Source organism: Notothenia rossii, assembly GCF_949606895.1.
Source record: "Notothenia rossii genome assembly, chromosome: 6".
In the NCBI taxonomy this organism is placed as follows: domain Eukaryota; kingdom Metazoa; phylum Chordata; class Actinopteri; order Perciformes; family Nototheniidae; genus Notothenia; species Notothenia rossii.
The window spans coordinates 55,131,212-55,203,300 of NC_136909.1; the positions used below are offsets into that span (position 1 = coordinate 55,131,212).

General features: G+C 42.4%; 2 long non-coding RNA genes across 3 annotated transcripts; both read left to right on the plus strand.

The window, feature by feature from the left end:
• The first annotated feature begins 13,600 nt into the window (after positions 1–13,600).
• LOC307043055 lies at positions 13,601–28,050 on the plus strand. Of its 2 annotated transcripts, XR_013809271.1 has the most exons (4): positions 13,601–13,711; positions 14,098–14,158; positions 27,120–27,515; positions 27,876–28,050. It is a non-coding gene; the product is annotated as an uncharacterized lncRNA (long non-coding RNA). The 2 variants fall into 2 exon arrangements; XR_013809272.1 differs by lacking the exons at positions 13,601–13,711; positions 14,098–14,158 and having other exon boundaries at positions 27,066–27,288; positions 27,417–27,515.
• Positions 28,051–31,584: 3,534 nt separating this feature from the next.
• LOC307042644 lies at positions 31,585–35,819 on the plus strand. The gene is made up of 2 exons (XR_013809206.1): positions 31,585–31,878; positions 32,711–35,819. It is a non-coding gene; the product is annotated as an uncharacterized lncRNA (long non-coding RNA).
• Positions 35,820–72,089: the final 36,270 nt, after the last annotated feature.

The window sequence follows — 72,089 nt, forward strand, 5'->3', positions numbered from 1 at the left end:
TGGGCCCCTGCTGAAAAGGAAAACCCCCCCGCAGGACTTGATACGCCCCCTTGATAAATAAATGTAATTTTAATGAAACCAGCTGCAATGGATCATGGATCCACCAGGGGGAACCGTGAAAAGCTGCCACACTGGAACTCATGTGAAATAAACAGCTGATAGATCTACAGGTATCTGATATAGAGAACCGCAGTGACGCGTCCAAAAACCCGGAAGTAAGTTAGCATTTTTAGCACTTCCGGTCCCTTCCTCAAAAAGCAATGCATTTTTTCCATAGGGTTTTGGAAAATAGCTCGAAATAAGGTCTGTGGTTGACACAAATTTAAGAGATAAGTCACGTTTTGTTCTACGACATTAAATACGTCAGCAGTGACCCCACTGGGGATTTTTGAAGAGTTTACGTGTCTGAAAAACGATGGTTGTTACCGAATGGCTGAATAGGACTACAGAAATTGTCAAGGCCGTTGTACGTCATTACGCAGAACACGTAAACACTCCCGCTAAGTTTGTTTTCCCTTGTTTTCTGCTTGATAGCAAGTACCTGCCTATCTTTAGTATCTGTATATCTATATCTGACCATTAGAATCTGTATTTTTGAAATTGTCGTTTTTAACACAGTAGTTTTACAAATTATAGAATAATTAATTACCAGTGTTTTCCAATTTTACTCGGTAGTTCGTTTCGTTAGCTAACGTTAGCTAAAGCTAGCGCTACTAGTTAGCTACGCAATGGTTTGTTGCTTTGCTCCGGGTTGCAGCCACAGGTCTTCGCATGAAACGTGCTTGTTCTATAGTTTCCCGGCCAATGTTTTCCAAAGGAGAGTCTGGATTCGTGCCATGATGTAAGCTGACGTTACATTTTTGTCCATGTCACGGTGAAATGTAAATGATGGGTAGTGACTGTATCGCCGTTTTAGAGATGGCGCTGCTGAAAAGACCGCAACATAAGTAAAGATAATGAATACATCCTATTAAAACCTGTGTGGCTTATATGATAAGTCTAATTAGTACAAGCAGCATAACGTTTCACCATGTAACTAAAGATTGTTTTCAGGGAAATCAGTTTGACATATTGAACTAATAACAAATCACCTCTGGCTGGCAGAGAACTCTCGGCTCCATAGCTTCTCTTGGACGTAAAATCACATGTACATTTTACATTTATATTCAATTTAATATTCCATCCCTCACATACTTTTGTATATAATAACTTATATTTTGTTTTTCTTGTTATGCTGCTGCAACAAACATTTCGCAAATTGGGATCAATACAGTAATATCTTATCTTAATTAATTAAGAAATATAAATATTATAATTAGTGTAGCAGCTGACACCTATTTTCAATATGGATTAATCTACCATTTATTTCTTTAGTTCAATTTTCATCTATAAAAATGTCAAAATAGTGAAAATGTTCACGAGACTTATAACTTTGTTTTAGCCTATGTACTGTATGTCTTAATGCTCTTACAGTATATGTGACGGTGTGACTTCCATGAAACAAATATTTTATATCTTCCCAACAGACGAGCTGACAGGAAACCTAACACTCTAACAACCACAACATTGCAAAGGCGAGTAACTGTAAATTAAAAACAATTCACAATTTTTTTATTTCTTCTTCCTTGCAGTGAGGTGAAGCTGACCTTGCACTTGGTGTCAGTAAGGATGTTCCTCACGCAGGCTGAATGTTTCTCCTTCCTTACTGACACAGAAGCCCTTGATTTGCAATGCTTCACTAATTGTCATTTCCCTGGCTCTGTAGGGACACTTTACCTCCAGCACAGCGGAAGACCCTACCAGACCATCTGGAGATGCCCCCAACATTCCTGATAGGGAGAGCCACAAATCTGACTCGTGGACCTGCATCTGGGTTGCAGTGGTGAATGCCCTGAGCGCCCTCACATTCATTCATAGTCCCCCACTGTACACAAAAAACACCATCAAGGGCCTGTTGTTGCCCTAGCACCCTGGCAATAAGGGAAGCAGTCACACGCTTTGACCTCAGGACAGCTCCAAAGTTGCTGGCAGTCAACCTTCCTTTCCTGAACAAATGCCAGTTTGGGTTGGTTCGCTGACCAGTGGTAGCCACCTGAATTGCCCTCTGTTGCTCTTCAGACAATGCCATGCTTGCCACAATTTCCTCAGGTCCCTGATGCCCAACAGATTTGATAATGTCAGGAATAGTAAGTGTTTCCAAGCTGTAGTGTTCCTCTTCTGGCTCGGGGGAGAGAAGCCAAGAAATTCCTGAAAACCTGCCCCCGAGTCTGTCCCTCAGCCAGTCACGATCTTCGGAGGTGGGCTCTCTTGTCAGCGGGTTAAATTAGTTATTGGTTTCAACAGTCACATTAAAACAGTTACTAAATCCGCTTACTATCACCTAAACAACATATCTAGGATCAAAAGACTAATGACACAGCAGGATTTGGAAAAATATGTCCATGCTTTTATTTTCAGTAGACTGGACTACTGCAATGGTGTCTTCACAGGTCTCACTAAAAAATCTATTAGAAAGCTGCAGCTGATTCAGAACACCGCTGCTCGAGTCCTCACTAACACTAAGAAAGTGGATCACATCGCTCCAGTTCTGAAGTCTTTACACTGGCTTCCTGTGTGTCAAAGAATAGATTTCAAAATACTGCTGCTGTTTATAAAGCACTGAATGGTTTAGGAACTAAATGCATTTCTGACCTACTGCTAAATGATGAACCATCCAGATCTCTCAGGTCTTCAGGGACTGGTCAGCTTTCTGTCCCCAGAGTCAGAACTAAACATGGTGAAGCAGCGTTCGGTTATTATGCTCCAAATATCTGGAACAAACTCCCAGAAACCTGCAGGTCCGCTGCAACTCTTACTACTTTTAAATCCAGGCTGAAGACTTTTCTTTTTGTCGCTGCTTTTAATTGAACTATTCATATCTTAGACTGCACTGTAACTTTTATCCATGTATTTTTTCTTTTAATGTTTATTTGATTAGCTTTTCTTTTTAATAACTGATTTTAAATGCCATTTTCTTAATGTCTTTCATTTTTTGTAAAGCACTTTGAATTGCCTTGTGTTGAAAAGTGCTATATAAATAAACTTGCCTTGCCTTGCCTAATAAAGATTTCATGTGACACATACAATTGATTTGTTGATGGGAATTAATGTGAATAAATTAACTCTAGGTTAACGGTACTCTTGCTATCACTACTCACCAGTGTTGGGACTAACGCGTTACAAAGTAACGCGTTGCCGTTATTTTTGGCAGTAACTAGTACTCTAACGCGTTATTTTTTTAATTCAGTAACTCAGTTACCGTTACTACATGGTGCGTTACTCCGTTATTTTTTTTATATAGTCTCGGCTCCCAGACGTTGGTGAGCGGCGCCAACAGCGAGGCGAACAGAGATGAGAACTGTACTTAAGTACAGTACTTGAGTAAATGTACTTAGATACTTCCTGTGTCACATGCGGAGACGCTTTGTGGGCGTGTTTGTGTTTAGTTAGCCTACTAACAATACTATCATGGCGACGGCGGAGCACAAGTCGAGTTTCTCCGCATGGAGATATGCTCACTATTTTACTTTTCTCGAGCATAAAGAAAAGAATGTGTTAGTTAAGTGTAAGTTGTGTCTTGGCGGGTCAAATATCCTATCTACTGCTCAAAAACAGCAATTCCAATCTGTTAAAACATCTGCAAAAACAACATGCTGGGACGAAGCTATTAGTTAAGACCACAGACCCAGAGCCATCCGACGCCACCCCACCTCCACCTCCACCCAAACAACAGCGGCTGGATTTCAACCGAGGGACTGCTAGTCAGGTGAAAGTGGATAAAGCCATTGCACGGTATGTTGTTGAACACGTGCAGGCTATTTCTACAGTGGAGTCACCCGCTTTCAGGGAGCTAGTAAGCATGATACCATGTCCGGGCGGCACACGGCATATGGGACGCAAAACGTTTTCCAACTACCTGGAGAAAGAATATAGCAAAATGGATAGCGAGCTAAAGAAAACATTTGAGGGGCTGGAATACATCTCGACCACCGCAGACATTTGGTCTGTCCACAACAGAAGCTTCCTCGGGATAACATCTCACTGGATAAACCCCACCACTTTACAACGCCAGAAAGCTGCGTTGGCCTGTAAAAGGATAAAGGGTAGGCACACGTACAATCTTATTGCTAGTGAGATTGACCACATTCACTCTTTGTATGGAGTGTCAACAAAAGTTACCTCCTCGGTTACTGATAACGGCTCTAACTTTGTGAAAGCCTTTGCCATGTATCAACCGGAATCGCTCTCTGACGACGATAAATTGGCACTTTGAAACATATCTTTGTTTTTGTATAGACCACATTGCTTAGCAGTGTTCAGTGATGCAAATGCATGTCAAGTTGATCAACAGATTGTATTATTCTCCAATGCAATAACAGTACTTAAATGAAGGCTATAAGGGCATTAATGGGAGCTTCTTTTTTTTTGGGAGCCCTTTTTTTAAGTAACTAAAACGTTACTTTTCACAGTAACGCATTACTTTTTGGTGTAGGTAATCAGTAAAGTAACTGAGTTACTTTTGAAATGTAGTAACTAGTAATGTAACTAGTTACTGGTTTTCAGTAACTAGCACAACACTGCTACTCACCGACACTATAAACCTTGTCCCTCATGCTAGCCCTGACAACACCGGTAAGCACACCTTCATCTAGGCTGCACTGTTACGTGTCCTGACTTGTAGTGGTTGTCTCCTCTGTCTACACTCTTCTTGTCATCTTTGTAAAACGATATCAGACTGGTAATTGACACAGCCATGACTTCTAGTTAAATTCAGTGTGGCTAAAATGAAAAGCTTGGTTAAAATATGCAAGCACGCGAAAGTCAAATTCAGCTTTATTGCCAAAAATTCTACATATTATACATCCAGAAATATCGAAATATCGTTTCCCACAGTGTGACATGTATACATAAAACAAAACAAAAAGGGCCTAGATAAACGTGGTATACATTAAACAAAACAAAAAGGGCCAAGATAACCGGGGTATACAGTTTAAAATGTTAATATATTTAATTTAAAGTGTTCAAAGTGCAGTTTCAGTGCAAGTCAGTTGAAACGATCTTAAATTGGCGTGACGTTGAAGTCGTGCGACCCTGCTGCTGTACTGGCTTGTAGTTCGTTTATAGCATAACGTTAGCATTTCGCTTTTGGCGACTAGATTTATGATTCAGAAATTATAAAAGTAGGGTTGACATGTGGAGATTATCCGGCTGAACAAAACGTGATCCCTCTCTTAAATGTGTGTCAACCACAGACCTTATTTCGAGCTATTTTCCAAAATCCTATGGAGAATTTGAATTGGTTTTTCAAGAAGGAACCGGAAGAAGTTTACTTCCGGGTTTTACGACGCGTCACTGCGGTTCTCTATAGCGGATATTTGTTAAGATCCATATGTCACGGATAGGATCATATTCTGTGCTAAATAAGAGACATGTAATCATTTACAAAACAACACCATGTTTTTATTTAACAAAATAATGTTGTTTAATTCACATAGGTGTAAGTACAAAACCATCGCTATGTTTTTTCATCAGGAAATTCAGCCCGGCTCAAACAAACGATTTTCAATCATCATCCTCACGATCATTTAATGTATCATATGTTTGCGAATTGAAATGAATGCACTAATACATGTAGTTTAATCCACGTGAGTTTACAACAACAAAAATAATCGCTTTGTTTTTATATCACATCCGACCGGAGGAAAATGCAGCACGGCTCTCACTACCGATAATCCTAATCCCACGGGCAAACAATAATATGTACAGTGTTAATAGTTTACTGTATTATTAGTGTCTAATATTACTGCTATAACAATCAAACATTGAGTTGTTAAAATCAGACCGTTGTTTTTTTTTTAAACATTCTGAATGAAACGGCAGCTCTCAGGTGTGTGTTTACCAGTGTTGGGACTAACGTGTTACAAACTAACGCACACAACTACCTTTTGCGGTAACTAATAACGTTACTAGTTAACTATTCCCATTCAGTAACGCCGTTATAGTTACTGTGATTTAAATGGGTGCGTTACTGCGTTACATTATGTGATCCAACTGAACCGAATCTCCCTGCGGCTGTAATTTATAGGCGAATACAGCGATGTCCTCTCACAGTACCATGGAAAAGTGAAAGTGACCAGAGAGGAGTGATGATTGGTTAACGCGGGGTAACATTTCAGGGTAAGCCAATCAGAGACAGAGTTGGGTGGGTCTTGCCTTATGGGGAAAATACACAGACACACAAACACTTGCTAAGGCTAACACACACACGCAGGGCCGGCCCGTAGCACTGGCGTTATAGATGTTCGCCTAAGGCGCCAGATCTGGGGAGGCGCTGCGCTAGTAGAAAAACATTTTTGACCGTTGGTGCTCATCCTAATTTTCGGCCTTGATGTAACAACATTCATGGGCGTAATTTCCACTGGGGACAGGGGGGACATGCCCCCCCCACTTTTCAAAATCCAGTTTGTGTCCGCCCCACTTTTCAAATGTGTTTTTTTTTTTTTTACGCAAGTAAAAGTGGTCATGGAGGAGCGTCTGTGTGTGTGGCAGGAGCGCATTTTGTGTGAGAGAGAGAGACAGAGAGAGACAGAGAGAGTTACGGGGGTTGTTGTTAGCATCTGGTGCTAGCTCGGATCTAACGGAGATTAGAAGCTGTTTCAACAATAAGGAGAGGGAGAGTCCTCTCCTGTCGGACTGAGAGGCTGAGGTAACATCAGCTCAGGGAGGTAAAGGACTCGCTGAGTGATTATATTGTAAACTTTAGTCTAAGTTATCTCAGTGGGTCTCAAACGGTTTGGTCTAAACGAATATGTCCATCTATTTAATATAGTTGTTCAAAATAAGTAAAACAATTATTCCAATGTCAGTAAAGAATTAAAAACACAGTTTGAAAGGGGAGTTATTAGTAAAATATGCATAAATAAAAAAGAAAGAATGCAGACTAGGTAAGATAAAGATAGGAGAGAGGAGTATATCAATGATGTGTTATTGGTTGTGAGAATATTTTAATGGTTTTTGGAGTATTGAAATATATACAGGTCTGTTTCATATGAGTGTTGAGAGCTGTATCCATAAATCTCTTAATTTGTGCACCAGATTGATGCATTTAACTTCAATTTAAATAAAAAAATCGATAGATAAGTTTGCACACTCATTATATACACTACACATTTTTCTTGGATCAGTTAACACCAGAGTCCCTAATATATATGTGTAGAAAGACAGGAAATGGAATTAAATCGAGAAAAATGTTTCATTGCGGAGGACACCCTGTTTTGTGTCCCACCCACTTCTCAAACCAAAGTTACACCCTTGACAACATTTATAATTAAGCAAATGTAACACCCTTTTTTGACCCCGGTTACACTTTTCATTTGCCCTGTACGATGGGCGCTGTAAGTGATGAAAATGGGGGATGTTGGCTTATCTGGCACCCGCAGCTCACAGCCTCTATTGAAAGTGCGATTGAGCTTGGGAGCGAATGAGGGAGAGAGGGAGGGTGCACCGGTACCGGCGCTGTTGTTATTAGAATCTAGTGCTAGCTGCTCTAACGGATATTAGAAGAAGACGTTTCTACAATAATGTGGAGGGAGAGTCCTCTCCAGTCAGACTGAGAGGCTGATAACTACAGCTCAGTGAGTTAAAGGACTCTGAGTGTTTAGATAGTTCACTTTAGTCTAAGTTATCTCAGTGGCTCAAACGGTTTGGTCACAATTTATGTAAACAAATATTTCCAAGGCTCTCCTTTATAATTATTGGGATAAAACAGGTTTGAAATCATTTCAATGTATACTATAGGACAGTAAACCAAAAATATTGTTTTAAACTGGAGAGATTAAAAAAAATGCACGAATAAATAAATTTTAATAGGTAAAATAAGATATGAATGAACAACAAAAATAAAATAAGTTACATTTATTTGTTATTGGCTATGGTAGGTTATTGGTTATGTTCACATACTTATTTGATTAATAAAATGTAAACCAATCTTTTTCATATGGGTGTTCAGAGTTGAACCCCCTAGATCTAGTAGTAATTCTGCTTAAAGTGCACCAGATTGAAGCATTTTACTTTAAAGGTCACATGTCATGGCCATTTCCACTGATCATAATTCCATTGTTGAGGTATACTAAAATAGAAAAATACTGTGCAATTTTCCAAACTCACATTGGTTTCGCATACAGCATCTCTGTAAAGTATGTGTATTCAGCAGTATTCACTTTCTCCACTAAACGGCTCACTGCAGCTCCTCCCTCCTCCCCCCCCCCCCCGCCCCTCCGTGATTTCCTTGTTTAGCGATACACAGCCAAACTCAACCTGAACACACACAAAGTCACAGCTGAAATAAAAACAATAAGTGTGGCTTGATATTGAGTAAGAAAAAGGTTTATAGGTTGATAAACGCTGTGAGAATGGGTCTGCAGAGAGAATTTCGCGCGATCCCAACTGTCTGTTATCAGCCTGCAGCAGGGAGCAGAAATCAGCAGAGCTGCCTGCACTGAGTGTGTGTGTGGATTGGTCAATTTGGACCAATCAGCGGGGGCTTAACGTAACGGCTCCGCGGACGTAACGTAACGGCTCCACGGATTGGCCCATTTAGTTCCGGGTATGTGCTTTAAAAGAATGGGAGATAAATATCCCAAAGTCTCCACATTTTATTATATTTGTAATGTGTTTCTGGTCCTCTTTCAGTTGAGACAGTGTAGATGAAGGATGTGTCAGGATGTAGAACTCTTGTGAGAAAATTGGATAAAGCCAGGTTCATATTCTTGTTTCATATTGTTGACATATTAGAGTCAAAGGTTTGCACAGAGCGAAATATCTTTTTGTTGCGCCATAAATCAGAAAATACTGCATTAAAAAAGTCATTTCCTGCATTTGTATACTGATAAAGTGTGATATAAATAATGTACAGGCTTTCAGATTGCTGTAGTTCATTAAACACATTAACGACATGTTTGGTGTTGAAAATGTCAGAAAAAGTGAAAGAATGGGAGATAAATATCCCCAAATCTCAAAATTGCATTTATATTTTGTGTGTGTTTGTGGTCCTCTTTCAGTTGAGAAACTGTAGGATGCTTCCGGAAAAGACCAAACACTGGATGTCTTTCAGTCGCCAACATGTGTTTTCGAGACACTGATTTTAACGGGGAAATCCTGCAGGACTCAAATGCCTCGTCGGGGGTAACGCTGCCTTTCCCGCAGCGTTACCCCCGGTCTGCACGTTGTTTCTCTTTCAGAAACAAAGAGGACTACTGTTTGTATGATGCGATCACGCTGCAAACGATGTCCACCAAAAGTCGAGTCCAGTGTCTATGGAGTGTCCTTTTTATTTGTTGTAGTTTGGGAAGATTGAAAATCGGTAGGGAAAGCCAGCTAAATCGGTAGGCGGTAGAAACATGACAAAATCGGTAGGGTTGGCATGTAGTATAGTATAAATTATATGGATATTAATTTCATGATAAACATTGTGGAACAATGATGAAAAATGTGAATGGAAGTGGCGACGGTAAACTGACACAAAACAACAACAAACTTTTGCCGAGCCAATGGAGAGTTTCATCATCAGCGGGTACAAACCACCAATGAGCGCTCAGCTCGAGATACCAGCGAGTCGAGAGAGTGAATTATATCCGCATTTTCTCTTTTGAGAAGCCCCCACCCCCCATGTTGCAAACTCTTTGTTTAAAGCTAATTGGCCATCGGAATGTGTGGAGTAAGTCTCCCAAGGGGGATGCTCATATTCCACAGCTCCCCCCCCTCCTCCTGTGATCTCCCAACCCCCAGTCTGTAGGTTTGTGTTCGCTGCAGCATGTCTGTTAGGCCCCGCCCCCGCACACAGAGAGACACAGGGAGATCGCTCTTCTGGAGTGAAGAGAGCGGAAATAATAATATTGCAAGTTAGAAATGTAAGATGCATTTTGACAGACAAGATGGCCAGTCCGCCACTGCACCCAGCCCAGCCCACGTAAACTGTCAACGGGGGGAGCCTCGCTGCTGGGGGAACGGTGGACCTAGTGTCCCGACCGGAGTGGGAATAATAATAATAATAATAATAATAATAATAATAATCCATGCATTTTATCCATTCATTTCCCCAACATTGTGGTAAAAAAAAACACACGTTTAATCCATGTTGGTGTACTACAACTACAAAAAGCATCGGTTTGTTTTCTGATCAGGAAATGCAGACCGGCTCAAACAAACGATTTTTAAATCATCTTCCTCACGATCATTTAATGTATCATATGTTTGCCGAATTGACATGAAAGCACTAATAAATGTAGTTTCATCCACTTGGGTTTACAACTACAAAAATAATCGATTTGTTTTTATATCACATCCTACGGGAGGAAATTCAGCAGCTCTCACTACCGATTTTTAATCCTAATTTAATCATCATCTTCACATTTATGTTTATGTTCCCCGAATTGACATGAAAGCACTAACAAATATGAATATACTGTAGTCAACTTCATTAAAACGTTATTAACGTGCCTAAACTCAGTAATTCACCATTTCAACGCATGACAACAAACTTTGTCCGTGTTTGGTTCTCTCGCCGCACAGTGAAGCGTTCCCGCATTGACGTCACTTCCGGCTTCCCCCAAAACTTCAAAATGAGTCGAAGGAATTTCACCGCAATGTTCGAAATTATTGATATTTATCGGAACGGTATCGCACCTTCTTTTTTAAACTGACGGTTCGAGATGACTTCATTGCACAACAGTTGTTGGGATGCTGTCACAGGCTCTTTAAACTGTCGCACTTTCTATTGTTTCTATCGCGCATTGCCGGTATGAAAGGATCTGTGCCGGAAATATCAAACATTTAATAAAAGTCGAAAAACAATGAACAAGACTTAACGTATTAAAAATAATTAATTATATTTATTCCGTTTGGATGTAGGATTCTTGACTTTGTTTAGAGCAGTGATCTTCAGCAGAGAGCTAAGCGCTGTCAGACCGGACCTAACCCTGAAAAGTATTATCATCTGAAATTAATCATTATGTTATTCATATTAAATACATATTGTATTTTTACAACTTGTATTTAGAAATACTCTTTTGTAATTATTGATGCATGTTCATCCATTCAATGTGGCATCTGCTATAATGGGGTTAATGTATGATATTACTTAATAATACAATACATTATAATATATGATATGATAATTATATTTTAGTTTTATTCATTTCTTATGTCATAGTTTCTCATTATTATTATTTTTATCGCTCATCTTATTTTTGATTGTATTAATCTGTGTGAATCTGTGCTATCCTGTTTTTCACTCTTACCCTGTTGCTGTTTGAACTTATCTTATCTTATCTTAAAGAGCATCTTGCAGGTTTTTATTTATTTTACATTTATGCTTAAACTTGCTTGAAAATTACAATTAAAAAAGTGAATGAAGGATTTGATATGTTTTACGAGACATAAGGGCAGGAATTCAGAGGGAAAGGAGCAATTTTGAGCTCTGCTCTTAAAAACGGCTTTTTTTTAAGGTCATACGTCAAACGCGTCATATTACATCACACAGGGGACACATCTCCGCTCTCTGACCACGGCTATAGTAGAGTTGCGTTGAGTAGAGCGGTTGTGTTTTAAGGAGCTGGTATTTTTCGGTAGTTTTACATTGTATTTCACCATTTGTAATCATGGTGCAGTATTGTGTTTGTGCAGGTTGCACAAATACCAGCCTGTCAGGACATCGAGTCCACAGTAAAAAGGACCGGAGCTAGCGTTCGTTCCTGGGTGCATTGTGCATCCACCTCCCTGCAGCACATACTCTCCACAGCTTTATCAGGAAACCGTATTACTTCTCTCTCCCCCCCCCCTTCGCTGCTTTCTCTCTCTCCCCTCCGGTACACGGCACCGTAAGACATTGCATTAGGTAACGCTGTGGTGGCTGTACTGCTCCAGCCGTCTCCTTTGTGTTTGTTTGTTTCCCCCTGTCTGTGTTGTTTGTGTGTGCGTGGTGGCTGTCACTCCTGGCTCCCGGCTCAACCTCCACTCACCTGCTGCAATCAGCTGTGCACCCTCCCCGACTACACACCTGCTTTCTATCAAGCCATTTACAACGACATATCAACGGAGGCTCCACAACCTTTCACCGCCAGATCGTCAAGTATCAGCCGTATCTCGCGTCTCTCCTCCAGTACACAGCACCGTAGTGTGGAGTTGCATTAGGTCACGCGAGATACGGCTGATACTTGCGCATTAGTTTCTGTTATGGATCAGTATCAACAGTCCTGCCAGTAACGTTACTATATTATCAATGCTACTTTAGTTATAGCCTGATATATGATAGCTAACTTTACAATGTTGTGATGTGACGTTAGCTAACATTCTGTAGCTAACGCCGGTCACTCACCAAGATAGCTGCCCAGTTCTCCACTGGTTCTCCTCACACCACAGCTCAATTTCTCTCCGATGGCCGTTATTTCTTCTAATCCTTGACTGCTCCAAGTCTCTTGGACGACTAGCAGGCTCATAATTATAAGGTTGTGGTCCGTCATATGCATTCGAATATTCATGTTCAACTTCTTCTGTGTCGAAACTAGCATTGGGATTCATGTTTATTAATACGTTACACCGGCCGCTCTCCCCCTTGTGTCCCCCGTGTTACGTCACACGCGGGAGGTCACGTGCCGAGGCTTTTTTATGCGGAAGTGAACATTTCTTACAAAAACGACGCCAGATGTCACTGTAGTGTATATTTCTGTATATTTTTGGGAAAATCTAGTGTATTAATCATTTTCCTACACATTTATTCACAGGTGTCTTTAACCTGGAAGTTGCTCTTTAATGTTTGTCTGAGTATATCTACCTTTGAATCTGGCCATGACTCATGCTGGTAGGCCGCTAACGCTAGCATGCTTTATTCAGACATTGACTTTAGCCTTTAGTCGAATTGGAGTCATGGGTGGGTAGTGTTTTTACAGTCCACTAGCTCAGTTAAGAACATTTAACATTACAGTTAATGTTGTGTTGAGAAATATATGCTCTGCTGAGTGTTCTTCACTGGATAATGCGTGGTCTGAATAAAGCATGCTAAACGTTAGCGCATGCTAAACATTAGCGCAAGCTTTTACGGCCTACTCAGTCAGAGTCACGGCCAGACACACGTAGGCTAACGTTTCCCATAAATAACGTTACATCTTCTTAACTGAGCTATCGGACTGTAGTAACGTTAGCCACCCATAACTCCAAGCGGGCTAAAGGCTAAAGCTAATGTCTGAATAAAGCATGCTAGCGTTAGCTTATAAGGGCTATCAACAGCCGGTAAGAGTCACAGCCAGATTCAACGGAAGATATACTCAGACAAGCGTTCACGTTTCGCCATGTGAAATTATATTATATATATATATTAACATTAGTTTATCCTTACCAGTATCACATGTGCTCATTTTCCAAGTGTCTAAGGCTGGATAGAAGCGGATGAAGTCTGCTGGTTACGACGGTTACCTCTGTCACTAACCGATCTGCTCACATAATCTGCCCAGCGCCATATAGACTGAGAGTTACGTCATCTCCGTTCACTCCAATTGACCACTTTTTTACAGCAATGGCGGATCGTGGAGCCTCTCAATCGTTCCCCGGAAGTTAGCGCCAAGGCTAGCAGCGCAGTAGCGTTGCAGTATAATAGACCGTTCGTGACGGACTTTTAAAGGTAAGAAGAAGTTTAAAGATTTATATTGCGGATATTATCAGTACATCTGATTCAAATTAACATGTGTATTAAAGGATGTCAGTGGATTATCCCTAAATTAGTAGATTTAGGGAACGTTTACAGATAACAGATTAAGCTACCGGATCAAGTTAGCAACACACGTTGAACAGCCTTTTAATTTTAAATTCCGTTCTCTTAATGTCATTTCGTCCAACGTTGTTGAATTAGAGAAGAGGGGCTTCCAAACGGGATTGTATGTGGGGGTGGAGGGAGTTAAATATTAGATAAATATAAAGTTTGGTGCGTGTAAGAGTGAGTGTTTTTAGCAGAGCCATATTGTGTCCTTGTGATTATGTTGATTATTACCTGTCTGTATTATGTTGCAGCTCAGCTGATTTTGGATTGATGTCAAAGGGAAAGGGACTTAAGTGAGAGTGAAAACACAAGGTAAGTTTAATACTACTGTTTTATATAAGTAAGCATACTAAACATGTATTCTATCACTGTATTATATAAGTAATCTTGTTAGTAACCTACTGTATGGCAGGTGGAGGGGCAGTGATGTTACAGGTGGAGGAGCAAGACTGCAAACTCACAAGACAGAGAAATCAAAGTTTGTTCTCAAGAGAAGAGGTTGATTTCACTTCAATTTTTAATTTCATATTTTCTAAAGATGTGGAAATGGCACAAAAAAAACTTAAGCCGTAACCAAGACAACTGTAAAAACATGAATAGAGAGCCACCAAGGTTTTTCAAGTCACTCTCTTACTCCATTTTGCCAACCCAAACTTCCAGGTACATGACGGGAAACCTTGCTTGTTTTTGTTGTTTGCGCTCCTCTGGCTGGGTGCTGGCAGGTGGAGGGCAGTGATGTTGGCAGGTGGAGGGGCAGTGATGTTACGGGTGGAGGGGCAGTGATGCTAGCTGGGTGCTGGCAGGTGGAAGAGCAATGTTTAGTCCAAATATTTCCATTGCAACGACTAATTGAAAGGATTGCAGCTGTGGATCTGTTTGGGGGTTGCTGGATGTGGTAGCTTGGCTGCTGTTGTTCCTTTTCACCTTTTTGGATTGGCTCTTGCTTCCAAAATGGCCATCTTTTAATATTTTTTTTTTTCTGTCATTTCTGATTTGTTTGGCCTCAATTCTCAACCTCAGCCGTATGAATCTTTTTACGAGTTTTTGTTGTACTCCACAGCATGACGGCAGCCTGCTAGAGAGGGCCTGAGCTTCTTTCTCCAAGAAACCCACTGCGTTGGGGAGCTGCATGAGGGAGGAACCAGTCTTGATCCTAAATAGTTCCTCAATCTGGTGAATGAAGTCAAAGGCTTCTTGGAAGGGATGACAAAGAGCACCTGCCTTGAAGTCTTTTAAGTCCACTAACAAGCTGTTGTCACCAGAAGGACTCTCATCATGGTGCTCTGTTGCAATTTTGCATTTTTCACAGATGCTGGCAAACTTGATGATTTTGTGGACGATGTAGCCTGCAAGATGGAAGAGAATACATTTCTCAGTTTTTGTGAGGTCAGGTGCAGCTGCTCTGTTCACCGCCATCAGCTGTTCCACTCTGACTGATGGAGTGATCTTTGGCTCCCCTGTGTCCAGGAAGTCTGCCAAAAAGCTACTGTGGTCTTCCTGATAGCTCCCAGAGCTGATGGTGGTGAGGAACTGCCCCACAGATATGATTCTCAGTGCATGATGGAATTCCACTGGAGTTGGGACAGGATTTTTAGACCTCACACAGCTGAATGTATTTTCAAGGCAGTCTTGTGTGAACCTTGACGTTAACACAAACCTGTGTCCTTCTGTAAGCATCTCCTCTTGTATGGCCAAAATTGATGTTGTTGCCATTATCACCCCTGTTTGAACAGGCTTCCAACCTCCCTTTTGACCTATCTTTATCCCACGAAACAGATGGACGATGTTCTGGAGGACGGTGATGGCCTTTTGGTACTCCTCCATCTTGAGTCTGCTCAGGGCTGTAATTGGATGGCGAGATGACATGAGATCAAACTGACGATCAACCTGCTCCAGGAACCACGCTGTCGTCAGGTAGGACAAAGGGCGGTTTTCTTGCTGCACCATGTATTTCAGCCCAGCACTTGTAGCCTTACTGAACACATTTAGAGCAAGACCAACCTTTATCTTATCAAAGTGACTTGGCTCGATGGCTGCAGCTGAAAGATGGGGAGCTATTTTTAATGCCATCCCTTCCTGAAAGGTCAATAAGTCCTTAATGGGGACCACAGAAACCTCGTTAGAGGGGAGGTTCTCTCTGTTAACAACATCCTCAGGAATTATGAAGACCTGCCCACGGACAAGGGCACTTTTTAGATTTTTTACCACATGTGGGACATCGGGCATGAAATAAAGCTGCCTGTCTGGTTTTGCTGGATGTGGCACAGATGTTTTATTTTGGTCCACCCCAAAGGATTTCCACATGGCTCGGTTAGGGCTACCCATGTCGGTGGTGACATCAAGCACATGTAGCCCTATTGATGCTGCCCTCTGTATTATATCAATAATGATTGGCCTGTACTCTGCTCCATTGGTAGAATTGCCAGTGTAATGATATGCCACTACTTGCTTCCACCGTGTTGTGTTTCCAGCCAACATAAACACACAAGCATGTGTTGCCACTCCAGTGTGACCTGGTAAAGTCACATCACCGAACAGTTTGCCTGTAATTAGGGGTGCACCGAATGGGAAATTCTTGGCCGAAACCGATACCGAAAATAGGAAACAGTTGGCCGAATGCCGAAAGGCCGAAAATGATTAATATATATATATATATATATATACATATATATATAATGTATACATTTTTTACCAATGTTGTTCAGCTGCCTGATTATGGAAAAATAATGATTATGGCAAAACTTAACTTAAATAATAATCACTATTATGGGTCCATAAAACATTTATTCAGCACTTTTGAATGCATACAGTACATTAATTCCAAGTCAAGTGCATTTTCTTTTCTCTGTTGGATAACTACAACAAAGTGCATTCAGAACAAAGCCAAGGTGCTTTAAAACTGCATAAACATCTAGGCCAGTAGGCCTACAACTAAATAGTGTAAATAAAGACTGTAACAGCCAGGCCTTCAACAACAACAAATGCACCTATAAGTGCATGCATACAAATGTGCAAACTGGATAAATCCATATGAATGTAACTATTTACAAATGAAATTACAATTTCAAGAATCTGCAAATAAGGTGGTCTGTCCTCATGAGCAATGTAAACAACATTGTATCATTTAGATACCGAAAGTACAATATATTGAACACTGTGCTTCTGTCATTTCCCCCTAATGATAACCTGAGATGGTGAATTATAACTCACAATGAAAATTGTTCAGGAAAGTGGGTATAGAGTAGACTAGTAGAACTAAGCTTATGATAAGCCAGCCTTGTCTACTTATTAAGGAAAAGTGGGAGGTTCTTTTTAATGAACAGTAGCTTCTCTGCTTTATCAGCCATAAGTCTGTTCCTCTTCTCATCAAGCACATGCAAGGCAGCGCTGAACAGTCTCTCGCTGTCAGTGCTTGTGATTTGATCTTACTCCGCATATTTGTCCGGGTGTTTTGATTTCAAGTGGTGGAGTAATCCCGAAGTGGTGAAAGTCTTTGAAATTGGCCGAAAGCCGAAAGGGCCTTTTTAACCATTTTCGGCCGATAATTTTCGGCGGCCGAATATTTGGTGCATCCCTACCTGTAATCATGTCCAACTCCACACTTGGTGTGATTGCCATTTCATCCAAGGTCAACACACACTCCCTTTCAAGGTCTGTTAATCTCCAGATGGAGCACTGAATTTCAGATTCCAGTTTACAGCTTCCTGCCTACCACCTGCCAAAGACCAGTATAGAGCTCCTGCGGTCACGTGACTTTTGGTTATCAGCCACCATTTTGGCAGTAAACATGACGACCGGCGCCAGCGTTTTCCTACCGTGCGAGTATACATCTCATTTTAATTCAAGTGAAATTCGGCTTTATAGTACAAAATTAGAAAGATTAAATATAAGCGACCCATATAATGCACCCGGTGTGCTTTTCAAGAGCATAACCTCCTGCTCTGAAGACGATGTACCCGACTTGCGCTACGCGGACATCCACAGCTATCTTGTAAGCTTTCCATCAGTGTACTCAGGAGACTCCCTCAGAGCTTAAAAAAGCTTGGAGGCTTACAAATGGTGTCAGTCCGGCTTCGTAAACAACATTCAACTGTGGAGTCTTACATCCAAAAACTTCGGCATCATCACTGCAAGGGTAAGTATTAAATTATTCCAGTTTGATAGGCAGTGTCACGTTAGCATTGTTTGTTTATTAGCTTGTCTAGCTACGGCAGTGTCACGTTAGCATGTTTGTTTATTAGCTTGGATAGCTACTGCAGTGCGTCTGAAACTAGTTTGTATTTTTGCTTTTTGAAAACTTTTTGTAGCATTGTACTGTATTCCTTCACCCACCTGATATGAAGTGATCACTGCATAAGCGAAAGCAAACGGCCGGGGGGTCCCATCTTTCAGTCTTGTTCAGACGGCTCCTGGCTCTTTTAATCGCTGCGATCCACTTTTCCCTCCTCTCCGCGTCTTTTGGAATGCGATAATAAGATACACCTTTCTTCTTCCCACGCCTATTTGTGCAACCTGGTGCACAGCAGTTATCCACCATCCTCGACAGTCTGCCAGTGCCTGCCAATGAATTTACTGACGCGATTACTGCCAAAATGGCTGCCCCCTTCGTTTCTCGTCACGTGACCAGCATATGTGACATCATCCGCAGGAGCTCTATAGAGGAATGTTAAGCCCTCCCACTATTTTCCAAGAGGGCGTTGCCAGATTTTCAATTTCAGGTTTTAACCAGGAGATGGCGCTTCATTCACAAATACAGAAAGACAAGTTTCATGGACTTTCAGTTGTGTTTTGAAGAGCATTTGAACACATCAATATTTTAGATCAACTAAAGTATATCTAATCTTGTAATTCAATAATATATAGTCTTTATATATTAAATAATCATAATTATGTAAATGTTTACATTACACTTCTTTATTTGTTATGCTCATACTTTAACCTTTACAATCGTTTGCTTTAATATGCATTATATTTTTGTGTTTGCTTCCTCCTGCTCCCTTTCGGACACATACTGTATGATTTATTATTATTATTAATATGAAGATATTATTAAGGCGAGACACTACAGGTGAATAGGGTAATTTTTTTAACTTAAAGATATCAGCTAGAAATTTCTCCAGTTAATTACTTACAATAAGGCAATTGTTTTTTGTATTACAAGTTTTCAGAAATAGCATGTTTAAATATGCAAATTAGCCATAATCTCATTAAATATGCGCATATTTTAACACATTTCAGGAAACGAATTTTTTTTATTGGATAAAGCCAGGTTCAAAATTCTTGTTTCATTTTGTTGTCATATTAGAATTGAAGGCTTTTACAGAAGGGATTTTTTATATCTCTTTTTATCACTAAATAAATCAGAAAATACTGTCAACAGCCCTAAAATATCAATTTTCGCCATGTTTTTAGGTATAAAATGTTATATAATTCAGGCTATGAATGATAAATGAACAAACCCTTCTGTAAAAGCCTTCAGAATATGGATAGGAATATAACTGGAAGGTTTGGTGTGTCTACGTGCTACTGAAGTGGACATTTTGTGCTCAGAGTAGGAGAAAAAACTCATTTTGAGAAAACGACCTTTAAAGATATGTATTGTCAAATTCCATATTTTTTTTATTGGAAGACACTATTTTCAGACACAATATCTAATCTAATACTTACAACAACAACAATATAGAACATATAAAACACAATACAACTGAAAACTGAGTAACACAGTATGTACCTGATGAACAAAACCACAGTAACACACATACACTACGACCACAGTAACACACGCACTGCAGAACTGCCACCCTAGTCCATGCCTGCTCCATAAGTAGGCCCCTCCTGCATCTCCTGCTGATGTCTTTTCACCTTTTTTGCTGTGCTTAGACTCTTGCGCCTATATTTCAAACTATCAGATGTAATGGCCTCAGCTTTTGAAATTCTCAGCAAATCACTTTGTCTCATTGCGCTGACAGTAACAGCTGTGCTCTGGAGCCACAACTTCTCCATAACAGCCAGCATGGCAGAGGCACCTTCATTAAAGGTGGAGATGGCCATACTTGCAGCTGCCTCAACCCTGCTTTTCCCCACAAAGACCGTTTTTGGACACCGCGCCCATATCACAGAGTTGAGGCACTCATTGGCATTTTGAGTACCTCCATGCTGCATTCTCTGGAGCAGGCTGTCACTTGACATGCGGTGGTACACAGGGATAAGCTTCTCCCCCACCTCTCGCTTTAAAAAGTTTCCAGCATGTTCTTTGTGGCTACCAGGTGTTTCCCCATTATCCTCTGCTTTCCTATACCAACACCAGGAGGGATTGCACCTGGTGTGTAAGGGGCTGTCATCAGTAGACATGCCGTGGAGGAGACCTGCCCATATTTCTCCCTTCATTTTATCGATTGAACCCTGGTTGTTGAGAATTGCCCCCCTGTAATAATTTTGCAAAGTTTTGCATTTCTTTGCAGTCAGCTTCCCTACACCCTTCCCTCCTAACTTTTTCTGTGAACTCATTTTTCTGAGTGCTGTACCCATTCGCTTGTGGGCATGATTAATGCACTCTAATTTCGCCACTTCATGCCCAGGGTATGGGTTCAGTGCAACCACCTCCCTAAATGCTGCGCTATCCCCATCTGACAACATCTCTGTGTACCGCACCTGGTGGCGATTCACAGACCTGGCCCACATCCTCTTGGCTGACTCCTGCTCCATTACCTTGCTTGACCCTGCAAAGTTTCTTGCACAATCACTATGTGTCTGTCGCCAACTGTCATACTCCTCTTCTGTAATCTTTTGCTCTTGCTTGGCATTTCCCTTTAGAGCACAAGCATGGCAATAGGATGATAGGATTTCATAGTCTATCACCAATCCAGTAAGGATGTCAATGCACACACCGATCCCATAATGGGATGTGAAGCCTCGCTTTTGCCATGTGCCATCAAATGACACGCTGATGTTTATAACTGCCTCTGCATCCTCCCTCAGCAACTCTGCAACATCTGGGTCCACATCTGCATAAGCCTGCCTGACCTGCTCCCTTGTCCTGTGAAGTGACTCCAGGCCTCTCTCTATTTCTGCCACTAATAAGAGAAAAAAATAAGTCAACTGAATGTCCTGATAAGTTATACTCTGAAGTCAATAGTTCAAGTTTTCTTGGTCTCAATCCTGTTTCTATACCTGTCACTCTCTTGTCATGTCTCTGATAGGTTTTGAGATGAAGTGCAGGAATCCCCAACACTTTGCTTATTTTCTTCAGAGCTGCATAGCCCAAGCCTAACTCGTGCACTAAGAGCACCATTCTCACATTCACATCAAAAGCAACATCCTTCCTGGTTTCGTCTTGAAGACGTGTAGATGTGTACACACTTTTGCGGTACCCACCATCACACAGACTGCACTCTAAAATTAAGCTGCTACAGAAACCATGGTTTTGCGGATCGATGTTAACTTTGAGCCCTGTCCCTGCGCAATTTGGGCAAATCAACCCACTGAGCAGTTCATTCAGCCGCGCTACATGTATTATCAGCCACTGCTGTGTGGCGCTATCTAAACCCTCCTGCTCTTTGGGTGACAGCTTGCGCATTGACGCACTAAGTGAAGGTTTTTCAGGTTCGGGGTCATTTGTTTTGTCTTCTACCTTGCTATGTGCAAGTGACAATTGTTGTCCTCTTCTCTTTGAACGATTTTTTCGCGGATGTTTCGGCATTTTGAGATTTACATTTTCAGCGCAAATATAAACAAGGAAGTGTCATGGCGCACCACGTGACGCATCTGAACGAATCACGTTGTCAGAAATTGACACCAGCCAATAAGATTCCGTTCTTTGGTCAGATGACCCCTTTGTACTTTCACGATTGGTTGCTGATACAAAGGAAATGACCATATTTGGATCCAATGAGATTGTGCAGGAGACCCTGAGCTTTCCAACGGTACCTCTCATGACATGGAGCAAACAGCGGTCACGGCACTTTATGTTACGTTAGATTGCTAACTTTTGGTGAATTTAGGAGAAATCTACCGACGGAAATAGACAAACTATAGTAAAATAAACACCTAAATGTGTATTTTGTACGTTTTCCTTCCAAAAGCCTGAAAGAAAACATCTTATTGAATCAAAATAGCACAAAATCTCAAAATTGACATGGGCATGAAAAACGATGTTTTTGCCTGCCGTGTCTCGCCTTAAGATAAGATAAGATGTTACTTTATTGATTGAACATTTTAGTTTAGAATGTGCTGTCCCACGGTAATTCAGAAGGCTCACAGGTCACATTCCGACCATTATTTAAAACAATAGGTGCTTTCACACCGTCTACAGTTTGATTTGTATAGAGGGAGCTCTGTCAGTTTTCGAATTACCCATTTGCTTTCGGGGAGCCCTATTTTTTCTGAGCAGATCCTGCTACTAAATATGTCACACGCACGCTCTGTTGACTGGCGCAGCAGCGCGGATGCGTTCAATTGCTATAAAAACACTCTTCTAGTAATACAGACGGTGTCACTAGGCCGGCGGATGTGGCCGTTGTTGAAGCCTCTTCAGGCTCCGCATCGGCAGGCCTCTCCCTCGGTGTGGAGCTGTCAAGCTCGACCGTAACGCCGCTTACAGCCGGCCAACTAAAAGTTGTTTTCCGTTCACGTTGTCATTTTTAGACTCCTGCGCTTCTTTGCTTGTGAATACAAAAGCTGTGACGCTTGGCTGTTTTCGTTTTGCCATATTTTTTTATTACAAAGCCAGAGTTAAAAAAATATCAATATGAACATTTCAAATACCGCGCCGGCATCACCGCCATAACCATAGCAACGTAAGTAAGAATGCAGCGCCGCCACGTACAGATGGCAACACCCAGACATATTCACAAATATAAAACAAATATTCAGAAACTGTTATGAACAATAACTATTATTTATTTCAAGAACTGTTATTTAAAGAAACTCAACATTTCTAATCTGTGTGACACAAATATGCACGATTGTTTTGGGCTCCCCCTATTTATCTCAAAGTCGGCCTTCAGGGGAGCTCCCCCTAGCTCCCCCCCATTTTGAACAGTTTCTGTGGCTGAATGGCCAGCGATTAGGTGCGGCGCATTTATCATAGGTGATCAGAGCTAACTGCCTGCCGTCAGATTTCATTTAAAAAACAGATCTGATTTTAAGACTATTTCTGCGCTCATAAAGAATGATAAGAATAAGAATAATGCGTATTGAACTGGTTTCATTAATTGGTTAGTTTATTTAACACTAGAACCGCCAATCGGGTCAATTTGTGTGATGTGTGTTGTGTGTGTGCAATGTAACTTTTTTTCAATAAAATATTAAAGTCTCCCAGTCCGTGACTTTTCCTGAAAGTGTGTTATGTAGCACCGTATGTTGTTAAAAATTGCATTCTAATAGCGGGATTTGACGGGTTTAGGTAGGCCTATACAAAAACCTCTGGCGGTTCTAGTGTTAAGGTAATTAGGTACAGTAGAAGCCCTTTTTTATCAGTAACGAATTTAGCAGTTGAACATAAAAGTAAACTAACTGAGGGTCACTTGCAATGACAGTGTTGTGTCGAACTGTAAGCTTGTCACTCAGAGTAACCTACCGTTAATTTAGCTGCTGGAGAAGAAAGATCAAGGGGGGAGGGGGGGAGAGAACTGTGGTTGATGGGCCATTAGTTGTGTAAATACACAGCTGAGAGCTTCCGTTTCATTCAGACTGTTTAAAAAACTGTAACAACGGACTATTTTTCTTAGCGGATGCATGTCAATTTAAATCAATACATACAACTATTTTTTAAATCAATACATACAACTATTTTTTAAATCAATAAAAACATTTTCTAAATCCATAAAAGCATTTAAATTAATATTGGGAGTCATGTCGTTACTTTGTTGAGAATGTGGCCGTGTAATAAGCGGGATAATTTGCAGCGACTTGTTCCTTATGAGGAAAATAACACCCGTCATGTGTGTGTAGAGGTGTGTGTGGTTAAAACACTTTCATGAAGTGAAGGAATTTCCTTCTATAAAACAGCTGTGGGCAGCAGTGAGTGTCACGGACATGAATTCATAGATCAAGGCAGCCTGGTGCACACACTCTCCTGTCCTGCCAGGCGACACGCCCGTTCTAAGCCGTGTCCCTCACTCACATCCCAAGCATCCCCGAAAAGTGTATTATGTTGTTTCATCTCAGATGTTATGTTTCAGTTGTGCTCTGTCTATGTTCAGTGATGCAAACTTGTCACCTTTCGGCGAAATTCGCCGTTTTGAATCCAAAATAAGTCGTTTGTGTGATTCATGTAGATCTGCAATACAAATATTTTTGGGGTATGGAGGGGGCTGGGACCCGGAGTAATCTGCGGCCGTGAGCTGTTATGTGCAATCATGACACGCATGGTGTTCTTTTTTTATATATTATAATGAAGTACGAGCTGTGTGCTCGAGTCTTCCTGCCATTCGGCTCTGCTCATGGATGTATAATAAGACTCTGCTGCTCCGAGATGATGGTTTAGCTTCAGCAGCTACATTACCTACGGGTGCGTTCGTTAATATTAACTGTGCGTCCGGAGTCACTGTGGCACAGACTGAACCGCTGGTGAACAGCTGTTAGAACGGGCCGTTCAGGTGTTCAGAGCAGAGGTCCCTGTCGGAGCGGCAGAGCGTGATGTGAACTGAAAGGTTTTTCTGTGGCAATATTATTTAAGGAATCGTTGAGCTAGCTAGCTAGCTAGCATACATTGTCACTATCTGCTAACGAGCTTTAGCCTTCTATTTCTAATAGTTTTTTTCATAGGGTATAAACAGAGGTGGTATAAGTATATATATATTGTACTTGAGTAAAAGTAGAAGTACTCAGGTCTTGTACTTGAGTAAAAGTAGAAGTACTCAGATCTTGTACTTGAGTAAAAGTAGAAGCACACAGATCTTGTACTAGAGTAAAAGTAGAAGTTCTCAAATCTTGTACTTGAGTAAAAGTAGAAGTACTCAGGTCTTGTACTTGAGTAAAAGTAGAAGTACCAGAGTGTAGGAATACTCTGTTACAGTAAAAGTCCTGCATTCAAAATGTTCCTCAAGTAAAAGTAGAAAAGTATTATCATCAAAATATAGTGAAAGTAGCGACAGTAAAAGTAGTCATTGTGCAGATTGGTCCATTTCAGAATAATATATATGATATGTTTTATAATGATTGATTATGAAAGTGTTCTCAAAGCTGGTAAAGGTGCAGCTAGTTTGAATGACTTTGTATACTGCAGGGTAGCTTGTGGATTTAATCCAGGTGGAACTAAAGTCGGAATTAACACTTGATTATATTTCACATCATTCATCCACATCTGTAAAGTAACTAAAGGTATTACATACATGGAGTGGAGGAAAAGTACAGCATGTACCTCTGAACTGTAGTGGAGTAGAAGAACAAAGTAGCAAAACATTGAAATACTTAAATAAAGTACAAGTATCTCAAAATTGTGCCCAAGTATAGTACTTGTTGAGTTTATGAACTTAGTTACTTTACACCATGTGGCTATACAGATAAAAAGACTTAAGCCTTGCACAGAGGCATGAAAATACATTTTCAAAATGCTCAACAGTGCTGCCAAAATTATAAACTGACTGCTCCACAATTTAAAATAAATGCTTTTATATATTTCTATTAGATGTGACTCTTTGGCGTTTCTGTTATTATTAACACTGCTGCTTTAGTTGTTCTGACTGCTAAAATCCTCTGTCATTCCGTGGGGTGGGGGAGCCGGGGGCTCGGATCCTTGTCACCTTTTTCATACCTGATGAGTTTGCATCCCTGTATGTTAAAAAGCCTCGGTCACCTTAATTCATGTAATAAAAACATCTCAGGTCAGTAACACTCAAAGCTAAATGTGCAATACCATGTTCAGCTATGTTACTATTTATAATGTTATTGTTGTTACATCAGAAGATGTACATATTGAAATGATTTCTTAACTTACAGTAGGCTATTTTTTACAATGTGAGTTGGAAGGATTTATTAAATTACAATGAATATTGTCATTGTTGAAGGCTTTTAGAGAAGGGTGAACTATAAGCCTGAATTACATAACATTTTATACCTAAAAACATAAAAGCCACAATAAATAAATCACAATTATTCTAGTTATTTTTACCTCCCGTATTGCTTTCAACCCACCAGCTTTTATGGTGTTGTTACGTCACTAACTGTAAGCTTGTCACATACAGTCTATGGTCACTCAGAGTAACCTACTGTTAATTTAGCTGCTGGAGAAGAAAGATCAGGGGGGGAGGGGGGGAGAGAGCTGTGGTTGATGGGCCATTAGTTGTGTAAATACACAGCTGAGAGCTGCCGTTTCATTCAGACTGTTAAAAAAACGGTAACAACGGACTATTTTTCTTAGCGGATGCATGTCAATTTAAATCAATACATACAACTATTTTTTAAATCAATAAAAACATTTTCTAAATCCATAAAAGCATTTAAATTAATATTGGGAGTCATGTCGTTACTTTGTTGAGAATGTGGCCATGTAATAAGCGGGATAATTTGCAGCGACTTGTTCCTTATGGGGAATATAACAACCTTCATCCAGATGAGGATCCCTCCGCTACACTTTGGGATCCTGATCGACCGACGAAGCTCCATTAAAATATACATATTTTCTGGTGAATTACTGAGTTTAGGCACGTTAATAACGTTTTAATGAAGTTGAATACAGTATATTCATATGTGTCAGTGATTTCATGTCAATTCGGCGAACATAAACATAAATGATCGTGGTGAAGATGATGATTAAATTAGGATTAAAAATCGAGAGCCTGGCTGCATTTCCTCCCGTTCGTTTTTTCGAATAACAAAATTATTTTGTTAAATAACAACATGGTGATGTTTTGTAAATGATTACATGTCTCTTATTTAGCACAGTAGTATGATATCCGTGACATATGGATCTTAACAAAGTTTCGCTGTACATCCAGCATACTGTATCTCCCTTTATTTCACATGAGCTCCAGTGTGGAACCCCACTGCACCCCCTGGTGGATCAATGATCCATTGCAGCTGGCTTCATTATAATTACATTTATCTATCACAGGGGCGGTCTCAAGTCAAGCTGGAGGTTTTCCCTTGAGCGAGGGCAGATCACGTACCAATCACGGCCCTCACGTTTCAAACTGTCTGAAATGAATCGCTACATCTGTATCTGCCTTCAATTTTAGGAAATCAAAGACCTCCTGATTTTTCTTAGTGCAGTCTTTGCTTTTTTGGTGATTCCTTCTTGGCTCTTTAATTTTCTCTTACATTTTTTTAATAGATCTGTTTGACTGGCTGCTGGTTCCCTCGTATGCTGACTGGCTGCTGGCTGAGTGGGTGGTGTCCGCCCTCCCTGTCTCTCCTCACTAGCCATGTCCTCTCTTTCTTCACCCTCACTTTCCTTTCTCTCAGTCTCCTCATCCCTTCTTCCCTCAATCTTTGAGACTAATGTAAGTAGAAGACATGGCACTGTAAATGTTCGAACATTTAAAATATTATACCACTTAAAAATAAGAAATATTACTTTTGTTACTAAGAGTTCATACTTATTATACCTGTGTCACCTTTCACACTATAGCTGTGATCATGAGCTATGGGCTTTGTAGATACAGGTCCCGGGGTGAATCGTGGTGCAGGGGCCCTTCTCTTTTTGACCAAAGGGCGATGCACGAAGATGGTGCGTATAGCCTCTGCTCTCAGCCTAATCTTGCCATTTTTTGTCTTGACAAACTGGTCTGCATCAAAATGTGTGAATACACAGTATTAGGAAACACTTTATGATTACTGGACATGTTATACTCATTACATACTCTATATAAAATATGACCAAGAATGTGAGACAACTTTATAGAAATTCATATCACATCTGTTACTGATGCCATTTGTCATACTTGGTTAAAGTCACAAATAATAAAGTTCCATAACTTCAGTTGGGAACAAAGACCACACCTTATCTCCCCAAGGCAATTTCCCATCCAATAGGTGTGCTATATAGGTGTGTATAACCCTTTCTCCTGTCTGTTACTCCCTCTTTCAGCACAAGAACCAGAGGGGGATTCTATGGAGCCTGAATACCTGCACTGAGACCCTCACCCTGCACCCTGAGTCTCAACTCTGTGTTTTTCAAGCCTTTCCCTGTTTTTTTGTATTAAACAAAACATTAAGCTTTCCCAATGGTGTGGTTTTCGTTTTGTGAAAAAGTGCAAATGCAGTGTTTGTATATAATTACATCACATATTTTTTTGCGGTTGGTCGTGAAATTGCTCCTGCTGACTTGAGCCAGCCATTTTTTCCTCCGCTCTGTCAGTGGGGAAGCCGTACATTCGTACTCCTTTCTCGGAGCGATTTGAGCATCCCCAGGCAGCACAGCAAACCATGGTGGCAACTAGGAGGCAGCACAGCAAACCAGGACAACACGGAGGAAAAGGCACAGATAAACTGCATGATATGCTATTCAATGTTTATTGAATTCCATGTATTTGCAATGGATGTTCCTAAAACAACACATTTAACATCATCATCATCATGCTGCTGCTGCTGCTGCTGCTGCTGCTGCTGCTGCTGCTGCTGCTGCTGCTGCTGGTGCTGCTAGTCCTTTGATAGTCACCTGTCGGTCTCCTGTCCTTTCTGAAAGCCATAAAGATGACTTTAGTCATTTAGACAACTTGTGTCCTCAATTACCATGGGATTACTGAAACTACCATGAATTTAAGAAAATGGTAGAAATTAATCTAATCTGAATTTTGAACCATTCCTTTAGATCCCCTCCCTCTAAATATATCAATAAACATTAGAAAGTGATGCTCCTGACTACCATACAAGTTTAAGAAGATAATATTGGTTTGAAAGAATTCAAAGCTATAAATAAACAGCAACAGGCTCTTTAACCAAGGCTCTGTTAGCCTAACATGTAAACTAGTTGTTCACACTAATCGTAATATTATCACTTAATATTAGCAAATTCTATTTTATTTTTTAAAACATATTGATGTAAATACAGACACATATCGATTTGTTGTATAAATATTGCAAATCAAAACCTTTATTCACTAATAATTACCAAAAATCGTAGTTCTATCTCCTGTTATCAATGCATTCACATTGCCCGCCATGAACTTCCGGGGAACGATTCTCGTCTACATGAACCACGTGACGATAACCGTTTTTGGACTTCCGCTGTCGTAACTCTTCTATCTATATGGCGCTGGATCTACCCCCCTGCCCGATCTGTACTGCGCATGTGCGAGATGGACAACTACATACGGCAACCCAAATGGGACACTTGACACAATGGCCTTTGGCAAAGCAGAAAAAGAACACCCGACAATATTAATCTGAACGAGAGAGGTTAGTTAGTTAGTTAGTTAGATTAGTTATTGTTATTACAACGTGACTTCATATTACAACGTGACTTCTTTATTACTTAACAACTCTTTTTATTGGGTTCTTTTATTTTGGGTTAAGTAGATTGTCAGAATAAGTGAGAAATGGATTTAACTTCTGTTAGACAGCTATCATGCTGAATCAGTTGTCCCTCCCCCTGGTGCCAGGACAAACAGATCCATCTCTAGGCTCAGCAGCCCTGTCCCCCCATAAGTGTTATATTTTCAAAGCTCAGTGTCAGTAAATATTGTGCAGTTAGTTTTGGACTACAAGATTGATGCAAGCCTGTACAGGTAGTTATTTAAAGCATAAATGAGTCGATTGGGTTATGGAGGTGTGGTTAAAGCAATTGTGCTTGGTTGGCGTGGCCTGGGCCTGGTGATTGGGCCCAATGTGATATATTTTCATGGGGCCCAAAATCCCTGGTGTGTATGGCCAGAGGGCAGGACCTATAAACACATGTACTACCCAATAGCATAGTTCCATCCCCTGAAGACAAGGAATGTGTCATAGTAGAAATTTGCAGCCCAATGAAAGAAGGAAGCATAAAGCTTGTACATTTCTATAACCCGTGTAAAAATCTTCACATTGAAACTTTACAGACAATAGCAGGGACGAGTCATAGAAGGGAAGTGTGGTGTGGTGATTGTAATGCTCACAACAGCCTATGGGGAAGCATTCAAACAGACAGTAGTGGGGATGTTGTAGAAGAAATGCCAGAGGAAAGATCACTGTTTTGCCTTAATGATGGACAAAAAACAAGAATAGACATGAATAGGGGGACACAATCATGTTTGGACCTCACACTTGTGACGGATAGTTTAGTTAAATCGTGTGAATGGAATGTAAAAGTGACTGTACCATAGGAAGTGACCATTACCCAGTTTTCACTATCATCAACACAAATAGGAAGTGAGTATATTTACCAGGTGGTGCTTTGGTAAAGCAGACAGAAATGTAGACTTTGCTGTAAGGAGTCAGCACAATTGTTAGCATGAGAAGGAAGTATAGAGGACTGCTCAAATCAAATCACAATGCACATTAAAGAAGCAGAAAATACAACTATACCAAAAAGAACAACAGAGGGTAGGAAGAAAGTGGTGCCGTGGTGGAATGAGGAATGTAGCAGAGCTATTAAAGAACAAAACAAGGTATTCAGTAACTATAGACCCATAGCATTAACATCACACTTGTGTAAATGGATGGAGAAGATGACATATAGACATGTCTTAGAACAAAGAGGGTTGCTGAGTAATTTTCAGAGTGGTTTTCGTAAAGGAAGATCCACGATAGATGCTTTGGTTAGAGTGAACAATGAGGTGGGAATACAGTGTAAAGACACTGAAAATGAAAGAGGTTATGGCAATAGTATATTTTGACATCGAAAAGGCTTATACCTATTAAGAGCAGTGGCAAGATGTGACTGGGGGGCAGACAAACAGGCACTAATTGACATCTAGGGGGCAATTATGAGGACAACTCTGGATTACGGGTTTATAATATATGCAGCAGCAAAAACGTCATTACTAAAAATTGATAGATTACAATATAAAGTGTTACGGTTGTGTATAGGTGCAATTAAGTCAATAATGATCACAAATACCTCAAAATATACACAGATGGTTCTAAGAACAAGGAAGAGTGTGTTGGAGTTGGTATATATATCCCAGACTTTAAAATATCTATTTCAAAAAGAACGTCTGATCAATTATCAGTATAGCAGAAATGCTGGCTGTAATAATAGGATTGCAGTGGGTTGAAGAGGTCAGACCAGATAGGGTGTTGATATGCACAGATTCATTATCCATTTTAAAAAGCATACATTCAACAACAACTGTCAGAGAAGAATTACTCATAGAACTTAATCATAGCTTGTTAAGTCTTCACAGAGGCGGTATAGATCTTCAGTTCTGCTGGGTGCCTGCACATGAGGGGGTGAAAGGGAACGAGTGTGCTGACAAATGAGCAAAACGTGCACTACAAAAGGAAATAACATTACCAGTTCAACTTGGAAAAGGAGAAGTAAGCACTAATTAAGAAAAAAGGGATGGAAATCTGGCATAAAAGGTGGGAGAAAGACCAGAAAGGCAGTTTAAAAGACAATCAGAATTAATATGTATAAAGAAAGAAACGGAATGGAGGAAATAATGATAGCTAGACTCAGACTGGATCACACAGCATTGAATGTTACTCTATGTCATGGGGTAAAGTATCAGTAAGTAACAGTGACAAGTGTAGGAACTGTGGAGTTAAAGAAAATGTGGAACATATCATATTACACTGCAACATGTACAAAACAGAGAAGGAAAAACTAAGAGACAGGATCAGAGAGGCAGGAAGGGAGTGGAGCCTGATGGGGATACTGGGAACAGAAGGTGAGGGGGTAAGAGCTATCGGGAAGGCCATTCTTAAGTATTTGAGTGAAAAAGGATTGATTGGAATAATTTAAAACACCGTAAACACAGTGGTATAATTCCACAAGTGGTGATAGGATGATATGATGATACACACTCTTGTACAGTAGGGGGCGGTATGCACCTTAAAGTTGTTTGCAATCCGCCCAAAAACCGAGAGAAGAAGAAGACGAACGATTATAGAACGACCAGACACAAGGAAGCAACTTTCCCTCTGCTTCATTTATTTCTCTTGTTCAACGGGTTAGTACTGTTTACACAGATTATGTCATATTTCGATCAAAGAAGTGTGTTTGAAACTGTTTTATGTGTAGTTTAATGTCATTCTGTGAGCTACGCCACTAGCGTGTGGTTAATGGCGTCCGCTAGCTTCTTTAGCACAGGCTGTTGCTCCCTGAATAACGTAGGGCTCTACTTACCATGTGTATGACTCCCGTGCACTAGTTTGGCTTACATTTCAAGTTTATTCTGTTTGTATAAATATGTGAAATGCTGGACTGAGGTCATAATTGTTCATATTATTTAAATGCTAAAGCGCTAATGCTATGCTAATATTGTGCCTGTACAACATAGCCATGTTAAAGTGAGTACAGTCAACCGGGTTGTGTGTGTTATCTGTTATCACTGTATTATAGACTGTAAATCAAAAAGGCTTTAATCCTTCATGAAAGTCATATGGCATGTGGATTTATGTCCATTTTTGATTAGAGACAAATATGTCATACGGTTATTTTGATTTGCTAAATGTATGATTACATTCTCAGTTAGCCTCAGGCCTCACTGAGGCAAAGTATTGAGGTAGAAAGCTGGTGAAGCCATTTCCTGCCGTCACTATATTCTGTTTGCACAGATAATAAACCTGGTTGGCAAGAAGGAAGTCGTTTTCATTCAACACAACTCAGAGATACATCTGGCGTCAATCCAGACCGGTTACACAAAGAATTATTAGATAAATAGAGAAAACAGATATAATTTGTAACTGAATTTATTAATGTGTTTAATACATTCTGGCTAGAACGGCCACACAAACGGCAGTAACTTTCCCTCTGCTTCATTCTTTTCTCCTGATCAACAGGCTTATTATCTGATTACCAGCTCTGCACAGCAGACTTGTAACACAAGCAGCAGTGGAGATGGAGCATCAGAACCTGGAGGCTTCTACTCTTCTGAAGAAGAAGAATATAGCAACAAGGATCCATGGGAAGATAAGTAAATGTAAATATTACAGTAATAGTGTACTTGCATTGTGTGGGTGCAAGGGTGTAAGGGTGTAACTTTGGTTTGAGAAGTGGGGAGGACACAAAACAGGGGGTCCTCCGCAATGAAACATTTTCTCAATTTAATTCCATTTCCTGCCTTTCTACAAATATATTAGGGACTATAGTTTTAACAAATCCAAGAAAAATGTGTAGTGTGTATATAATGAGTGTGCACACTTATCTAGTATCCTATCCATGTATACCTGTTTTATTTGTGATAACCTCACATCCTCTAGGGGGGGTACTAGTATATATTTCAATCATCAAAAATCCATTAGAATATGCTCACAACAGTGTGCGAAAAAGTACACGTCCCACCGTCCGGGACGTGTTATTTACAATATCGGACAAGTAGATCTTTCAATTGACTTGTCCGGCGGACAAGTGACGTTTTTCGCCCTGATTTATTGAAAAATTATTGATAAATTCAGTTTACAAAAGGCAGAACTCATTCGCAAATTGTACGTGTCCACCATTGTTCGTTTAGAAATGTTAGTTTCGGTTCTGCTTGTCGATTCCTAAGGAAATGCATCTCGCCGCTTTCTGTACAGTAGACGGGGGCGGGGCGGGAAGTGTAGCACAGTGGCAGAGTTGGGAAGCAAAACTCGGTTCCGAGTAGGAACAAGAAATAACAATTGTCCGGTCCCGGGATTGATAAGAGTTGTGAGGACAGGAGGCCGAGCCCCGCGGACCGCAGCTCTCTCTCTCTATGCTCCGTATCAGCTGATCGCTGCACGGTGCGTCTCAGCGTCTCTCTCTCTCTCTCTTTCTACACACAGCGGATCTGATGCCCGTTTAACAGCCTCATCTTTGTCAAACTTTCTTATGTTCTTTCTTTAACGCGTAATGAAGGTTATTAAGCGTTTTAGCTCCTGTGTTGTTAATATTGACTGCCATTTCATTTATGAAGTGTAGCAGCCTCCCTGTGTCCTAGCGCTTTCCTCACATCCCCGGACCCCCAGACTCGGAGGAGCACAGGGATGTCAGTATTGTTTATGAAGCAGGGTATAGAAAGTACATTATTGAAATGAAAATACTATTTATTTACTTTTACAAACAGTGAGCAGCTGGGCAGCTGCAGCATGTGTATTGCAGGACATGTGTAAGCGTGCAAGCGTCTTTGAGTTGTAGAAAAGCGCTAGGCCTATAGGCTATAAATATAATATATTATTATTATTATTATTATTATAAGGCCTATGCGTTGAACATGTGTGGTTGGACTCTGTCTCACAGGCAGGTTGCAGTGTAACATCAGAGGAGACTGGGCCAATTGTACATTCTCAAACTGCACCACTTAAAACTAAATAAACAATGCAAAGATTATTTTCATATAATTCTATTCAATAACCGTAATAGATTAAACAGTATGAAGTGATTTGTAAATAGGAATACAGATTTGACTTAATGTTTTCATAAATATATTTTTCTCCCAGTTTTTCATGGGACTTATTTTTACCCTCTCAAAGAACCGGAATCGAGAACCGAAAATGACTGGAATCGAAAAGCAGAACCGGAATCGTTCCAATCCAAACGATACCCAACCCTATGTGTGATGCAGTAAAATCTCACCGCTCACTTACGTTAGCGGTGTCGTAAAACCGTGGGAAAATGTAAAATACGATGGAGAAGAAGAAGATTCCAGTCGCCCCAATTTGTGTCCATTCTGGACAAGTGAAAAATGTATTCGGACAAGTAAATTGCCAAACTCACTTGTCCATGGACAAGTACTCTCTAAAAACTTTTTCTCACACTGCTTGACAAGCAATAACACATATTTCATCAACTCCTCTCTCCTATCTTTATCTTACCTAGTCTGCATTCTTTCTTTTTATTTATGCATATTTTACTAATCACTCCCCTTTCAAACTCTGTTTTTTATTTTGTACTGACCTATTGCACACAGTGGAGTGATTTATTAACTCATTTTATATACAACTAATATTACATAGATGGAAATATTTGTTTACAAGATGACCAAACCGTTTGAGACCCACTGAGATAACGTAGACTAAAGATTACAATCTAATAGTCCTTTACCTCCCTAACCTTATCTCTCTCGATCCCAGAGGAGAGAGCTCTCCCTCTCCTTATTGTTGAAACAGCTTCTAATCTCCGTTAGCTCCGAGCTAGCACCAAATACTAACAACGTCTCTCTTTCTCTCTCACACGCTCCTCCTCCTCCTCCTCTTCCTCCAGAGAGAGAGAGAATTTTATTTTGAGTTGTGCATTGTTATTTGTGCTTGAGAAACATTCCACTTGAACTTTATTTTAACAAACTTAGTAGTCATTATTGTCCTATATTTTTTATTTTATTTCACAGCTGCCTGGGCCTAGCAGCAACAAGAACCTCCATTTGTCCCTGCCCCCAGGTCAAGATCTACCGTGGCTCAAGGGCCTTCACCAGAGCCATCACCACCAAGGACCAGAGGACCATCATCACTACAGTGGCCTCCATCTCCATCTGCCACAAGATTAAGATACACCTCGGTACAAAGGCCTCCATCACAGCCATCACGATCAACCCAGCCAGCAAAGAAGTCTCGCCTAGCAGATGTACCTCCCACAAGGCCACCAGCATCAACCTGGGATAATCACACCTACCTCCCTCCGACACAGCCACCAGCAGCCAGACCCCCTGTCCTGGAAGACAGACAAAGACCATGACACTGCTCCCCCTGTCTTTATATTTATAATGAATAGTCGGTTGAAAAAGTTCTGATATTGTAAATATTGAGATTTTACAGTTTATGTCAACATAAATTGTTGGTTGAAAAAAAAAGTTCTAATGCTCAATTTGTATTTGTACACATCACATGAACCTTGGTATGGAATATGAAGTCATGAATCAGTCCTGATGTAACTTTTCTGTGGTGAAAGCAGAGGGATGGAACTATTTTACACATGAATAAAATTTCATTTAATTTATATAGGCCTATAGTGTAATTCATATAATTATTTCACTACTTTTGTAAACCAAATCTAAAATGCCCCAAAACATAGACGACATGAGTAAATGTGTTTTCCCAAGAGTTTTTAGGTTTTCCAAAAATCGGATTTCTAATTTTCAGCTAAGTATCTCATAAGACAGTGCTCTAAGGTGAGTGACTTGCATCTCTAGCAAGACCAGAGAGTGTCCTGAATATTTTTGATAAGTAACATATGGGGTGCCATGTTATAAGAAGTACATTTAAAAGGTGATTTAAGGAGACCTCTACATATCTACTCCAGAGGGTTAAGGAAAAGTGTAAGGCAATTGTATTTTTATATATATATATTTTATATTGTTTGATTTATTGATTATATTCAAAGGAAAATTAATACTTGGTCCCCTGAATCTGGAATAATATACAATTTACAGCAAAGCCTAAACATTTCAGGAACTTTTCATCTACAGATTGCTTTGGTCTGACTTTACTCTTCACTGATTGGTTACAGACACTTTAAACTTAGTGGCTATGGAAATCAGAAGGAGGGGCTCATTATTATATTAAAAAAGGCGCGTTTTACGCGCGTATATTCGGGCGTAAAACGCGCGTTTCTAGACGCGCGAAAAACGCGCGTTTTGTTTTAAACGGGCGAATAGTGGCACATTAGGCTTTCGATACAGCACTACATTCGTTTATCTTTACCCATGGATGCACAATAACAACGGACCCATATCGTCTCACTGCCATCCCACGGAGCTGTAATAATTGATATATTGCACATGTTTGCTGTAATTCATCATTTGTAAAATATTATACTACATGGGCTGTATGATTAAATCTCGTGCCGTAAATGTTAAATAAACTTAATATTACCAACGTTAGATTAACGTCCCTGTAGCTTCTTATTGCACTAAGAAGCTTATTGCACTGTATATACAGTGGCGGGCCGTGCATTTCACACCTAGGCCTTCAGTGATGTCCTACACCAGTGGTTTTCAAAGTGTGAGGTGCGCCTCCCCTGGGGGGCGCCAGAGAGCTTCAGGGGAGGCGCAGCGTGAGACACAAAAGAACAAGAAAAAGATGAGTAAAGTGACACTTGCCCACTTGTGGCTGTCTGTGGAGACCGATTTCCCCCACCTCGCCAAAAAGGCTGTAAAAGTGCTCATTCCCTTCACCTCCACCTACCTGTGTGAGTGCAGGTTTTCGGCATTGACTTTGATCAAAAGCAAGTACCGTTAAAGGCTGCAGCCAGAGTATGATCTCCGTTTATTCCTGTGTGCACCAAAGACGCAGACTCATTGTTCCCACTAAAGTAGGCGTGAGTGTAATAAGGAGCAAGGTTGACGTTCAGTGTGTTGCCGGGAGCATACAGATGGAGCGATTCATTTCGGACAGTTTGAAACGCGAGGGCCGTGATTGGTACGTGATCTGCCCTCGCTCAAGGGAAAACCTCCAGCTTGACTTGAGACCGCCCCCGTGATAGATAAATGTATTTATAATGAAGCCAGCTGCAATGGATCATTGATCCACCAGGAGGTGCAGTGGGGCTCCACACTGGAGCTCATGTGAAATAAAGTCAGATACAGTACGCTGGATGTACAGCGGAACTTTGTTAAGATCCATATGTCACGGATATCATACTCTGTGCTAAATAAGAGACATGTAATCATTTACAAAACATCAACATGTTGTTATTTAACAAAATAATTTTGTTATTCGAAAAAAACGAACGGGAGGAAATGCAGCCCAGCTCTCGATTTTTAATCCTAATTTAATCATCATCTTCACCACGATCATTTATGTTTATGTTCGCCGAATTGACATGAAATCACTGACACATATGAATATACTGTATTCAACTTCATTAAAACGTTATTAACGTGCCTAAACTCAGTAATTCACCAAAAATATGTATATTTTAATGGAGTTTCGTCGGTCGATCAGGATCCCAAAGTGTAGCGGAGGGATCCTCATCTGGATGAAGGGTGTTATTTTCCCCATAAAGAACAAGTCGCTGCAAATTATCCCACTTATTACATAGCCACATTCTCAACAAAGTAACGACATGACTCCCAATATTAATTGAAATGCTTTTATGGATTTAGAAAATGTTTTTATTGATTTAAAAAATAGTTGTATGTATTGATTTAAATTCACATGCATCCGCTAAGAAAAATAGTCCGTTGTTACCGTTTTTTAAACAGTCTGAATGAAACGGCAGCTCTCAGCTGTGTATTTACACAACTAATGGCCCATCAACCACAGCTCTCTCCCCCCCTCCCCCCTGATCTTTCTTCTCCAGCAGCTAAATTAACAGTAGGTTACTCTGAGTGACCATAGACTGTATGTGACAAGCTTACAGTTAGTGACGTAACAACACCATAAAAGCTGGTGGGTTGAAAGCAATACGGGAGGTAAAAATAACTACAATAATTTTGACTTATTTATTGTGGCTTTTATGTTTTTAGGTATAACATTTTATGTAATTCAGGCTTATAGTTCACCCTTCTCTAAAAGCCTTCAACAATGACAATATTCATTGTAATTTAATAAATCCTTCCAACACACATTGTAAAAAATAGCCTACTGTAAGTTAAGAAATCATTTCAATATGTACATCTTCTGATGTAACAACAATAACATTATAAATAGTAACATAGATTTTTAACATACAGGGATGCAAACTCATCAGGTATGAAAAAGGTGACAAGGATCCGAGCCCCCGGCTCCCCCACCCCACGGAATGACAGAGGATTTTAGCAGTCAGAACAACTAAAGCAGCAGTGTTAATAATAACAGAAACGCCAAAGAGTCACATAATATAAATATATAAAAGCATTTATTTCAAATTGTGGAACAGTCAGTTTATAATTTTGGCAGCACTGTTGAGCATTTTGAAAATGTATTTTCATGCCTCTGTGCAAGGCTTAAGTCTTTTTATCTTTATAGCCACATGGTGTAAAGTAACTAAGTTCATAAACTCAACAAGTACTATACTTGGGCACAATCTTGAGATACTTGTACTTTATTTAAGTATTTCAATGTTTTGCTACTTTGTTCTTCTACTCCACTACAGTTCAGAGGTACATGGTGTACTTTGACTCCACTACATGTATTTAATACCTTTAGTTACTTCACAGATCTGGATTAATTAAGTGAAATATAATCAAGTGTTAAATCAGACTTTAGTTCCACCTGGAGTAAATCCACAAGCTACCCTGCAGTATACAAAGTCATTCAAACTAGCTGCACCTTTAGCAGCTTTGAGAACACTTTCATGATCAATCATTATAAAACATATCATATCTATTATTCTGAAATGGACCAATCTGCACAATGACTACTTTTACTGTCGCTACTTTCACTATATTTTGATGATAATACTTTTCTACTTTTACTTGAGGAACATTTTGAATGCAGGACTTTTACTGTAACAGAGTATTCCTACACTCTGGGACTATTACTTTACTCAAGTACAAGATCTGAGTACTTCTACTTTTACTCAAGTACAATATATATACTTATACCACCTCTGTTTATAGCCTATGAAAAAACTATTAGAAATAGAAGGCTAAAGCTAACGTTAGCAGATAGTGACAATGTATGCTAGCTAGCTAGCTCAACGATTCCTTAAATAATATTGCCACAGAAAAACTTTTCAGTTCACATCACGCTCTGCCGCTCCGACAGGGAGCTCTGCTCTGCACACCTGAACGGCCCGTTCTAACAGCTGTTCACCAGCGTTCCAGTCTGTGCCACAGTGACTCCGGACGCACAGTTAATATTAACGAACGCACCCGTAGGTAATGTAGCTGCTGAAGCTAGACCATCATCTCGGAGCAGCAGAGCCTTATTATACATCCATGAGCAGAGCCGACAGGCAGGAAGACTTGTGCACACAGCTCGTACTTCATTATAATATATAAAAAAAGAACACCATGCGTGTCATGATGGCACATAACAGCTCACGGCCGCAGATTACTCCGGGTCCCAGCCCCCCCCATACCCCAAAAATATTTGTATTGCAGATCTACATGAATCACACAAACGACTTATTTTGGATTCAAAACGGCGAATTTCGCCGAAAGGTGACAAGTTTGCATCACTGAACATAGACAGAGCACAACTGAAACATAACATCTGAAACGATGTAACAACATAATACACTTGTGGGGATGCTTGGGATGTGAGGAGTGAGGGACACGGCTTAGAACGGGCGTGTCGCCTGGCAGGACAGGAGAGTGTGTGCACCAGTCTGCCTTGATCTATGAATTCATGTCCGTGACACTCACTGCTGCCCACAGCTGTTTTATAGAAGGAAATTCCTTCACTTCATGAAAGTGTTTTAACCACACACACCTCTACTACACACACATGACGGGTGTTATTTTCCCCATAAGGAACAAGTCGCTGCAAATTATCCCGCTTATTACACGGCCAAATTCTCAACAAAGTAACAACATGACTCCCAATATTAATTGAAATGCTTTTATGGATTTAGATTTTTTTTTTATCGATTTAAAAAATAGTTGTATGTATTGATTTAAAAAATAGTTGTATGTATTGATTTAAATTGACATGCATCCGCTAAGAAAAATAGTCAGTTGTTACAGTTTTTTAAACAGTCTGAATGAAACGGCAGCTCTCAGCTGTGTATTTACACAACTAATGGCCCATCAACCACAGCTCTCTCCCCCCCTCCCCCCTTGATCTTTCTTCTCCAGCAGCTAAATTAACGGTAGGTTACTCTGAGTGACAAGCTTAGAGTTAGACACAACACTGTCATTGCAAGTGACCCTCAGTTAGTTGACTTTTATGTTCAAGTGCTAAATTCGTTACTGATAAAAAAAAGGGCTTCTACTGTACCTAATTACCTTAACACTAGAACCGCCAGAGGTTTTTGTATAGGCCTACCTAAACCCGTCAAATCCCGCTATTAGAATGCAATTTTTAACAACATAGGGTGCTACATAACACACTTTCAGGAAAAGTCAGGGACTGGGAGACTTTAATATTTTATTGAAAAAAAGTTACATTGCACACACACAACAACACATCACACAAATTGACCCGATTGGCGGTTCTAGTATTAAATAAACTCACTAATTAATGAAACCAGTTTGATACGCATTATTCTTATTCTTATCATTCTTTATGAGCGCAGAAATAGTCATAAAATCAGATCTGTTTTTTAAATGAAATCTGACGGCAGGCAGTTAGCTCTGATCACCTATGACAAATGCGCCGCACCTAATCGCTGCCCATTCAGCCACAGACACTGTTCGAAATGGGGGGGAGCTAGGAGGAGCTTGGCTCCCCCGAAGAGGGAGGGAGCTCCCCTGAAGGCTGACTTTGAGATAAATAGGGGGAGCCCAAAACAGTCGTGCATATTTGTGTCACACAGATTAGAAATGTTGAGTTTCTGTAAATAACAGTTCTTGAAATAAATAAAAGTTATTGTTCATTACAGTTTCTGAATATTTGTTTTATATTTGTGAATATGTCTGGGTGTTGCCATCTGTATGTGGCGGCGCTGCATTCTTACTTACGTTGCTATGATTATGGCGGTGATGCCGGCGCGGTATTTGAAATGTTCATATTGATATTTTTTTAACTCTGGCTGTATAATAAAAAAATATGGCAAAACGAAAACAGCCAAGCGTCACAGCTTTTGGATTCACAAGCAAAGAAGCAAAGGAGTCTAAAAATGACAACGTGAACGGAAAACAACTTTTAGTTGGCCGGCTGTAAGCGGCGTTAGGGTCGAGTTTGACAGCTCCACACCGAGGGAGAGGCCTGCCGATGCGGAGCCTGAAGAGGCTTCAACAACGGCCACATCCGCCGGCATAGTGACACGTCTGTATTAGTAGAAGAGTGTTTTTATAGCAATTGATCGCATCCGCGCTGCTGCGCCAGTCAACAGAGCGTGCGTGTGACATATTTAGTAGCAGGATGTGCTCTGAAAAATAGGGCTCCCCGAAAGCAAATGGGTAATTCGAAAACTGACAGAGCTGCCTCTATACAAATCAAACTGTAGAAGGTGTGAAAGCACCTATTGTTTTAAATAATGGTCGGAATGTGACCTGTGAGCCTTCTGAATTACCGTGGGACAGCACATTCTAAACTAAAATGTTCAATCAATAAAGTAACATCTTATCTTATCTTAATAATATCTTCATATTAATAATAATAATAAATCATACAGTATGTGTCCGAAAGGGAGCAGGAGGAAGCAAACACAAAAATATACTGCATATTAAAGCAAACGATTGTAAAGGTTAAAGTATGAGTATAACAAATAAAGAAGTGTAATGTAAACATTTACATTATAATTATGATTATTTAATATATAAAGACTATATATTATTGAATTACAAGATTAGATATACTTTAGTTGATCTAAAATATTGATGTGTTAAAATGCTCTTCAAAACACAACTGAAAGTCCATGAAACTTGTCTTTCTGTATTTGTGAATGAAGCGCCATCTCCTGGTTAAAACCTGAAATTGAAAATCTGGCAACGCCCTCTTGGAAAATAGTGGGAGGGCTTAACATTCCTCTATACTGGTCTTTGGCTGGTGGTAGGCAGGAAGCTGTAAGCTGGAGTCCGAAATTCAGTGCTCCATCTGTATAAGGATTTATCCACCATGTTGAAAATGTTAAAAAAAATATGTCTTGAGAACACGGCGTGCGGAAATATACGGGTCATGCTGCAGCTAGATGTGCCTGTCCTCTGTCAGAAGGTATTGGCGACTGACATGCAAGGAAGAACGGCTGTCCACAGGCTGTTCCAACTTTAACAACTGTATTAACTTCCAGGGTAGTGAATCGAACATGCAATTGTAATTGGGTGTGTGGTATATTTTCATGCAAGGACACGCATGTTCCACAACACACAAACTGAACAACACTAAATTTTCCGATCGCTACCAGTGTCCTTGCGATCTTGTTATAATAACAAGTGCACGTTACTGATGCAATATGGTTGAGACCATTCGGGCTTATTCTAGAGGGGTGCAAGGAATAGTCCAAGTAGTGGGGGAGTTGTATACAATATGTTTAAAACATAAAAATAAAAAGGTTTAAAAAAGTTATTGTTTAATGTTTTAAGGAGGTGACGCTACTCAGCCAATCAGATCGGTGCAGTCAGCACGATAGATTCAAACACAAACACAGATACGAGACAAGAGGAGAGAAACAGTCGGAGTAATTTCAAATGGCGGAAGGTAGACAGCGAAAACAGGGCATTTAATTACATTTTCTCTTACTGGACCTCTTTGAAATGCAATTGAATACCCCTGCATTATAGCAACAACAACAATAATAATAATAATAACAGCAATAATAATTGGGAGGGGGGGCGCGGCTGTTCTTATGTTCTCTGAGGGGAGGCTCACCTACCCACACTTTGAAAACCCATGTCCTACACAATCCTACCTGAATTATTCCACCTCTTAATACCATCATTATGACGCCATGGCTCTAGAAACTATACATTTAGACAGAACCGCAGTATAACCGGGCGTTGCATCACTTTAACATAGTCAAGTACAACAGAGTTATATTAATATTTCCGAAGCATTTATAATCAATATATCCGCATTTACAATTAAGAGTGTTAAACTACCAGCTTTAAGATCGCTTGGATACTGTCAAAACTTAAAAATAAAAGGGGCTTTTAAGGCATTAGTCTACAAAGTTTTATTAAGTTCACCAAAAGTATGTGAGCTTTAACAAGTTTGTTCACTAAACAGCGCTTTGTCGTACCCAAAGCAGTTTTATTTAAGAAACGTGACGATAAAGACAGAAACTATTCACTGAAAATAAAAGAAAACAAACAAATAATTTGCATTTGTTCATGAGGATATATTTGCGACAGTGGTGAAAGTGTATTCCTAGCCCTGAATGTCCACTTTGATAAAGGTTAAACCAAAACAATTCAACAAGTCTCCTTGAGTACTTTTACTGCACAGCTGAGCCAGTGCGCCACACACATCTCTATATCTCTTGCAGAAGCATCAAACATTTATATTTTATATATTTGTCATTTTAATTACATATATATTAATTCGTTAATATTGATTTAATATTAACGACATAAAATGACAAAAATATATTAAAATAAAAAAATAAATAAAATGCTTTGTACTCACCGAAACAACTGATTATTTGAACACAAAATCCATCCTCCTTTCTTTCCTCAAGAAGAGTTCAATGACTCTGTTGTACAGTTTATCTGTGCGTTTCAGTTCCACCAATAAGTCATTTTCTATAGATATGAAGGCTAATGATGAAAGCCGAGTCTGCCCAGTAGAATTTCTGGCATAAGTTTTAATTCGCTTTAAGGCCGAGAATGACCGCTCGACAGAAGCAGTGGACACAGGGATAGAATGGCGTTATATTTGTGCCTCTATCCTGAGAACGCAATGAAACACGTTGAGCCTAGAAAATGCGATTGAGCTTGAACATTGAACATTTTTGAGCACAGAGAAATATATTTTCTCTCATAAAACTGCTTCGTGCGCAAGCAGACCGCTGCACGCGCTCTCTCTCCCTCGCTCGCTCGACCTCTCCAGCCTGTGCGCGCTCAGCTTTGCCTGCCTGCTCGCTCAAGTTGTCACAGCGTTACAAATGTGCCACGAAACCAACCAATCGGAGAACTCGAGAAGGTCAATTCTGATTGGCTGGTCCAGCACCATGTAGAGAGAAGAGTTGCGACAGCGGAAGTCCAAAATGCTTGATTGTCACATGGTTCAGAGACTCAGAAAGTTCCCGGAAGTTTGTGGCGGGCCATTTGAATCACGATTTGAATGCATTAATAACAGGATAGAAATGCAATTTTTGGTAGTTATTGGTAAATAAAGGTTTTGATTTGCAATATGTATACAACATATCGATATGTGTTTGTAGTTACATCAATGTGTTTTTGTTTTTTTTTAAAGTAAAATGGTTTAGATACATCTAGCAACCTATAGGATGGGAAATGGCTGACCTATTTGAAACTTACCTTGTATTTTCACTCTCACTTAAGTCCCTCTCCCTTTGCCATCAATCCAAAATCAGCTGAGCTGCAACCTAATACAGAGAGGTAATAATCAACAGAATCACAAGGACATAATATGACTCTGCTAAAAACACTCACCCATAAATTACGTTTTTGTTTACTTTTTAGAAGTCTCAAATATCCACTCTAAATCCATATCAATAGCAATGTATCACATAAATAGCTCTCTTCCTTATTAGTGTGTTACGTTAACTATATTATGCTAGCTTGAACTCCGAAATGGATATCCTCATTTCACCACCTCCACCCACTACAATCACACGCCCCAATGTTATATTTAACTCCCTCCACCCCGGATAAAAGCACGTTAAGAAGCCCTTTCTCTCTAATTCCACAACGTTGGACGGAATAAACATTAAGAGAACGGATTAATAGGCTGTTCATGGTTAACGTGTTTTGCTAACTTTATCCGGTCCTTGCCTAATCTGTTTAGTTGTCCGGTTGAAAATTAACGCAAGCTCTATGCCCATTGTAGAACAGGAAACAGAAGTTGGTCCAGGTTCTGGTCAACCCAAAATTGTGATAGAGAGAGAAACATGTTTGTCATTCTGCCACCTCTAATGCTTACAGCAAGTAATCAATACCTAAGAAGGGTTCATGACGTACATGTAGGCTACGGTTTGTTAGCTGTTTGCTTAAACTACCCCTATAGCTATGTTGCCGGCTAGCAAACTCAGGCATTTCAAACAATAAGGTGATATCAGAAAACTAGAAATGTATAACTCACCTGACACTGTGGCGTACTATTCTCTTCATTCGAGTCTGTCATGTCCTGTAATTTCAACGACGGATGTGTAATAAGAACGTCAACAGCCTGATGGCAACCGAAAATCCCTCTCTCATCTCAGATAGAAGATATGATTGGAGACGACCAGCCAATCAGAATTGACCTTCTCGAGTTCTCCGATTGGATGGTTTTGTGGCACATTTGTAACGCTGTGACAACTTGAGCGAGCACAAGCAAAGCTGAGCACGCACAGGGTGGAGAGGTCGAGCGAGCGGGGGAGAGAGAGCGCGTGCAGCGGTCTGCTTGCGCACGGAGCAGGAGTTTTATGAAAGAAAATATATTTCTCTGTGCTCAAAAATGTTCAAGTGTGCGCTCAATCGCATTTTCTATGCTCAACATGTTTCATTGCATGCTCAGGATAGAGGCACAAATATAACGCCATAGGATAGTCACTGCCACACATGCCAATGTGTAAAGCTGCCCCATGCTCTCACTCAGATTTTTCTGCTTAAGGAAATCAAGGAGATCAGTGGGACTTTTCCCTTCAAAATCAGTCATGGCATACATTACAGTCAGTTCTGTTTTTAGCCGGGACAGATCGAACAGTGTTCCGTGACTCTGTGTTAATTTGGCTAAGGCTGTTTGCGGGATTTTTTTCCGGTAGGTCTGAAAGTGCTGGGGGTCCAGGAGGGAGAGAAACATTAATTTTTCGTGGTCTTGAAACCTACTCCGTATCTGGCAAAGAATGTTGTCCAGAATATTGCTGTGGAGTTGTTGGTAGTATGCGCGAAGGTCTCCTTGTGCTGTACGTGGGCCTCTGCGTGCGCTCGGACCACTTGAGATGCACGCTGTGTCCTCATAGATCTGACGAAACTGGCACCTCTCTCGCTCAATTGTGTCACAAAACTCGTTCACCCTTGTCAGACAGAATTGTACATCCAATGTTTGTTTCTGTAGTATTCCAAAGAGCACATCTGAATGCTTAAAAATCCCATTGAATGTTTCAAGCAAAAAACTAAACTCAAAATCATCCAGACGTGCATTAAATCCATCAGCGCTAAGCATAGTATCCCCATCATACTCCTCATGATGTTCCAGTATGTGGTCAAACACCTCCTTTAGGGAAACTCTCTTCTCAAAGACTGCATTGACTAATCTCGATGTATATTGCCACCGCGTTGGTGCAACATTAGGAAGACGACGCTTGCAAATGTCATCCAGCAGTTGCGTGCGCTTAGGGGATCTGGAGAAAAATGCTGCAAGGCCATTGAGGCTGGCAAAAAAGACCTTGCATTCTTTAAGCTTTGAGGCCCCTTGAGTCAGTACTAAATGTAGTCGATGTGCATAGCAGTGAATGAATAAGGCCATAGGTGCCCTCTCCTTAACTTTAGCCTGCACCCCATTTAGTCCAGATGCCATGACCGCTGCGCCATCATAACACTGTGCCACAACTTTATCCAGACTACATTCATATTCCTCCATGAAACGGAAAATAAGAGCGGCAATGTCATCAGCTTGCTTGCCGCTTGTAACATCTTCAAATCTGACAAACCGCTCCTTGACACCTGTTTCCGTCACATAACGCAGGACAAGTGCCAGCTGTGCTACATTACCCACGTCTGTCATCTCGTCCACCATAACAACGACAAAGGGTGCTTTTTAAATCTCCATTTTGATCTCTTCTCCCATCACTTCAGCAATAGCATAAATCAGGGTCGTTTTGTATTTTGCCTGACGTCCCAGTAAACACTTTGTTTGTGGACAGGTGGTAATGCAAGTCTGTGTTGTTCTCAGCAAGCAAAGAAAGAAGCTCCACGTAGTTTCCTCTGTTTCTGGACTCGGCGCTTTCATTGTTTCCCCTAAATGAAAGTTCCTGTTTACCCAAAAACAGGACACAATCAATCAGTCTTTTCAATATTTCCCTATTTTTGTTCACCCTTTCGTTGTGGAGCTCCGTTTCCCGGCGCACTTGTTTGTTGAGCTGTAGATCCACTCGGGTGTCCCCAAAGGTTTTCAAAAGCACCATTGCTTGTAAGTCCCCAGCCGTGCTTTGTTGTCTCGTTGCTGCCTTGGTTAGACAACTCAAGTTTGCAAATCCAGTGTGGCTCCAAACACCAAATCGATCAGTTGCAAATAGCAGGTATTCCCAGCAGTACAATTTGCATTGCCTCTCGGAGGCTGTGAGCCAGGGGTACCGCTCGTAGTTAGTGATTTGAAAGTGGCGGACAAACCCTTTCCCCCGCTGTGATAGGCTCGCTAGCGTAGGGGTTGGCCGTTCTCTTCTCACGATGTCTAGCTTTTCTTGAAAAGTTCATCTTGAAAATGGCGTTGTAATTATATCTGCGACCAAATCGATCTCTTCTCCTCCTTCAGCCATTGTGGGTTGAAAAAAACCAGCTTGTAGAAATCTACACAAATTAGCTCGTTCAAATTCAAGTTCAGTTTGCTAGCTCTACATAGCTCTGCCTCTCAATAGTGCATATCCAATCAAAAGACGTGCACGTGCTAACGTCATCGTACGCCTGCTAGCTGGCCCGTTGTCGCCAACTAAAAATCTGATTGGTTAACGCCAGAGTTTTGTTTCCGTTCACTTTAAGCTACAGGCGACCGCACTGTTGATTCTGAAGGCCTAAGGGCAGATTTCTTGGACCCTGGCAACACATTATGGCTGAAATATGATTGGATAAAAGCTCTAACATAAAGGCCAGCCCTCCAAATCTCGTTCTGAGGCTTGAAGCATTGAACCAAGAGGAAAGCTATGAAATGAAGAGAATAGACTATGGGGAATCATTTAATACATATTTGTGGAAAAAATATATCAAAATTAAATTTATATTCTGATGATGTTTAGGCCAGCAGAGAAGGTCTTGCTGGCCCTGACGGCCCACCACTGTATATATATATATGTATATATATATATATAAAGTGTAATAATTATTTCATGCTAAATGAAGCTCTGTTGCTTGGATATCACTAGATCCTTTTACAGCGTAATATAAGTACATAACGATTGATGTGCACATTAGCATAATTACTAGCTAGCCGCTAGCTGCTAACTGCCGCCTCGTTAATATCAAATCCATCATAAAAAAAAGCCATTACCATGCTTCCATGAACGTGCGGTGCTGTTGCGTGTATGCAAATTGACGTGCTTGATGTGAACGAGCATTTTGGTTAAAGTAGCGCATGCGCTATGAGCGCACATACGTGTACTTCTCAGGCATGCCGGGTAATCTGTGACGTTTCGCTCTCTCAAAAGTTGGGCCATTTTATCATCATGCGCCAATAGAGAACCGCAGTGACGCGTCGTAAAAACCGGAAGTAAGTTAGCATTTTTAGCACTTCCGGTTCCTTCCTCAAAAAGCAATGCATTTTTTCCATAGGGTTTTGGAAAATAGCTCGAAATAAGGTCTGTGGTTGACACAAATTTAAGAGATAAATCACGTTTTGTTCTACGACTTTAATACATCAGCAGTGACCCCACTGGGGATTTTTGAAGAGTTTACGTGTCTGGTTGTTACCGAGTGGCTGAATAGGACTACAGAAATTGTCGAGGCCGTTTTACGCCATTACGCCGAACACGTAAACACTCCCGCTAAGTTTGTTTTCCCCTGTGTTCTTCTTGAAAGCAAGTACCTGCCTATCTTTAGTATCTGTAGCCTATATATATATCTGACCATTAGAATCTGCATTTTTGAAATTGTCGTTTTTAACACCGTAGTTTTACAAATTATAAAATAATTAATTACCAGTGTTTTCCAATTTTACTCGGCAGTTCGTTTAGTTAGCTAACGTTAGCTAAAGCTAGCGCTACTAGTTAGCTACGCAATGGTTTGTTGCTTTGCTCCGGGTTGCAGCCACAGGTCTTCGCATGAAACGTGCTTGTTCTATCGTTTCCCGGCCGATGTTTTCCAAAGGAGAGTCTGGATTTGTGTCATGAGGTAAGCTGACGTTACATTTTTGTCCATGTCACGGTGAAATGTAAATGATGGGTAGTGACTGTATCGCTGTTTTAACATAAGTAAAGATAATGAATACATCCTATTAAAACCTGCGTGGCTTATATGATAAGTCTAATTAGTACAAGCAGCATAACGTTTCACCATGTAACTAAAGATTGTAGTCAGGGAAATCAGTTTGACATATTGAACTAATAACAAATCACCTCTGGCTGGCAGAGAACTCTCTGCTCCATAGCTTCTCTTGGACGTAAAATCACATGTACATTTTACATTTATATTCAATTTAATATTCCATCCCTCACATACTTTTGTATATATAATAACTTATATTTTGTTTTTCTTGTTATGCTGCTGCAACACAAACATTTCCCAAATTGGAATCAATACAGTAATATCTTATCTTAATTAATTAAGAAATATAACTATTATAATTAGTGTAGCAGCTGACACCTATTTTCAATATGGATTAATCTAGCATTTATTTCTTTAGTTCAATTTTCATCTATACAAATGTCAAAATAGTGAAAATGTTCCCGAGACTTATCGAAGTGCAAGGTTATATCTTTAGATGTTTTGTTTTAGCCTATGTACTGTATGTCTTAATGCTCTTATATGTGACGGTGTGACTTCCATGAAACTAATATTTTATATCTTCCCAACAGACGAGCTGACAGGAAACCTAACACTCTAACAACCACAAAATTGCAAAGGCGAGTAAATGTAAATAAAAACAATTCACAATTTTTTTATTTCTTCTTCTTTCTTGCAGTGAGGTGAAGCTGACCTTGCACTTGGTGCCAGTAAGGATGTTCCTTACGCAGGCTGAATGTTTCTCCTTCCTTACTGACACAGAAGCCCTTGATTTGCAATGCTTCACTAATTGTCATTTCCCTGGCTCTGTAGGGACACTTTACCTCCAGCACAGCGGAAGACCCTACCAGACCATCTGGAGATGCCCACAACAATCCTGATAGGGAGAGCCACAAATCTGACTCATGGACCTGCATCTGGGTTGCAGTGGTGAATTCCCTGACGCCCTCATATTCATTCATAGTCCCCCACTGTACACACAAAACACCATCAAGGGCCTGTTGTTGCCCTAGCACCCTGGCAATAAAGGAAGCAGTCACACGCTTTGACCTCAGGACAGCTCCAAAGTTGCTGGCAGTCAACCTTCCTTTCCTGAATAAATGCCAGTTTGGGTTGGTTCGCTGACCAGTGGTAGCCACCTGAATTGCCCTCTGTTGCTCCTCAGACAATGCCATGCTTGCCACAATTGCCTCAGGTCCCTGATGCCCAACAGATTTGATAATTTCAGGAACAGTAAGTGTTTCCAAGCTGCAGTGTTCCTCTTCTGGCTCGGGGGAGAGAAGCCAAGAAATTCCTGAAAACCTGCCCCCGAGTCTGTCCCTCAGCCAGTCACGATCTTCGGAGGTGGGCTCTCTTGTGAGCGGGTTAAATTAGTAAATTAGTTAGTCACATTAAAACAGTTACTAAATCAGCCTACTTTCACCTAAAGAACATATCTAGGATTAAAAGACTAATGTAACAGCAGGATTTGGAAAAATGTGTCCATGCTTTTATCTTCAGTGGACTGGACTACTGCAATGGTGTCTTCACAGGTCTCACAAAAAAATCTACGCTGCTCGAGTCCTCACTAACACTAAGAAAGAGGATCACATCACTCCTGTTCTGAAGTCTTTACTCTGGTTCCTCACTAACACTAAGAAAGTGGATCACATCACTCCTGTTCTGAAGTTTTTACACTGGCTTCCTGTGTGTCAAAGAATAGATTTCAAAATACTGCTGCTGTTTATAAAGCACTGAATGGTTTAGGCCCAAAATACATTTCTGACCTCCTGCTAAATTATGAACCATCCAAGTCTCTCAGGTCTTCAGGGACGGGTCAGCTTTCTGTCCCCAGAGTCAGAACTAAACATGGAGAAGCAGCGTTCAGTTATTATGCTCCAAATATCTGGAACAAACTCCCAGAAACTTGCAGGTCCGCTAAACACTACTTTTAAATCCAGGCTGAGGACTTTTCTTTTTGTCGCTTCTTTTAATTGAACTATTCATATCTTAGACTGCACTGTAACTTTTATCCATGTATTTTTTCTTTTAATGTTTATTTTATGAGCTTTTCTTTTTAATGACTGATTTTAAATGCCATTTTCTTAATGTCTTTCATTTTGTGTAAAGCACTTTGAATTGCCTTGTGTTGAAAAGTGCTATATAAATAAACTTGCCTTGCCTAATAAAGATTTCATGTGACACATACAATTGATTTGTTGATGGGAATTAATGTGAATAAATTAACTCTAGGTTAACGGTACTCTTGCTATCACTACTCACCGACACTATAAACCTTGTCCCTCATGCTAGCCCTGACAACACCGGTAAGCACACCTTCATCTAGGCTGCACTGTTACGTGTCCTGACTTGTAGTGGTTCTCTCCTCTATCTACACTCTTCTTGTCATCTTTGTAAAACGATATCAGCCTGGTAATTGACACAGCCATGACTTCTAGTTAAAGTCAGTGTGGCTAAAATGAAAAGCTTTGTTAAAATATGCAAGCACGCGAAAGTCAAATTCAGCTTTATTGTCAAAAATTCGACATGTGTTATACATCCAGAAATATCGAAATATCGTTTCCCACAGTGTGACATGTATACATAAAACAAAAAAAAAAGGGCCTAGATAAACGTGGTACACATTAAACAAAACAAAAAGGGCCTAGATAACCGGGGTATACAGTTTAAAATGTTAATATTTAAAGTGTTCAAAGTGCAGTTTCAGTGCAAGTCAGCTGAAACGATCTTAAGTTGGCGTGACGTTGAAGTCGTGCTGCTGTACTGGCTTGTAGTTCGTTTATAGCATAACGTTAGCATTTTGCTTCTGGTGACTAGATTTATGATTCAAAAATTATAAAAGTAGGGTTGACATGTGGAGATTATCCGGCTGAACAAAACGTGATCCCTCCCTTAAATGTGTGTCAACCACATACCTTATTTCGAGCTATTTTCCAAAATCCTATGGAGAATTTGCATTGGTTTTTGACAAAGGAACCGGAAGAAGTTTACTTCCGGGTTTTACGACGCGTCACTGCGGTTCTCTATGAGCAACTCTAATAGGAATGAATGAGGCCCCGCCTCCCATGCTTTATCCAGTTCTTATTATACATCCATGGCACATGCGCAGTACAGATCGGGCAGGGGGACAAATCGGGTAGTGACAAGCGTAACGGAACGAACACATATGGTATCTACACCGGGCTGCATTTCCTCCCGTTCGTTTTTGGAGCCGGCGGGCTTCCTGATGTTTTTTGTACAGTAGTTGTGGACTAAACAACATTATTTTGTTAAATAAAAACATGGTGATGTTTTGTAAATGATTACATGTCTCTTATTAGCACAGAGTATGGTCCTATCCGTGACATATGGATCTTAACAAAGATCCGCTATACAGTAGTAGCCTACCAGACATAAATCTACCGTACTGTATCAGAGTTTATTTCACATGAGCTCCAATGTGGAACCCCACTACACCCCCTGGTGGATCAATTATCCATTGCAGCTGGCTTCATTATAATTAAATGTATTTATCAAGGCGGCGGTCTCAAGTCACGCTGGAGGTTTTCCTTTGAGCGAGGGCAGACCCCGTGCCGGCCACGGCCCTCGCGTTTCAAACTGTCAGAAATTAGGTGCTACATCTGTATGCTGCTCTTGCTCTTTTGCACTTTTTGCATCATGTATTTTGTTTTTTCTATGTTTGTAAAATGTAATTTTCTTAAATGTTTTATGTGAGGGAAATTAGCTCAAAGCTAAATCTGGCACTGTTACGCTTGACACATTTGAATGTTTTAAGTGATCATTACTGTGCATTGTCCCTGCCAAATAAACGATTAAATGAAATGAAAAATGACCAAAGTTGGAATTGAAATAAAAAAGGAAAGTGACACTTATGCTCGTCACCCTCTCCCTTCGGTCCACATTAATACAAATGATCCCAATACGTATGATTGTATGAACTATGAAAATATGTTAAAAATCAATACAAATGTATTTATTATAAATGTTAGTCCTTAACATCTATCACTGTGTATATCACCATTCAAACATCTTTTAAAAGTTGAACAAACCCCACACAGCTCAGTAAAGACTGTGAAATGTTGACTTCATTTGATAATTTCAGTCAAAACTAACGTTCATATAAAGCACTTTGGCAACTTACCACATACGTTTTAAAGTGCTTAATAAGCACCGTAACTTTCATGATATAATTTCTCGGTCATAATCGGTTGTTTCCGTTAACGGCCGAATGTTGTGTGACGGCAAATGCTGCGGCTGCAAGGCATGGCGGGGCATCATTTTCTCCTCTCCTTTCGTAAAGGGAGGTCCAGTGGTTCCTAATATAAAGGAGGTTATAAAGGAAGTTTGAAACCTCCTTTCCTGTCATCTAGAGAATTTGAACGGCACTTATCATGGCTGCCACTGAGGGACTTCCGGGTCATTTCACTCCGTTAGGAAGGTTCCTAAGCTAAATGGACTATTCGACTTCAGCCATGGAGGTTTACAGAGAACAGACAATATGGCGCAACGAGTACAGGTAATTAACGTCTTGTGGTTTTATATATAATTATATACTATGTAGGTTCTCGGTTGTTTGTCGATTTGGCTGTTCAGCGCTGTTGAGCATACATGCTAACTGGAGCATGTCAAGCTAAGAGCTAAGATATATGTATACATCTTAGCTTGACAGATGGAACAATGCATGTATTCTCATTTTTACAAGAATCTGATTTTGGGTAAGTTTTAAATATTCATTGATGGTGTTTTTCACATTTGAATGTTTATTTATTTAAAACATTTATTAGTTGCTATACTGTAGACATGTACATATGTATAATTATATTATTATTTTAAGTCTGGTTTAAAGTAAACTTATATGAAGTTATTTGTTTGAGCCAAGTAACCCAGGTGGATGCAATCATGTAATTAGGACAGAGCCTCTGTTTTTAGATGGGGTTTGTGGCCATGCTGTAGGCCTGGCGTTTATGACGATATGGGCTGTCCAATAACATACCAAACCACAGGCTAATGTGAGATTCAGAAATTAGTTTTAAAAATCATGTTTTCATGTTATAGTAGGCCTACCTTACATGAACCTGTTTGAAACCTTAATGACCCCATGATGTGATTATTTATATCTTAAAACCTTTAACAACTATATTTAGATGTTCATAAATATCTACATTTATGTATAAATACATGTGTAGCAGTTAGACAAACATAATTAATAGATAATCTCATTATTACCTATTTTATATGTACTACAAAATAAAAATAAAGTTTACAAAGCCCCCTTTTTGTTTTAATGTATTAATTAGACAAAGTGATTTGTTCTTAAAGTCATATACTGTTGTGTCTCAAACGGATAGACTAGGTTATTAATTAAATTGCCTAATAGTTGCTTAACCATCCATCCATCCATCTTCTCCCGCTTATCCGTGGTCGGGTCGTTGGGGTAGCAGTTCCAGCAGAGAGCCCCAAACTTTATTTTCCCTGGCCACATCAACCAGCTCTGACTGGGGGATCCCCAGGTGCTCCCAGGCCAGTGAAGAGATATAATCCCTCCACCTGGTCCTAGGTCTACCCCTTGGTCTCTTCCCAGCTGGACGTGCCTGGAACACCTCCCTAGGGAGGCGCCCAGGTGGCATCCTTACTAGGTGCCCGAAACACCTCAACTGGCTCCTTTCGACGCGAAGGAGGAGCGGTTCAACTCCGAGTCCCTCCCGGATGACCGAACTTCTCACCTTATCCCTAAGGGAGACACCAGCCACCCTGCGGAGAAAACCCATCTCGGCCGCTTGTATCCGCGATCTCGTTCTTTCGGTCATGACCCATCCTTCATGACCATAGGTGAGGGTAGGAACGAAAATGGCCCGGTAGACAGAGAGCTTTGCCTTCTGGCTCAGCTCCCTTTTCGTCACAACGGTGCGGTAAAGCGACTGCAGTACCGCTCCCGCTGCTCCGATTCTCCGGACCGTCTCACGCTCCATTGTTCCCTCACTCGAGAACAAAACCCCCGAGATACTTGAACTCCTTCACTTGGGGTAAGGACTCATTCCCTACTTGGAGTGGACAGTCCATCGGTTTCCTGCTGAGAACCATGTCCTCAGATTTGGAGGTGCTGATCCTCATCCCAGCCGCTTCACACTCGGTTGCGAACCGATCCAGTGAGTGCTGAAGGTCGCAGACCGATGAAGCCATTAGAACCACATCATCTGCAAAAAGCAGTGGTGCAATCCTTAGTCCACCGAACCGCAGACCCCCTTCCCCACGACTACGCCTCGAAATCCGATCCATGTATATTACAAACAGGATTGGTGACAAAGCGCAGCCCTGGCGGAGGCCAACCCTCGCCGGAAATGGGTCCGACTTACTGCCGAGGACCCGGACACAGCTCTCGCTTTGGGAGTAAAGAGATTGGATGGCCGTGAGTAGAGACCCCCTCACCCCATACTCCCGCAGTACCTCCCACAGTAACTCCCTGGGAACTCGGTCATACGCCTTCTCCAAGTCTACAAAACACATGTAGACCGGATAAGCGTACTCCCAGGCCCCCTCCAGGATCCTTGCGAGAGTAAAAAGCTGATCCGTCGTTCCAAGACCAGGACGGAATCCGCATTGTTCCTCCTCAATCTGAGGTTCGACAATCGGCCTGACCCTCCTTTCGAGTACCTTAGAGTAAACGTTCCCGGGGAGGCTGAGTAGTGTGATGCCTCTGTAATTGGCACACACCCTCTGATCCCCCTTTTTGAAAAGGGGAACCACCACCCCGGTCTGCCCCTCCTTCGGTACTGTTTCCGACTTCCACGCAACATTGATGAGACGTGTCAACCATGACAGTCCCTCAACACCCAGAGCCTTCAGCATTTCTGGGCGGATCTCATCCACCCCCGGGGCTTTGCAACTGTGGAGTTGTTTGACGACCTCAGTGACCTCCCCCCGGGAAATTGGTGTTGATCCCCCGTCATACTCCAGCTCTGCCTCTAACATAGAGGGCGGAGTTGTCGGGTTCAGGAGTTCCTCAAAGTGTTCCTTCCAATGCCCTAACACTCCATCAGTTGAGGTCAACAACGTCCCATCCTTACTGTACACAGCTTGGATGGTTCCCTGCTTCCCCCTCCTGAGGTGTCGGACAGTTTTCCAGAAGAACTTTGGTGCCGCCCGAAAGTCCTTTTCCATGTCTTCTCCGAACTTCTCCCACACCCGCTGCTTTGCCTCGGCCACGGCTGAGGCTGCTGCCCTTCGGGCCTGTCGGTACCTTGCAACTGCCTCGGGAGTCCCCCGGGATAACAAATCCCTGAAGGCCTCCTTCTTCAGTCAGACGGCTTCCCTGACCCTATTTAGGGGCAATGGATGTCCACTCTCGGGAGACGACAGACAGTGGTGCGGTTAGCCAAAGTGACAGACCTAATGTTAGCCCTATTTACAGGCAATGGACGTCCACTCTCGGGAGACGACCGACAGTGGTGCGGTTAGCCAAAGTGACAGACCTAATGTTAGACCTATTTACAGGCAATGGACGTACACTCTCGGGAGAGAGACCTCCAGCATGTGTCCCTGAAATGGAGACTCTGTTTATTTCACTCATCCAGGACAGAGACCGGGGAAATCTCCTCTCTGTGGCCCCTCCAAGACCCCCAAAGGACGGACCACAGACCTCCAGCATGTGTCCCTGACATGGGCACCTCCATAACCTTGCACACCGTGAGTCCCCGGACTCCCGGACTTAAGCACTCCCCCACGGACTAAACCCAGATGATCACACCCTACAGAACCTCATGCCCCTGGTAACCCTAAAGGGGGTGGATTTTGCGGTGCTTTACCGTCCGCCCATCGGCATCCATATTCGGCCTTATTCACGCCACCACCACCCCTTCTGTGGAGGCTATTCTCATGCTCCTGGTAACCCTTTAAATAGTCTGATACTATCAGGGCTCATCACCGCACTTTACAAGCCAGAAATAATGTTTAAATGGTCGGGGAAAGTGTTTTTAAACGTCTGGAAGAGAGTTGTAGCCTGTCATTTTGCACGATATCATTTAACATTGAACATCTCCTGGAAATGCACAGAATATGTCCATTTCCAGGAGAGATTCCATGTTAAATGATATCGTGCAAAATGACAGGCTATAACCCAGGAACAAGTGTTTGAAAGGCGGGGAAAAGTTGTTTAAAATAGTCGGAAAAGTGTTTTTAAACGTATGGAAGAGTGTTTTAGCCTGTCATTTTTCAGGATATAATTTAACATGTAACCTCTCCCGGAAATGCACAGAATCTGTTCATTTTCAGGAGAGGGTCAATGTTAAATGATATTCTGCAAAATGACAGGCTAAAACACCCAGGGATACGTGTTTGAAAGGCAGGGAAAAGTTGTTTAAAATAGTCTGATACGTCCAGGGCGCATCACCGCATTTCACAAGCCAGGGAAGGTGTCTTAATCATTGGTACACATTGTTTAAATAGTCTGATACCTGGCACTGTATTTGCCCCTGGGAACCTTCAAGGTTATACTAATGTTTTATTATTTATTTAATTATCACACCATTTTTACAAAAACAGTATACAAAATAAACATAATAACAACATGATTACAACATGATTAACAGGGGCCTGGGGGCCATATTAGCCGTCTAACTTGTACGGAGCACCGGGGAAAAAAGGTTGAGTCCACGGCCCCTTTCCCCTCATCAGGAGTATCAATCGGTCCTGAAGAAGAGGTATCGCTGCTCTCCGCCCCTGAGTCCTCTTCGGAGGTAGCTGACGGTGGTAGACCTCCTTCTGATGATGATGCTGCTGCAGCTGCTGCCGCCCTGAACATGGAGCGGATCTTCAATGCCTCCTTTATTCCAGGCGTATTCGCGTAGAACTGGTCTGCACTGCTTAAGTCGTGACACATAAACCTAGCGAGAATCGACCTGCTTTCTGGATCTTGGTGATGCTTGATATTGTCAGCCAGGGCAGTGCGCAAGATGGTGAAGGTGACGGCTGTTTCTAGCCCAGCATCAGCTCAAGCCCTCTTCAAGTGAGCGTTCAGGTTCTTGGAAGCGTGCTTCCCCGTTGTGAAAAGGAAGAATTCACTCTGAGGACCCGACAAGCCCTCTTTTATCCCCATCCACCGCATGACCCAGCTAAACTCCTTTATTGTAAGCACCAGCTGTGCTTCACCAAATGTCTTGGCAGTCTTGTGATCCTGCACGTGGATGATGTAGCCCTCAGCAGTGCCCCTTCTGTCCGCCTCAAAGACCTCCGTGTTGGTCATGTTTGCGTACACACCCGGACGGTGGCCATACAGGAGGCTCCAATGGAGGGTTAGATAGCCATATAGCAGGTACTGGGTGATTGAGGTCGGATTGCTAGCCATCAGGTCAAGGAGATCAGGGATGCGCTTCTCAGCGGCCGCCATGGCGGCGAGAAGCTCCGCCTGGCTCGGCAGACGATCCAGCTTGTCCCTCTTCACCTTAAACCGGTGGACAGTGACAGACTTTTTCAAATCGTTAATGTTGGCTTTCACCTCTCTGATGATGTGGGTCATATCAGACTGGGTGAGCCTGCACCCCCGGAGCTTTGACGCAGACAAGTACCTCAGGAAATGGTTCACAGTCTTCAGGAACAACAGCGATGTTGTGACTGTCCGGCCCGACTCTGAAATATACTCGCTCCAGCCACGGACCCTCTTTGTGTCTTTTAGAAACAGCCAGTCTGACAGCCGGTCAACACCATGGGCCATGAATACTAGGAAGTTCTTTATCCGGCTGACATTGGACATACAATTCTATTTCCGTTTTACTGTCGGTGCGAGACCCTCACAATGACCTCTGTATGTCTGAATGTACGTCTCCATGCTTTTAGGCAACATGATTTCACGCATGGTATTCCCCCGTCCCTTCCCAGTGGACCATTGATTTTGGGGAGAGGGCCAGTCCTTAGCCAGATTAGCTTTCAGCTTATTGGAGACAGACGCACGGGTCTTCTGGCATACAGGGGTCTCACTACAGGAGGCTTCTACGGACCGCATGACAGTCTTCACCGGGGTCTTGCTTCCGGAGGCTTCTGGGGACCGCATCACAGACTTGAGAGGGGTCTCATTCGCAGAGGCTTCTATGGACCGCATGACAGTCTTCACCGGGGTCTCACTACCGGAGGCTTCTGGGGACCACATGACAGTCTTCACCGGGGTCTTGCTTCCGGAGGCTTCTGGGGACCGCATCACAGACTTGAGAGGGGTCTCACTCGCAGAGGCTTCTATGGACCGCATGACAGTCTTCACCGGGGTCTCACTACCGGAGGCTTCTGGGGACCGCATGACAGTCTTCACCGGGGTCTCACTACCGTAGGCTTCTGGGGACCGCATGACAGTCTTCACCGGGGTCTCACTACCGGAGGCTTCTGGGGACCGCATGACAGTCTTCACCGGGGTCTCACTACCGGAGGCTTCTGGGGACCGCATGACAGTCTTCACCGGGGTCTTGCTTCCGGAGGCTTCTGGGGACCGCATGACAGTCTTCACCGGGGTCTTGCTTCCGGAGGCTTCTGGGGACCGCATCACAGACTTGAGAGGGGTCTCACTCGCAGAGGCTTCTATGGACCGCATGACAGTCTTCACCGGGGTCTTGAGAGGGGTATTGCTGCCGGAGGCTACTGTGTTCATGCCGGGGGTACTTGAGATTGCTACGCCCTTAAATCGTACACATTCTTCGTCTTCCTCAAGCAGAGCAGCAGTGGCATTCTGCTTCCTGGGTTTTAGACCCTGTTTTAGCCTGGAGCGCAGGGTCTTCACCTCATCAATGAGGGCATCCTTCTGAGCCCTCAATGCCACATTTTCCAGCCTCACCTGCATGCAGTCCTCTTCGTCACACTCGGTATGTGGGGAGAAGGGTGGAGGGTGCACCGGGTATTCCTCCTCATTGTCTATATCCAATAATGTAGCCATTCCAATGATGGGATTAGTCTCTCGGAGGTCATGGAGCAACTGCGTGGCCACACTATGCTTCAGCCTTGCCATGACCTGATGTGCCTCATCTCGGGATAACTCAGGGTGGTCACGAGTTACATGACGGTGTAGTTTCTTCCCAGCATACGAACACCCTGTGATTGGACAGGGTTTGTTCCGAACATTTATTCTACCACTGGCCATTTTAAGAATGATGCCTCTTTCCTCCAGGTTCCGCACTGCATGTTTGTGCTTAAGGTGCTTATTCAAAGCCAGATAGCAGAGTCTGCACACCGGGCATTCGGTCAACATCCTTCCCAAAACACACACAATGAATTCTATTTAAATGGTTTTCTGTTTCTCCGTTTATATGCGTTAGCCAACTGGTGATTGCAACCATGGGTCCGATGCTTCAATGCAGGGAACACGGACCAAGGGGAGGACTTGGGTTACCACCTGGTTAAAATGGTCCCACCTCCGCACCAACGCGGGGCTGGTGATGGGTCCGATACATTGATTGTTTTTTGTTTCATGGTTCTGCCACGAGCTCACAAGACAGTTTTGGGTACAAAAACGTGGGGATAACAGTACCTCCGGGCGCTCCATCCCGCTGCGGCGAAAGCCGGAGCGGGATGGAGGCATTGAACCCCTCGCACCTGCCCCCGGAGGAGGCAGGGGAGTCAGGTACTCGGAGGCGCACGGTGGACGGCCAGGGCGAGACCGCCACACCGCACTGGAGTCACGGTTCCGAGTTTTTCGAGCCAGGTCCCGGTGAAACGCAGTACGGAGCACCCGGCAGGAGCCTCCAGCAGACCCCCCCGCGCGGTTCCCTCGTCCCTCGGAAGAGGCGGAGAGGTGGGTGTTTTTCATCTGCTGGCGGACTGCCAGGGAGAACGTGCTGCTCGGGAGCCAGGCTCAGAGTTAGTGGCAGTCAGAGCCTGTGCACCTGCTTTATACAGCAGGCACGCGCTGGTATCGGGGTGGGGAGAGAAGGTAGAAGCAGAGGCTGCAGAAACAGCCAGAGCCTTCCCCTCTAACACACCCCTCATTTGGTTCATGAGCACTGGGCAGAGTTCCCTGTCAACTCTCCTTATATTCCTCTGGAGACCAGTTGGGACATGGCAGCATCCCACTTCGCCTGGTACACCATATCGTTAAATGAGCTCAGTAATGTACTGCACAACATCACATGGGTAAATGAGCTACGTAATGCACTGCAAAATCACATTTGGTTTATTCCAAAAAGCCTGGAAAAAACACATATCCGTCATGTCCTGTAAAATATCATTCTTTGTTTATTTCCATCCTTCAGGCAAATACACATATCTTTGTCCGCTCCAGGAGCACCCGCAGTTTGGATGAACCGACCGCCAAGCACCGGAAGCTGAACCCGGGGAGGAGGCCCTCCGATGGCGGGTCAAATTTGCTGATACCGCAACTGGCTGGACACTAGCCGTAGAAGAACACCCGGGCGGGACAAGGCATGTCCCTCTTTGCAGACAAGCATATATGCGCTCCGGCGTTCGCCGCATATCTTTGTCCGCCCCAGGAGCAGAGTCAAACACGGCGGAGGCCTTCCAATGGCGGGTCGCGTTTGCCATTCGATCAATGTCTTTGCAGACAAGCATATATGTGGTTATTACGCAGGATCAAACAGGTAGTGTGATGAAGTAGGGTCCTGTGCCCGGAGCAAGGCCAATTGCTGAATGCCGCAGCCGACTAAGGCCGCTATGCCACAGTGGAGGATGAGAGAAACAGGTGTTTGTCTTGCATTCCGCGGCGAAGTGGGGAGGTGGAACTTCCACCCCGCTAAGGAACCCGTGGTGGGACCCCTGAGACAGACGGTTCGTCTTGGAAACGCTTCATATCGGTCGGCCTGGGAGGTAAGAGACACGCAGGGTAACGGACTCGCAGGGTTACCCCCACGCAGCCCACGCAACACGGAGGAGGCAGGGGAGTCTGGTACCCGGAGGCGCATGGCCGCAACACCGCACTGGAGTCAGGGTTTCGAGTTTTTCGAGCCAGGTCCCGGTGAAACGCAGGAATCCAGCAGGAGCCTCCAGCAGACCCCCCCGACGTTTCCCTCGTCCCTCCCGGCCATCAGAGTCGAACCCGCAGTTCGGAGGAACCGACCGCCAGAGCACCGGCACGAGGCCGGGACGGCGGAGGCCCTCCGATGGCGGGTCGCGTTTGCCATTCGATCAGTGAGAAATCAGAAGAGGAAGGGAAAAAAAAGACTAACTTGTCTTTTTGGAGTTCCATAAAAAATGGGTGAAAATGAAAAAATGTATCCGAGAATAGTGCCCCATAAGGCGGTTAGAGTCCCCTGACAACTCCCCTCGCATTCCTCCACACTCACAAAGTAACACTTTACTTTTTGGAGAACCGTACAAAACGGCTAAAAGTGTTGAAATGTATCCGAGAATAGTGCCCCATAAGGCGGGTAGAGTCTCCTGACAACTCCCCTCGCATTCCTCCACACTCACAAAGTAACACTTTACTTTTTGGAGAACCGTACAAAACGGCTAAAAGTGTTGAAATGTATCCGAGAATAGTGCCACATAAGGCGGGTAGAGTCCCCTGTCAACTCCCCTTGCATTCATCCACACTCTGAAAAAGTCAGAGTTATTTTTTGGAGAACTATTAAAAAGGGCTAAAAGTGTTGAAATGTATCCGAGAATAGTGCCCCATAAGGCGGGTAGAGTCCCCTGACAACTCCCCTCGCATTCCTCCACACTCACAAAGTAAGACTTTACTTTTTGGAGAACCGTACAAAACGGCTAAAAGTGTTGAAATGTATCCGAGAATAGTGCCCCATAAGGCGGGTAGAGTCCCCTGTCAACTCACCTTGCATTCATCCACACTCTGAAAAAGTCAGAGTTATTTTTTGGAGAACCATCAAAAAGGGCTAAAAGTGTTGAAATGTATCCGAGAATAGTGCCCCATAAGGCGGGTAGAGTCCCCTGACAACTCCCCTCGCATTCCTTCACACTCACAAAGTAACACTTTACTTTTTGGAGAACCGTACAAAACGGCTAAAAGTGTTGAAATGTATCCGAGAATAGTGCCACATAAGGCGGGTAGAGTCCCCTGTCAACTCCCCTTGCATTCATCCACACTCTGAAAAAGTCAGAGTTATTTTTTGGAGAACCATCAAAAAGGGCTAAAAGTGTTGAAATGTATCCGAGAATAGTAACCAATAAGGCGGATAGAGTCCCCTGTCAATTCCCCTTGCATTCCTCCACACTCTGAAAAAGTCAGAGTTATTTTTTGGAGAACCATCAAAAAGGGCTAAAAGTGTTAAAATGTATCCAAAAATAGTGCCTCATGAGGCGGATAGAGTCCCCTGTCAACTCCCCTTGCATTCCTCCACACTCACAAAGTAACACTTTACTTTTTGGAGAACCGTACAAAACGGCTAAAAGTGTTGAAATGTATCCGAGAATAGTGCCCCATAAGGCGGGTAGAGTCCCCTGACAACTCCCTCGCATTCCTCCACACTCACAAAGTAACACTTTACTTTTTGGAGAACCGTACAAAACGGCTAAAAGTGTTGAAATGTATCCGAGAATAGTGCCCCATAAGGCGGGTAGAGTCCCCTGTCAACTCCCCTTCCATTCATCCACACTCTGAAAAAGTCAGAGTTATTTTTTGGAGAACCATCAAAAAGGGCTAAAAGTGTTGAAATGTATCCGAGAATAGTGCCCCATAAGGCGGGTAGAGTCCCCTGTCAACTCCCCTTGCATTCCTCCACACTCTGAAAAAGTCAGAGTTATTTTTTGGAGAACCATCAAAAAGGGCTAAAAGTGTTAAAATGTATCCGAAAATAGTGCCTCATGAGGCGGATAGAGTCCCCTGTCAACTCCCCTTGCATTCCTCCACACTCTGAAAAAGTCAGTTATTTTTTGGAGAACCATCAAAAAGGGCTAAAAGTGTTAAAATGTATCCGAAAATAGTGCCTCATGAGGCGGATAGAGTCCCCTGTCAACTCCCCTTGCATTCCTCCACACTCTGAAAAAGTCAGAGTTATTTTTTGGAGAACCATCAAAAAGGTATAAAGTGTTAAAATGTATACAAAAATAGTGCCTCATGAGGCGGATTGAGTCCCCTGGCAACTCCCCTTGCCTTCCTCCGGAGCCCAGTTCAAAAACTTAAAGTTTGGTAAGAACCATGCTGGGGGGTCTCCGGACAACAAAATGTATCCGAGCCAGAGTGCACATACAGCGGATGAATTCCTCCATGAAGTTACACAGCCGTTTTTTTTCTGAGTCCTCTCAAAAACCGCGTTTCCGATTTCGTGCAGACAGTAGCTTGGAAAACATGAACGTTTTTTTAGGACGGAGAAGGGGAAGTCTGGATTCCCCTCTTCGTTGTAAATTGCAACGGGGTGGGGGGAAAGTGTTCGGGGCTTCGTCCCGAAGTGCCGAACACTTGAGCCCCTTCTCCCTTGTAATTTCAAAACTTCATTTTTTGATTATTTTAACATATAATTGACCGTTTTCTTTCATTTTTTTTTCTTTCCACGGGTGGGGGCCTATGACAGGCCGCCTATGAGCTCCCAAATTTGGCCCGGATCCTTATCCGGATTTGTGGGATAAGCTCCATAAACTGACTAAGTCATCCAAATATGTCGCTTTTATAGCCCAAAGATATATAATGCAAATACATTAAAATAGTAAAAGGTACAATTGTGCTCCGCATTACCCGGAATTTGATTTATATAGCCCCAAAAAAATTATTAAAAATCATTTTCGTGGGGAAAAGTGTTAAAACGCCTGATTAAAGCATATGCAGGACCCCAGTGAGCTCCAGACTATGTGCATTGTATCAGGGACCCTGTGAATGATAACACCCATCATTTAAACAAAAAAGCCACCATTAAAAATCACTTTTAGGGGGGAAACGCAGGCTCTGTCCATTTCGTTAACAAACTGATAGGCAAATGGACAAAAGTGTGAAAACGGCCGAGCCGCTGCTCCACTGCTCCAGGATGTGTGTGCATTGTGTTAAGGGACCCTGTGAATGATAGAACCCATCATTTAAACGCAAAGACCACCATTAAAAGTCACTTTTAGGGGGAAAACGCAGGCTCTGTCCATTTCGTTAAGAAACTGATAGGCAAATGGACAAAAGTGTGAAAACGGCCGAGCCGCTGCTCCACTGCTCCAGGTTGTGTGTGCATTGTGTTAAGGGACCCTGTGAATGATAGCACCCATCATTTAAACGCAAAAACCACCATTAAAAGTCACTTTTAGGGGGAAAACGCAGGCTCTGTCCATTTCGTTAACAAACTGATAGGCAAATGGACAAAAGTGTGAAAACGGCCGAGCCGCTGCTCCACTGCTCCAGGCTGTGTGTGCATTGTGTTAAGGGACCCTGTGAATGATAGCACCCATCATTTAAACGCAAAAACCACCATTAAAAGTCACTTTTAGGGGGAAAACGCAGGCTCTGTCCATTTCGTTAACAAACTGATAGGCAAATGGACAAGCGGGGGAAAACGGCCGAGTCGCTGCTCCACTGCTCCAGGCTGTGTGTGCATTGTATTAAGGGACCCTGTGAATGATAACACCCATCATTTAAACGCAAATACCACCATTAAAAGTCACTTTTAGGGGGAAAACGCAGGCTCTGTCCATTTCGTTAACAAACTGATAGGCAAATGGACAAGCGGGGGAAAACGGCCGAGTCGCTGCTCCAGGCTGTGTGCATTGTGTTAGGGAACCCTATGAAGGGTGTACATGAGTGTATACATGTTTTAAATAGTAGGATACCTCCAGGGCGCATCACCACATTTTACAAGCCAGGGAAGGTGCATGGATCCTGGGTAAACATTGATTAAGTGTTTTTAAATGTGTGGAACAGTATTTTGTCACTTTCAAAACTCTCCTGTCATTGACCGGAGAAATTGGGTCGATGTTGTATTCAATCTGGCCATTAATATTCCAGTGAGACGAAGTACGTACATTGACCGGAGTGATCCCATGTTAATTTTGTCCAAAAACCGGAGCATTCCCTACCCAGAAGTAAGGTTCCAGAGCCGACGCTGTGCCTAGAGGTGAGCCCAACCAGATCCAACTGGTAACGCTCCACCTCCCGCACAAGCTCCGGCTCCTTCCCCCCCAGAGAGGTGACGTTCCACGTCCCCAAGGCCAGCTTCTGTTGTCCGGGTCTGGTCCGTCGAGACCCTCTGTTTTCACTGCCAACCTTCAGGCAGTGCACCCGACCCCATCGCTGTTTCCCATAGGTGGTGGGCCCGCGGGACGGAGAAGCGGAGGTGTTGCCCACGTTGCCTTTTTCGGGCTGTGCCCGGCCGGGCTCCGTGGCAAGCCCGGCCACCAGACGCTCACCGACGAGTCCTCTTTCTGGGCCTGACTCCAGAAGGGGACCCCGGGCTTCCTCCGGGCCGGGTATCCTCACTTCTTTGTTGTTCTTTCATGAGGTCTTTTGCTTACTTTTGCTTAACATGCTACAATAACATTTGCAATTCGTTTTTAATCTGCCATGTACTGTATCGATGTCTCTCAGCCACCGTAGTGTCGTGTCAGGTGGGCGTGTCGTGTAGGGGGCGTGTCGTGTACTTGCTGCGGCTGCAGCTAGACGATATTGAGGAAGTGCGCCGGACTCTGTGCCAATATTCGTTGTGTCCAAACGGCGGTACTGCAATTTCTGTATCAGTCCGTGACATCACCCGGCCCAAAACTACTTTTTCCCATTGACTAAAGGCCCGGACACACCAAGCTGACACCAAAGAACTGACACAGACGGACCCTGAGTGTTGCGTCGCCTCACGTCTCCTGCGTTTTGGCCATGTGTCGCACTGGAACACACAGCAAAGACTTCAGCCGACGGCCAAGAAGCACATACGAACTGCGCATGCATGAGTGGCAATAACTCTCCTTACCAGCAGGCGGCGGTAGTGTGTATTCGTCATTCAAAAGAGGCAACAACCGGAAGACAGACTGCGTGATAACCGAGAGAAGAAGAACAGACTGTGTGATATAAACAAACAACAAATAGCGTGTGCGTCCCATTTTCACTCTACTACGAGAAGCTCATGGGGCTTTCCCGAACCTGTGTCGAGAGCTGGAGTTAAATGAAATCTCAGATTTGCCTTCTCAATAGTTTGTTTGGGTCCCTCTCTTCCTTTTCGCTTCTCATGCACTGATTCACTAGCTGAACAGCCAATCAGAGTTATTTTTTGGCCGAAAAGGCGTCGGCACGGCTGAAAAGACAGGACGGTGCAGGACACACCAATCTGAGTAGAGCGTGTTGACGCTCATCGTCGGACGCCCACCGACGGCCAGAATCGGCTTGGTGTGTCCGGGCTTTAACATGGGGAAAGGGACGTTTCTAAATCGGTTTTAACTAAATAAACTACCCAGTATGAAAATGTATAGCCCTTATTAGAATCATTCGGTCCTTAAAGTTTTAAAATGCTCTAAAAGCCAAATCTAGATTTATTTTCTCTCTCCATTCATTCTACTGAGCCGAGAGTGGGAACTCGGGGGGCGGGGCTTAAGGGGTGCATGCTCTGTGACTGCACATACGGGCTGTTTCTCAATGTCGAGTAAAGCTGCTGCAGAGTCACTAGGCTTGTTTGAGAGACCAACGCAGACCTGCACAATTGCGATCGCCGTCTTGCTAGTGCTTTGCATGATGGTTAGTCATTTTGTCCGACTTGCTCTGGAGGCTCGACTACATTGAAATCTCGCGGGACAAAGACGCCGGGAGCCTTCAGAGCGAGGCGGCGCAGTTTCTCTCCACGAGCTGCAGGAGCGAAATGCTTGATGGGAAACGACTCGTTGGTATCTCGAGCTGAGCGCTCATTGGTGGTGTTTACCCCGCGCTGATGATGAAACTCTCCAATTGGCTCCGCAAAAGTTTGTTGTTGTTTTGTGTCAGTTTTACGTCGCCACTTCCATTCACATTTTTCATCATTGTTCCACAATGTTTATCATCATGAAATTAATATCTATATATTTTACACTGTACTTGCATTGCTTAGTTTTTATACTTTATATATCTTAGCATATTCATAAACACTGTTAATACTGCTCATAGGCTACTGTGTATATCTAGTGTATTCATACACACTGTTTATACTGTTCTGCTCATAGGCTACTGTGTATATGTAGTGTATTCATACCCATCACTGTTTATTCATCATTCAATTCATTCTATATTTTATTCTGTAGATTGTGTACATTACTTTTCACTTTACTGCTTTTGCACTCCTGGTTAGAAGCTAAACTGCATTTCGTTGTCTCAGTACCTGTAATCTGTGCAATAACAATACAGTTGAATCTAATCTTGAGCAGGAACAAATGTATAGTACCAGTGGCGAGCCGTCAGGGCCCTCTACCCTCTGTGAGGGTCTAAGATATTCCAAAAAATAATATTTGAAAACATTAAAAAGATTTTTATTTTTTTTAATATCTTTTTTTTGTTACATTTTTCATTAGTTTTACAAAAATAACTTGATTTAATTGTATTTAAAATAACATTTCCAAATAAATAAATCCTTCGAATCTGCCAGTTCAGTTTCTGTTGGAATGTGAAGGGTTAAATGACATCTGCGAGCAGAGATGGGGTCGTTGATAAAAAAATGTAATATATTACAAATTAATTTTTTTTAAAGTAATATATTACAATACTTCGTTACTCTCTACATAAAGTAAGTCGTTACTTTACTTGTTACTTTACTCACCGAGCACGTACGAACTGCGCATGTGTGATTGGCAATAACTCTCCTTACCAGCAGGCGGTGGTAGTGTTTATTCGTCATTCAAAACAGGCAACAACCGGAAGACAGAGAAGAAGAACAGACTACGTTAGCTTCACCTTAGTATGTGTTCTTTGCAGGTGTTTGTTGAGGTTTGACATGGTGTTTACAGCAGTGGATAACAGCTTCTGGCCTGGACACAGTTTGCACCTCACCGTCACATTCCTGTCTATTCTTCGGACGAACTCAAAATAATGGGCATACCTTCACCCCTCGAAAGTTATCGCTGACTCAGCTATGTTTATGCAGCACTGCACGTGGAGATGTGGACGCGCAGATTACGTACATATTAACCTGCGGCGGAAATCCCTCTTGTCTGTCAGTGTGATTATGACTGATTTTTAGTAAGTAACAAAGTAACGCGTGACGGGGCAATGTTAGTAACTGTAGTGTCATTACTGAATTATAAAAGTAGCGCGTTACACTACTCCGTTACCGACAAAAGTAATAGTGAAACGCGTTACAACCAACTCTGTCTGCGAGTTACTGCGAAGACAGGAGAGCTTGTTGGGCCAGCTATAGTAACTCAATGAGAGAGTAATGTCAAATGACAGTACAATTGACCAATCATATCTTCCCTCTAAATGGGTGGGCTTTATTTTCACGGACTTTATGAAAAGTTTCGCCCGCTGTGAGGTTTATACATGTGTATAAAGTGGTGCAATGACGCGTCCTAAAACCCGGAAGTAAGCTGCGCTCGGGTTCCCTCGACACAAAAGCAATGGGATTTCTCCATAGGATTTTGGAAAATAGCTAAAAAATAAGGTCTGTGGAACAAACCTGTTAGATAAATGCACGTTTTGTTCAGCCGGATAATATCCACATGTCTACCCTGCTTTTATTATTTTCGAATCATAAATCTAATCGATAGATTTATGATCGATAGATTTATGATTAGCATAGATTCGTTCATGATGGCTCACTTCAGTGATAGTGATGACATCGTTGCGCAATTATTAACCGAGTCATTTTCAAGATTGAGTTACAATGATAAATTGGAGTGGCAAAGGATCAGCTGCATGACCCCGCCATCAAGTGCTTCATCCAAAAGTTTTTGTGTGGTAGAGGGTCGCTGTCAGTGATGCGTTTGCAGGTAGTAGGCAGTAGTGGCAATCAGTGAGATTAGCAGCTGCTGAGGAGGTGAGTTGGCGGGAATCGGAATGTAGGTAGCCATGCCCAGCCAGGGAGACAGACACACAGACAAACAGACAAAACAAACACAGACAGGGGAAAAAGAAAGAGGAAGTACTGCAGATCCTCACAGTAAAGGATGGAGGGGGCTCAGGTCACTGGTGTGAACAGGCTTAATCTGGGAGACATGAAAGGTGGGATGGATTCTCAATGTTCTGGGAAGCTTCAGCCGGACTGCAGAGGGGTTAATAATCCTTTGAATGGAGAAGGGACCAACAGCTTCTTAGACTCAGAGAGGAGAGGAATGTTCCTGGAAGATAACCAGACAGACTGACCTGGGACGTAAGGAGGGGCAGCTTGTCTGTGGCGGCTGGCTAACCGTTGGTTCCGAGCTGAAGTCAGGAGAAGAGCAGAGCGAGTGTCTCTCCAGATCTTCTGACAGTGACGAACATGCTGCTGGACCGAGGGTACAGCTAGTTCTCTTTCCTCTTCAGGGTAGCTAGTTCTCTTTCCTCTTCAGGGAAAAGGGGCGGCCGGTACCCTAAAGAGGCCTCAAACGGGGAGAGACCAGTAGTAGAACAGGTTAGGGCATTATGAGAGTACTCAACCCAGGGAAGATGGGCGCTCCAGGTAGAGGGGTTACGATCAACGATGCAGCGGAGGGCTGATTACAGGTCCTGGTTGGTTCGCTCAGTTTGACCGTTTGACTGGGGATGATATCCGGATGTTAGACTGACAGAAGTTCCCAGGGATTGACAGAACTCCTTCCACACTCGAGAGGTGAATTGAGGGCAGTCACTATGTTAGAAGGGATTCCATGTAGCCGGAAAACATGTACAGAGAGGAGTTGGGAGGTCTCCAGGGCAGAAGGGAGCTTAGGAAGAGCTACAAAGTGGGCAGACTTAGAGAACCTGTCAACAATGGTGAGAATTGTGGTGTTACCCTGGGAGGGAGGCAGGCCGGTAACAAAGTTCAAGGCGATGTGTGACCAGGGACGACTAGGAATGGGTAGAGGCTGGAGCAATCCTGCAGGTGTTTGGTGGGAGGACTTACTCCTAGCACACGTGGGACAGGAAGAAACAAACTCCTGAGTGTCCTTGTTGACAGTTGGCCACCAGAAGTGTCTCTTAAGAAAGGAACGTGTGCGGTTTACTCCGGGATGGATGGAGAACCGGGAACTGTGGACCCACTGTAGGACCTTGGAGCGAGCAGCATCGGGAACGAACTGACGGTTCGGAGGACCGTTACCCGGGTCTGGTTGCTCTCTCAACGCCTCCTGGATGGTGTTATCAATCTCCCAAGAGAGGGCGCCTACAACACAACTCTTGGGCAGGATTGAAACACCAGAGGACTCGGGAGAGTCAAGCGAGTACAGTCTGGATAGAGCATCAGGCTTTACATTCCGGGAACCTGGACGGTATGTGAGACTAAAGTTGAAACGACTAAAAAAGAGAACCCATCTAGCCTGTCGGGAGTTCAGCCGCTTCGATGACTGGATGTGGGCGAGATTCTTGTGGTCTGTCCAGACCAAGAATGACTGCTTGCTGCCCTTGAGCCAGTGTCTCCACTCCTCCAACGCCAACTGGATTCCCAGAAGCT